This window comes from Ranitomeya variabilis, chromosome 4 (genome assembly GCF_051348905.1).
Source record: "Ranitomeya variabilis isolate aRanVar5 chromosome 4, aRanVar5.hap1, whole genome shotgun sequence".
In the NCBI taxonomy this organism is placed as follows: Eukaryota; Metazoa; Chordata; class Amphibia; order Anura; family Dendrobatidae; genus Ranitomeya; species Ranitomeya variabilis.
The window spans coordinates 132,367,141-132,439,229 of NC_135235.1; the positions used below are offsets into that span (position 1 = coordinate 132,367,141).

General features: G+C 43.7%; 1 long non-coding RNA gene across 1 annotated transcript; it reads left to right on the forward strand.

Annotated features, from left to right (window-relative positions):
• The first annotated feature begins 3,607 nt into the window (after window positions 1–3,607).
• Window positions 3,608–29,730, forward strand: LOC143768513 (uncharacterized). Its single transcript, XR_013213911.1, has 4 exons — window positions 3,608–3,680; window positions 25,746–25,866; window positions 27,263–27,328; window positions 29,569–29,730. It is a non-coding gene; the product is annotated as an uncharacterized LOC143768513 (long non-coding RNA).
• Window positions 29,731–72,089: the final 42,359 nt, after the last annotated feature.

Consider the following 72,089-nt stretch of genomic DNA (forward strand, 5'->3'; position numbering starts at 1 on the left):
ATGGTCCTGACTCCGGTCATGTGACATTCTGAGCGATCTTCTTCATTCCAGAGCAGAGCAGCATGGCACTTGAGAGACAGGAGACATTGAAGTCACCGGCGGGCAGTGTGTGATGACTCAGAAGAGGCTGCAGAGGGGAGTGAGGAGAGGGAAGTGAGGAGAGGGGAAGGCTGCTGAGGTGAGTGATGAGATGGGAGGTTGCTGAGGGGAGTGAGAAGAGGAGATGGACGGCTGCTGAGGGGAGTGAGGAGATAGGAGGCTGTTGAGGGGAGTGAGGAGAAAGGAGGTTGCTGAGGGGAGGGAGGAGATGGGAGGCTGCTGAGGGGAGTAAGGAGATGGGAGGCTGCTGAGGTGAGTGAGGAGATAGAAGGATGCTAAGGGGAGTGAGGAGATGGGAGGCTGCTGAGGTGAGTGAGGAGATAGAAGGCTGCTAAGGGGAGTGAAGAGAAAGGAGGCTGCTGATGGGTGGGAGGAGATGGGAGGCTGCTGAGGGGAGTGAGGGAGAAAGAAGGCAGCTGAGAGGAGTGAAGAGAAAGGAGGCTGCTGATGGGTGGGAGGAGATGGGAGGCTGCTGAGGGGAGTGAAGAGAGGGGAAGCTGTTGAGGGGAGTGAAGAGAGGAGAGGTTGTTAAGGGGAGTGAGGAGATGGGAGCCTGCTGAGGGGAGTGAGGAGATGGGAGGCTGCTGAGGTGAGTGAGGGAGAAAGAAGGCAGCTGAGAGGAGTGAAGAGAAAGGAGGCTGCTGATGGGTGGGAGGAGATGGGAGGCTGCTGAGGGGAGTGAAGAGAGGGGAAGCTGCTGAGGGGAGTAAAGAGAGGGGAGGTTGTTAAGGGGAGTGAGGAAATGGGAGCCTGCTGAGGGGAGTGAGGAGAAGGTAGACTGCTGAGGGGAGTGATGAGAGGGGAGGCTGCTGAGGGGAGTTTGGTGCGGGCTTCAGCGATGAGCCCACACCTTTTCTGGTGCATGGCAGCTGATCTGATCAGCGGTCATTTGCCCCTAACAGTCGCAGGTGGCATTGCGATCCACCCGCGGCTGTTAACATGTTAAATGCCGCTGTCAATGTCTGACAGGCACGCTTAACATGCACGAATCGCAAACCACACCCACGGCGCCGTGTCACAGGAGACCCGCGGCCCGTCCATGCACTTCGGTCTGAGTGCAGACCGATATCCACCAACAGAAAACAGAATACAATAATCTGCAATCAGAAATACAAATTATATAGAAAAAAGTCCCAATCTGGTTTAATTAGTTTAAAAAATGTATGTGACTCATTCCCTTAAAGAAAAAGAAAAATATACCTAAAAAGAATATTGGGCATTTTAACAAATGTTTAATAAGTTAGAGTAGAGTAGGGCCCTGCCAAAACAGTCTACCATATATACTCCTGTATAAACCGAGATTTTCAGCACAATTTTTTGTGGGGGGATGGGGAGCAGAAGACATCATACTCACCCTCCTGGTGTCATCGCTGCATATCAGTCCCTGTATCTCGGGCCAAAAGATAAGTGATAAGATTGATTGGTGGGGGTCCGACTGCTGGGACCCGCACAGATTCGCAGAATATGCAACTTTTAGCCTCATGAGAATAGAGTGGCATGCTTGACTTGACCACTGATCCATTCATCCATGCATTCCCTAAGTGGCTGCATGCTGCACTTGGCTTTTTCTGGAAGCCCTGAAGAGGATAAATGTTTTCACCAAAGAAGAGCCCTTTAATACAAACTACTGTAATTGTATCCCAGTTATAGTGTGCGCACAGTAGATGTGCAGGAGCCTGTGTCTTTCAGTTGACGCTCCACTCTGGGTACGTTCACACAGGACTTTTTTGCTGCGTATTTTTGCTGCGTTTTTTTATGCTAATTTTCAGCTGCTTTTTACAGTACCAGCAAAGCCTATGAGATTTCAGAAATCTCATGCACACACATTGGGTTTTTGTTTGATCAGTATTTTCTGCTTTGCTGGGTCACTTCTTTCAGCGCTTTTGCTGCGTTTTTGCTGCGTTTTTTAACCCATTGACTTGAATGGGTGATGGAAAAACGCTGCAAAAACGCTGCAAAAACGCATGTAGGATTATTTGCTGCGTTTTTTGTACAGAAAAATCATGGCCAGCAGGAAGTGATCTCACAGCCAAGAGCTTAGGGGTGTGGTTAGTGAGGTGTGAAGAGCCATTGTGAACCATTGGGAGGTGTGAAGAGCCATTGTGAGGTGTCCTGATTGTGATCTATTGTGAGGGAGTTCCTGGTAGTGAGGTGTGAAGATCCATTGTGAGCCATTGTGAGGTGTGAAGAGCCATTGTGAGGTGTCCTGATTGTGATCTATTGTGAGGGAGTTCCTGGTAGCGAGGTGTGAAGAGCCATTGTGAGGTGTGAAGAGCCATTGTGAGGTGTCCTGATTGTGATCTATTGTGAGGGAGTTTCTGGTAGTGAGGTGTTAGCCATGTCTTGGTATAGGAGGATGAGCATTAATGTTTCCCAACTAATCATGGAGGTAATATTTTTTTTAATTTGTGATATATCTATCTATCCGATTGTTTGCAATGATACACTTTGCGATGCTCATGTGCTGTTATGTACATGTTCATGTGTTCTGCATGTGTATGTTTGTATCTTCCTTGTCATGAATGTTGGCTTCATTTCATCTTGCATTTGGTAATTACTTTTTCATTTATTTTTCCAAGGTGGAAGCAATGCCTGTAATTTGGGATGTAGCTTGCCCAAACTACAGTGATCGTCAAAAAAAGGCCGATGCATGGCATGTAATTCGCCGTAAATTGTTCCCCCGCTGGGATGAAGGCGATGCTAAGCTCCACTGGGGTCACTCAACTTTATTATCATGCACAAATAGACAAAAAAACGCACCAAAACCGCACAAAAAACGCATCTGTAAGCAGCTGAAAATTGGCATAAAATATGCAGCAAAAATACGCAGCAAAAAAGTCCTGTGTGAACTTACCCAAAAAACGCACCAAATACGCACCAAAAAAACGCACCTAAATTAGCATAAAAATACGCAGCAAAAAAGTCCTGTGTGAACTTACCCTAACAGGGATAATAGCTAACTGATAATTGCATGTAGTTATAGTGAGGGCCCCTATAATCAATTCCTCCTGTGGGCCCAAGACACCCTGAGTCTGCATGTGAGTAGAAATGAGAAGAAGAATACTACTCTCCATATATCGTCTAAACAGATTAGCGCCAATAGGTTGATACATATAAATATATATATTTATTGTATAAAATGACAACACGTTTCAAAAGTATACTCAAATATTCCTCAGGTCATATAAAAAGTGGCGGTATCTTATACTCAATGATCTTCAAACACATACATAAATTCTATAGGCCCAATTCTGATCCGCATAATACATGCCTGCTAGATCATCAATAATCATGAATAAAATTCTACATCTTATGCATAGGAAAAGAAAAGGCAGGAAAATATGTGCACCAATAGTATGTATTTAAAGGCATTGTCCCGCAAAGTACATTTTAGTCAGTTCCTCAATTGGATTTGTTAAAACAAATGTAAGTACAGAACTGTCCCAGACCTCAGAGCCGTAAGTCTCATTTTAGTGTGAAAATGTCCAACATTTCAGAACTCATAGCGCTGATAAGAAGATGTGACGAGGAATGGACAAGGTATGGTGAGGAATAGAGGGGCCGGAGAGGTGAGTGGTAAGGTGAGTATAACCATTTTCTTATGTTTAACTTTTCAATGGCTCCTTACAGTTCAGCAAAATGGTGGCCAGCTGACAGTACTGAATCTGTGTGGAAGCAAATTACAAAAAAATCTGCATTTTATGAATGCTGATTTTTATAAATCTCAAATAAATTATTTTATCTTTCCATTTTAGGCCTGGTCCTTAACCCTTTACCGACATGAATAATGCAAGTCGGTAGCGGGTGTATGGAGCAGGCTCATGGGATGAGCCCGCCCCATACCCAGCAGGTAATGGCTGATTGTTACAGCCAGGATCTGCATCTAACAGTTGCAGGTGGTGCAAAGCGCTGACTGCAAATGTTAACCTATTAAATGCCACTGCCTATACCGTGTGTATAATTGTGTGTGCCATTGGCTTCTGTACAGACCTGTGTTGTTTAGCCCAGGATTAGATATTCAGCAAATCATTGTTTTCCCAGAGGTCATCAAAGACGCTGTGAATCAACGTAAATCGCATGTTGTTTAAATAAAATAATTAATGGTAAAACTGTCCGACATTAAAACGACTTAATGCTTTCTCTGGCCCTATGATCATGTTTGATTTGGCCAAGTACCAAAGAGGAACTTTGTCTTTTTACTTGTGGTCTCAAGCATCATTTCAGGTTGTCTGACATTAATTAGAGCTGACTGCACTCCATTTGCTGGTAGACTGGCTTTTACATTAACTTTAAGTCTGCCAAAATAATCCCACTTTTTAACCAGCAGCACATGGTGAGCTGTTATCATATGTGGATGTTTGTTTTGGAAGAACACGCATCAGTTTTCATTTTACCCTTTTATCACACAAGTGCAGCATATCAGTATATAATCAGAGAAGTTTTTAGTGTTATTGATTTTATTTAAAAAAAATCTCATATCTGTCCTTTGATGTCATTAGGTTTATTATTTACTTATGCTTCCCATATGGTTTGATACACAATATATTTTTCTTAATCTATTTTTCTTTCCTTTTTTTCCTTCTAGCAAGTCAATCCATCTATGCTATGTTTACAATATATTAATGGATTTGTTTTGTGATCTACCAGTATTTAACTTTTTTCACAATGTATATTGCAATTTGAAAAAGTGTTGCATCTAAACCTTCCAACTTTGGATTCACTTTCATCTTTGGCTCTGAATCCACGGATAAAACTACATCAATGTATGATTCCAGCCTAAACTTGGCCAATGCTGTCATTTTCAGCTGATATTTTCATATATGCAATAAATACAAATTTTAAATAAAGCACCAAATAACTGTCCAGTAGGTAGAGCCACAACAAAGCTTTTCTTTTTCCAATACGGAACTCTAAATCCTTTGCAAAGTCATAAATTAAAATTAGTTGAATGATTGGAAACAGTTTCCAGAAACAGTGTGGGAGCAAGTATCAACTAATGAAGCTTAGCTCTTATAGCTGCCTCTGGAGGAACTTGTATGTTGAATATAATAAAAGTATATACCAAATATACCCGAGTATAAGCCGACCCCAGTATAAGCCGAGGCACCTACTTTTGCTATGGAAAACTGGGTAAGCTTATTGACTCGAGTATAAGCCGGGATGCATTGCCCCCTCATCCCTGTCCTGCCATGCGTGGCTTCCCCCGTCACTGTCCTGGTATGCATGGCTCACCCCCGTCCTGTCCTGGTATGCATGGCTCACCCCGTCCTGTCCTGGTATGCATGGCTCACCCCGTCCTGTCCTGGTATGCATGGATCACCCCATCCCATCGTTGTATGGCTCCCCCGTCCCATCATTGTATGCATGGCTCCCCCGGTCCCATCATATGCATTGCTCCTCCCATCCCATCATTGTTTGCGTGGCTCCCCCATCCCGTCATTGTTTGCGTGCCCCCCCATCCTGGTATGCATGCTTCCTATTACAAAAAAAAAATCCTACTCAGCCTCCTCCTCCTTATCGTCGCAGCATCTCATTCCGGCTTCTAGCAGCTCTTCCTGTGCTGAGCAATCATGTGGCATCGCTCATAAAAGTAATAAATATGCGCTCCACGCCTTTGGGAGTGGAGGTGCGTGCACATTCATTACCTATATTAGCGGAACCATGTGATCACTCAGCAGAGGAAGAGTTGCCGGCGCCCGGACCAACAAGATGCTGCGACGGTGCAGAGAAGGGTGATTATGATGTCTTCTCGAAGCCGGCGGCTGCAGCTTCAGCTTTCATTGTCATTGTGCTATAAGAGAAATTAATATTCATTTATCTTTAGCAGCTGCACAGTCACAGCCACAGCTGCCGGCTCCTGCCGCTGCTCTGCCGCTCCCCCCTCCCCCGCCGGTTTCTGGACAATGACTCATGTTTGAGCCGATGGGGGCATTTTCAGCACAAAAAAATGTGCAGAAAATCTCAGCTAATACACGAGTATATACAGTAGTAATAGTTTAAACTCCCAAAATGGTGCCTATAGCCAAAGAGAATTAAATCAATTCATTCTAGAATTATACAAGGGCTTTGAGCTGTGTCATTAAAATGTATTAAGAAATTATTCTGCACAACATGTTGGACCTTAAGAACAGCATAATTTTAAAGGGGTTAAGGGTGGTCCACAGTTTATAACAACAAATCTCTAAAATAGAAAAAATTGTAGTAGTATAGTATACATTGTACTTTTCCAGTTTATTTATATTTTCTCTATATGAAGATTTTTTCGCTGCCTTCCTTCAGATCAATAAACATAATGTAGACAGACAAATATAGATGTAGTTTACAGTGGGCACGGAAAGTATTCATCCCTAGCTGGGTATGGAAAACCACAAGAAAAGGGTCAAAAGTATATTTACCGAAATGCAATCAATTTATTAATATTATATTTATGCAAAATTACATCAATCCAGAATAACACTACCAAAAGCAGGTAACATGGGGATTTTGTGAACCAAAGAATAGCATAGTTGACAACTTAATTACACTAATAGAGAAAAATAAATAAATAGAAAGAGTTATTATGTGCTGCATATGATGTAAGAGCACACTAAATGCCAAGGGATCACGATAGCCACGTTCCTACTTAGTCCCATAAGGGGTCAAACTCCAAGTGGACAGGGAACATGGATATTGATTAATCCATTAGTAAAGTGCCACAGTGCATATCAGTGCATGTAGGTTAAACTAAGTATCCATAATAAAAGTGCAAGTGCTAAAACTTACATAGTATTCCACAAAAATTGAACCCGGCCTGCCACTTCTACACGTGTTTCGCCCGTCTTCGTCAGGAGGCCTGGCTAACAGTTATGTGTGTCAGTATATGAAGGAAGTTGTACCAATCAGGGGCATCCGGTATTAGGTGATGTAGTCCAATGAGCGGCGCATGCGTGAACGTTATCACACCACGTGGGGGCACTTCCTCCTTCGCCCATGGAACGCAAGCAATACACCGCTGCTAAGCAGCAGGGATCATGTGCGTGCCGGTGGACAGCATCGGGAAGGCCCGGGTGTAGCGAGACATGGGCATGCGCACTGACCATGGAAAAGGAATCAATGAATATAATGAATGGCAGGTAACAAATATGGAATGTAGACAAAATTAAAAAAGGGGGGAAAACGGGAAAAAGGAAACTCAAAATTAGATATACATGTATGCAAAAATAAATAAATAGAATAAGAGTTGAAGTGTTGTTAAACTGCATAATGAAAGTAAAGCGGAAGTGTTAAGTGTGCAAAAAGTGAATAATGCATTACTAAAATAAAATAAGAAAACCACAGGGGACATGAAGTGCATAAATGAAAAAGTAGCACAAAGAGGAGAAGGAAAAATGAAAACCAAAAGTGTAAAAAATACGCTACCGTTCAAAAGTTTAGGGCCACCCAGACAATTTGATGTTTTCCATGGTAACACATACTTTTATTAATAAAGTGAGTTGCCAAATGAACTGAAAATCTAGTCCAGACATTGACAAGGTTCCAAAAAAAGATTTTTATTTGAAATAATAATTTTCTCCTTCAACATTTGCTTTTGTCAAAGAATACTCCCTTTGCAGCAATTACAGCATTGCAGACCTTTGGCATTCTAGAAGTTAATTTGCAGAGGTAATCTGGAGAAATGTCACCCCATGCCTCCAGAAGCCCCTCCCACAAGTTGGTTTGGCTTGATGCGCACTTTTTGCGTACCATACGGTCAAGCTGCTCCCACAACAGCTCAATGGGGTTGGGATCTGGTGACTGCGCTGGCCACTCCATTATAGATAGAATACCAGCTGCCTGCTTCTTCCCTAAATAGTTCTTTGGAGGTGTGCTTTGGGTCAGTGTCCTGTTGTAGGATAACATTGGCTCCAATCAAGCGCTGTCCACAGGGTATGGCATGGCATCTCAAAATGGAGTGATAGCCTTACTTATTCAAAATCCCTTTTACCTTGTACAAATCTCCCACTTTACCAGCACCAAATCAACCCCAGACCATCACATTACCTCCACCATGCTTGACAGATGGCATCAGGAACTCTTCCAGCATCTTTTCAGTTGTTCTGCGTCTCACAAAGGTTCTTCTGTGTGATCCAAACACCTCAAACTTGGATTCGTCTGTCCTTAAAACTTTTTTCCAATCTTCCGCTGTCCAATGTCTGTGTTCTTCTGCCCATAATAATCTTTTCCTTTTATTAGTAAGTCTCAGATATTGCTTTTTCTTTGCCACTCTACCCTGAAGGCCAGCATCCCGGAGTCGCTTCTTCAGTATAGACGTTGACACTAGCATTTTGCATGTACTATTTAATGAAGCTGCCAGTTAAGGACCTGTGAGGCATCAATTTCTCAAAATATAGGCCTCCCTCTTCTCTTTCTATTCTGGTTAGAGCCTGTTTGTGCTCTCCTCTGAAGGGAGTAGTACACATCAATGTAGGAAATCTTCAGTTTCTTGGCAATTTCTCGCATGGAAAGCCTTCATTTCTAAGAACAAGAATAGACTGTTGAGTTTCGCATGAAAGTTCTTTTTTTCTGGCCATTTTGAGAGTTTAATGGAACCAACAAATGTAATGCTCCAGATACTCAACTAGCTCAAATGAAGGTCAGGTTTATAGGTTCTGTAATCAGCCAAACTGTTTTCAGCTGTGCTAACATACTTGCACAACGGTTTTCATGGATATTCTAACCATCCATTAGTTTTCTTACACAGTTATCAAACACAAAGTACCATAAGAACACTGGACTGATGGTTGCTGGAAATGAGCCTCTACACACCTATGAAGATATTGCATTACAAACCAGATGTTTGCAGCTAAAATAGTCATTTACCACATTAACAATGTATAGAGTGTATTTCTGAATCACTTAATGTTAAACCAACCACATAGTGAGAAAAAACTCACCTAAATTAATGAGTGATATTCACTATAAATACAATCTGATAACCTACTCAAAAGTGAATATACAGAATCAGAATACCAGATACTTTAAAATAATTTTATTAAATATAATTATTAAAAACTGGGGGAAACTGACAGCAAAATATCACATCACATATCACATATCATAGTACAAAAAGTGAATACATCATAAGAGACACAGATCCCATAGCATATACATATATAACTGACTAACCCCCAAAGATATCCATATAAAGTGCAAATCTTATAAGCAGCCTATTAAGACTGGGTAAAATTTATAAGTGGTATATAGAGGATATAAGTACCAGTATAATAGTGATCCGTGGCTCCCAAGGACTCAACTTGGGAAAGAACCTTGAATAAATTCCCACCCCTCATACCCAAGGTTACCTAAGGTATGGCCATGATATGGAGACCCCTTGCATCTGAGTTGTGAACTGCTTTAAAATGTTGTGGGAGCGTCTTAAGCTGTTCGCCTTCTTTGGCCTCCTTGGTTTTCTCTATGTCTCGCACTTGTTCCTTTATCCTTATGCGTAACTCTCTTGTTCTCATGCCAATATATATTTTATCACATGGACACAGTGCGAGATATATTACACCTTGCAATGTGCAGGTCAGATATTTTTTAATTTGAAAAATTTTAGTTCCATCGAAATTATAGAATTGTTTACTTTTGACTGTATTAGCACAGCCTTTACATCATTTGCAAGGAAAAAAAAACATGTATTTCTCCTAAAAGACTGTTGTGTGATAGTTTAACAGGAGAATAGTGACTTCTTATTAACAGATCAGATAGGTTCTTGGATCTTTTTGCTGTTATCAAAGGCTTGTGAGTGAGAGTTTTCCTCAAAATTGGATCATCCATCAAGACATTCCACCAGTTATGAATAATTTCATTCAATTCCCTCCACTGGCTGTTATAAGATGCAATTAATCTCACCTTAGATGTATCAGATGCTTTCTTCCTGTTATTATTTTGATAGAGCAACTGATTTCTAGATACATTCTGTGCTCTCCTATAGGCATGTCGATTTGATCTATGCCAATAGCCTCTTTCTCAGAATCTAGAATAAAGATCTGCAGCTTGAACCTGATATGCATCCTTCGTAGACAAATTCTTTTAGCCCTCAAATATTCTCCCACTGGAATTGATCTAATTGTGGAAGGCAGATGAGATGATTGCGCATGTAGAGTGGAGTTAGTAGCCAAGGGTTTTCTGAAAATGGTGGTAAGAACAGAACCATCATTATTTATGGAAATGTCAATGTCTAAAAAGGTTATCCTACGTCCGTAGGAATAGGTCAAGTAAATGTTCATCAAAGTCAGTAAAAAGCAGATTCTTTAGGAGCGCTGGATAGGTAGCTCTAGTGGAGGGAGGGTGCACAGTCCCTTCGAAGCTGCAGCCGAACACCTCCGAAGGAGGACAGAAACAGGAAAAGGGTGAAACTCGGTCAAAGGAGCTCCGAATGGAAACTCTGACACCAGAATGGGGTTTAAGCCATTCTGGTTTAGAGTTTCCCTTCGGCGCTCCTTTGACCAAGTAAATGTTCATGTCATTCTTATTCAGGGTAGACTTTAAATCTTGCAGCTCATCCTTGGTACCTTCCCAAACAAAGAGAAGAATGGATCTACCTGTGGCAATACATTTCTGTCTCCCAAATCATAACATTATGGACATGAAATTACTTGTGCTAAAAGGTAACTTCAAATTGCAGAAAGACAGGAGAGTCTGGGAATATAAACTGATGACGACCTTTGACACTCTAACTGCAGGAATGAATGTGTCACATGGATTTATGTATTTTTACATCAACTTGGGAACTTGCCCATCAGACCATGTGGGGTCATCACAACAGAGACCCTAATCACAGGACAATAAAACAATCCTTATCTAAGAATTGGCCCAATATTTATGGACGTACAGTAACTTTATCACCCATGGTAATTCTGCTTCATGTCACCTGGCTTATTCATGGTTTTTTTCCCCTCTTTTTTTTTTTTCTATACTATGTTGTGCATAAATATGTGATTCTTCAGACGTATGTAGTCTCGAAAGCTTGTAATTTGTTACCATCTTTTCAGTTAGCCATTAAAAGGTATCAACCACTGAGGACTCTCAATTCTAAATATTTTTCCAAACAAATAGAATATCATCAATGTATCTTATCCAATTCTGAATTTTATCAATACCAGGGATGGCTGAACACTGAAAAATGTTGCATTCCCAAAAGCCTAAAAGCAAGTTAGCATATGAGTGGGCCCAGGCCGCCACCATAGCTGTTCCTTGTAACTGGAGGAACACCTGATCCTTGAACGTGAAACAATTATGGGTTAAAACAAACAAAGTTAGGAGAAATGTAATCATAGTACTGTCCAAATTAGTGTTATATAAAAACCAGGAGACTGCTGCTAGACCTTGGGTATGCCTTATAGAGGTGTAAAGTACCTCAACATCAGCTGTTCCGAAAAACATATTTTCTTCCAGATGTAATTGATCTATTCACTTTAGTGCTGCTCCAGTGTCTGGGGTAAAAGAGGGCAAAGTACAGACAATTGGTTTTACATAATAATCAATTATCCTGCAAATTATTTCTGTTAAAGGGAACCTGTCACCCCCAAAATGACTGGTGAGGTAAGCTCACCGGCATCAGGGGCTTATCTACAGTATTCTGGAATGCTGTAGATAAGCCGCCAATGCTACCTGAAAGAGGAGAAAAAGACGTTAGATTATACTCACCAAGGGGCGGTCCCGGTCCGGTCCGGTCGGATGGGTGTCTCCGGTCCGCTCCGGCGCCTCCCATCTTCATTCCATGACGTCCTCTTCGGGTCTTTACGCCATGGCTCTGGCGCAGGCGTACTTTGCCTGCCCTGTTGAGGGCAGAGCAAAGTACTGCAGTGTGCAGGCGCTGGAAAGGTCAGAGAGGCCCGGCGCCTGCGCACTGCAGTACTTTGCGCTGCCCTCAACAGGGCAGGGAAAGTACGCCTGCGCCGGAGCCACGGCGTAAAGACCCGAAGAGGACGTCATGGAATGAAGATGGGAGGCGCCGGAGCGGACTGGAGACACCCATCCGACCGGACCGCAGCGGGACCGCCCCTGGGTGAGTATAATCTAACGTCTTTTTCTCCTCTTTCAGGTAACATTGGCGGCTTATCTACAGCATTGCAGAATGCTGTAGATAAGCCCCTGATGCCGGTGAGCTTACCTCACCAGCCATTTTGGGGGTGACAGGTTCCCTTTAAGCTCTCATTACCGGACAATATGATACGACTCGGTGGATCAAAGGCATTCTTATGTGACTTGGGGAGGAGATAAAAATTTGATAGTTTGGGTTTGAGTGTCTCAATTCCTCCTAATGTGCTTCCATAAGAATAGAAACAAGTTCACTTTGAAATTCTTGAAGAGATATATGAGTTAGTCTCCTATAGAACTCGCCATTGGAGAGAAACTTGAAGGCCGTCTTTTCAAAAAGGTCATTTGGACAGTTGGCCACATTCCTGTCATGATTCCCAATGGCAGGGAATTTGTCAACATAACACGGGCAAAAACAGGACGAGCTCTAGGGTGATGGAACCTGAGCTGACCGCGATCGTGAACCTCAACACTCAACTAACAGTAGCCGGGGGACGTTCCTGGGGGGCCCCTAGACGTCTCGCGCCAGCCGGTGATCTAGCTTCCCCTATCAGAAGAATAACAGACCTCACTTGCCTCCAGAGAAATATTCCCACAGAGATAGCAGCCTCCCACATATAATGACGGTGAAATGAGAGGAAGGCACAAACGTAGTTATGAAAACAGATTCAGCAAAATGAGGCCCGCTTAAGCTAGATAGCAGAGGATACAAAAGGTGAACTGCGCGGTCAGCTGAAAAACCCTTCAAAATACCATCCTGAAATTACTTGAACTCATGTGCCAACTCATGGTACATGAGTGGTAATTTCAGCCCACTAGAGCAACCAGCAGCAGAGAATTACATATCTGCAAGCTGGACTAAAAAAAACATGAAAGCAATCATGAAACAGGGAAATACAGACTTAGCTTGTCTTGAAGGCCTATGAGCAGGTAACAGAGACACACACTGATACATTGATAGCCGGCAAGGGAATGACAGGAAAGCCAGGTTAAATAGGAAACACCCAGCCACTGATGGACAGGTGGAAACCAGAGACCGCAACCCACCAAAGTCACCCAGTACCAGTTGTAACCACCAGAGGGAGCCCAAAAACAGAATCCACAACAGTACCCCCCCCTTGAGGAGGGGTCACCGAACCCTCACGAGAACCCCCAGGGCGATCAGGATGAGCTCTATGGAAGGCGCGGACCAAATCAGTCGCATGAACATCAGAGGCGACCACCCAGGAATTATCCTCCTGACCATAACCCTTCCACTTAACCAAATACTGGAGTTTACGTCTGGAAACATGAGAATCCAAGATCTTCTCAACAACATACTCCAATTCTCCCTCCACCAGCACCGGAGCAGGAGGCTCAACCGAAGGAACAACGGGCACCTCATACCTCCGCAATAACGACCGATGGAACACATTATGAATAGCAAACGATGCTGGGAGATCCAAACGAAAAGATACAGGGTAAAGAATCTCCAAGATCTTATAAGGACCGATGAACCGAGGCTTAAACTTGGGAGAAGAGACCTTCATAGGGACAAAACGAGAAGACAACCACACCAAGTCCCCAACACGAAGTCGGGGACCCACGCGGCGACGACGATTAGCAAACTGCTGAGCCTTCTCCTGAGACAACTTCAAATTGTCCACCACCTGATTCCAAATCTGATGTAACCTATCCACCACCACGTCCACTCCAGGACAATCCGAAGGCTCCACCTGACCAGAGGAAAAACGAGGATGAAACCCCGAATTACAAAAGAAAGGAGAAACCAAAGTAGCAGAACTAGCCCGATTATTAAGGGCAAATTCGGCCAGTGGCAAAAAGGCAACCCAGTCATCTTGATCAGCAGAAACAAAACACCTTAAATAAGTTTCCAAGGTCTGATTAGTTCGCTCCGTCTGGCCATTCGTCTGAGGATGGAATGCAGACGAGAAAGACAAATTAATGCCCATCTTAGCACAAAACGTCCGCCAAAATCTAGACACAAACTGGGATCCCCTGTCCGAAACGATATTCTCCGGAATCCCATGCAAACGAACCACGTTCTGAAAAAACAAAGGGACCAACTCAGAGGAGGAAGGCAACTTAGGCAAGGGTACCAAATGAACCATCTTAGAAAAGCGGTCACACACAACCCAGATAACGGACATTTTCTGTGAGACAGGGAGATCTGAAATAAAATCCATGGAAATGTGCGTCCAAGGCCTCTTTGGAATAGGCAAGGATAACAACAACCCACTGGCCCGAGAACAGCAAGGCTTAGCCCGAGCACACACTTCACAAGACTGCACGAAGGTGCGCACATCCCTTGACAAGGAAGGCCACCAAAAAGACCTGGCCACCAAGTCTCTAGTACCAAATATTCCAGGATGACCAGCCAACACAGAAGAATGGACCTCGGAGATGACTCTACTGGTCCAATCATCCGGAACAAACAGTCTTTCTGGTGGACACCGATCAGGTTTATCCGCCTGAAACTCCTGCAATGCACGTCGCAAGTCTGGGGAGACGGCGGACAATATTACCCCCTCCCTAAGGATGCCAGTGGGCCCAGAGTCTCCAGGAGAGTCAGGCACAAAACTCCTGGAAAGAGCATCTGCCTTCACATTCTTTGAACCTGGCAAGTATGAAACCACAAAATTGAAACGAGAAAAAAACAACGACCAACGAGCCTGTCAAACGCCTGGCAGACTCAAGGTAAATCAGATTTTTGTGATCAGTCAAGACCACCACACGATGTCTAGCACCCTCAAGCCAATGACGCCACTCCTCAAATGCCCACTTCATGGCCAAAAGCTCCCGATTACCCACATCATAATTGCGCTCGGCGGGCGAGAATTTTCTAGAAAAGAACGCACATGGCTTCATCACCGAGCCATCGGAACTTCTCTGTGACAAAACTGCCCCCGCTCCAATCTCGGAAGCATCAACCTCAACTTGAAAAGGAAGTGAAACATCTGGTTGACATAACACAGGAGCAGAAGAAAACCGGCGCTTAAGTTCCTGAAAGGCCTTCACAGCCGCAGGAGACCAATTAGCAACATCAGCACCCTTTTTAGTCAAATCAGTCAAAGGTTTAACAACACTGGAAAAATTAGAAATGAACCGACGATAAAAATTAGCAAAACCCAAGAACTTCTGAAGACTCTTAACAGATGTAGGTTGTGTCCAGTCACAAATCGCCTGAACCTTGACGGGATCCATCTCAATAGTAGAAGGAGAAAAAATGTACCCCAAAAAAGAAATCTTCTGGACTCCGAAGAGACACTTTGAGCCCTTCACAAACAGAGAATTGGCCCGCAGGACTTGAAACACCTTCCTGACCTGTAGAACATGAGACTCCCAGTCATCAGAAAACACCAAAATATCATCCAAATACACAATCATAAACTTATCCAGATATTCACGGAAAATATTGTGCATAAAGGACTGAAAGACTGAAGGAGCATTAGAAAGTCCAAAAGGCATTACCAAATACTCAAAATGGCCCTCAGGCGTATTAAATGCGGTTTTCCACTCATCACCCTGCTTTATCCGCACAAGATTATACGCACCGCAAAGATCTATCTTAGTGAACCACCTAGCCCCCTTAATGCGAGCAAACAAATCAGTCAATAATGGCAATGGATACTGATATTTGACTGTAATCTTATTCAGAAGGCGATAATCTATACAAGGCCTCAGGGAACCATCTTTTTTAGCCACGAAAAAAAAAACCTGCTCCCAGAGGGGACGAAGATGGACGAATATGTCCCTTTTCCAAGGACTCCTTAATATAATTCCGCATAGCAGTATGCTCTGGCACTGACAGATTAAATAAACGACCCTTAGGGAACTTACTGCCAGGAATTAATTCTATAGCACAGTCACAATCCCTATGAGGAGGGAGCGAATTGAGCTTAGGCTCCTCAAAAACATCCCGATAGTCAGACAAAAACGCAGGGACCTCAGAAGGAGTAGATGAAGCAATTGAAATCAGAGGTGCATCATCATGAACCCCCTGACATCCCCAGCTTAACACAGACATTGTTTTCCAATCCAGGACTGGATTATGAGTTTGTAACCATGGCAGACCAAGCACTAGTACATCATGTAAATTATACAGTACAAGGAAGCGAATCACCTCCTGATGAACGGGAGTCATGCGCATGGTCACTTGTGTCCAGTACTGCGGTTTATTCATAGCCAATGGTGTAGAGTCAATTCCCTTCAAAGGAATAGGAACTTCCAGAGTCTCCAGACTAAAACCGCAGCGTTTGGCAAAAGACCAATCCATAAGACTCAGGGCAGCGCCCGAGTCCACATAGGCATCGACGGAAATGGATGACAGTGAACAAATCAGAGTTACAGACAAAATGAACTTAGACTGCAGAGTACTAACGGCAAAAGATGTATCAACCTTTTTTGTGCATTTAGAGCATGCTGATATAACATGAGCTGAATCACCACAATAAAAACACAATCCATTTTTCCGCCTATAATTTTGCCGTTCACTTCTGGACTGAATTCTATCACATTGCATAGTCTCAGGTGCCTGTTCAGAAGACACCGCCAACTGGTGCACAGGTTTGCGCTCCCGTAAACGCCGATCAATCTGAATGGCCATAGTCATAGACTCATTCAGACCTGTAGGCGCAGGGAACCCCACCATATTATCCTTAATGGCCTCAGAAAGACCATCTCTGAAGTTTGCAGCCAGGGCGCACTCATTCCACTGAGTAAGCACCGACCATTTCCGAAATTTTTGACAATATACTTCCGCTTCATCATGCCCCTGAGAGAGGGCCAATAAAGCCTTTTCAGCCTGAATCTCCAGGTTAGGTTCCTCATAGAGCAATCCCAGTGCCAGAAAAAACGCATCCACACTGAGCAATGCAGGATCCCCTGGTGCCAATGCAAATGCCCAATTCTGAGGGTCGCCCCGCAGGAAAGATATTACAATCTTGACTGTTGTGAATTTGGATTCTGGGCTCCCCCGGTGGCCGCTTGTGGAATTGGACTTGTCATCCTCTTTCCTGTTTCACCTGTTTCCATCAGTAGTGGGTGTCGCTATTTAAGCTCATTTCTCTGGTGGTTTCTTGCCGGTCAACAATGTTATCTGATGCCTCTCAGTGCTTGTTCCTGCTTCTGACAACTACTAGATAAGTTGGACTTTTGTCCATGTTTTGTTTTGCCTATTTGCTCCAGTTCACAGCTGAAGTTTTGTTACTGTGTCTGGAAAGCTCTCGTTGATCAGGGATTGCTACTCTGGTGTTATGAGTTAATGCCAGAGTTTAAGGTAATCTCTGGATGGTGTTTTGTTAGTGTTTTTCTGCTGACCATGAAAGTATACTATCTGTCTTCTGCTATCTAGTAAGCGGACCTCAAATTTGCTAAAGACTATTTTCCTGCTGCGTTTGTTGTTTCATCTGAACTCACCGTCATTATATGTGGGGGGCTATTGTCTTCTTTGGAATATTTCTCTAGAGGTGAGCCAGGTCTTATATTTCCCTCTGCTAGCTATTTAGGTCTTAGGCCAGAGCTGGGCATCTAGCAATAAATAGGAAATGCTACCTGGCTATTTCTAGTTGCGCGGCAGGCTTAGTTCATGGTCAGTATAGTTCCATCTTCCGAGAGCTTGTCCCTCTATAGGCTTGCTATGATCTCTGCTTGCAGAGATCATGACAGTTTGACCGGCCATAAAGTGTTAAAGACCCAGGTTGAGAAAGGAGAGTTATAAGAAGTCTGCTGGAATTTATTTTTTTTTTTTTTTTTTTTTTTTTTTTTTTTTGTCCTCCAGTTTGCCTTGCTGCAGTCTTTTTTCTCTCTCTCCTCCTAATCTCTGTATGGCTCTGTGTGCACCTGACAATAATGGATCTTCAGAGTGTAACTGCGGGTTTGAATAATCTCATCACGAAAGTACAAAATTTACAAGATTTTGTGGTACATGCTCCAGTATCTGAGCCGAGAATTCCTTTGCCGGAGTTCTTCACAGGGAATAGAGCTAGCTTCCAGAATTTCCGAAATAATTGTAAGCTGTATTTGTCCCTGAAGTCTCGTTCAACTGGAGACCCTGCTCAGCAGGTTAGGATTGTGATTTCCTTGCTCAGGGGTGACCCTCAAGATTGGGCCTTCTCATTGCCAGCAGGGGATCCTGCGTTGCGCGATGTGGATGCGTTTTTTCTGGCCTTGGGCTTGCTTTATGAGGAACCTCATTTGGAACTTCAGGCAGAAAAAACTTTGATGGCACTATCTCAGGGGCAAGACGAAGCTGAGGTTTACTGCCAAAAATTCCGTAAATGGTCTGTGCTTACTCAGTGGAATGAGTGCGCCTTGGCGGCAACTTTCAGAGAAGGTCTCTCTGATGCCGTTAAGGATGTTATGGTGGGGTTCCCTGTGCCTGCAGGTCTGAATGAGTCCATGACAATGGCTATTCAGATTGATAGGCGTCTGCGGGAGCGCAAACCGGTGCACCATCTGGCGGTGTCTATGGAAAAGACGCCAGAAAGTATGCAGTGTGATAGAATTCTGTCCAGGAGCGAGCGACAGAATTTTAGACGGAAGAATGGATTGTGCTTCTATTGTGGGGATTCTACTCATGTTATATCAGCATGCTCTAGGCGTACAAAGAAGCTTGATAAGTCTGTTTCCATTGGCACCATTCAGTCTAAGTTTATTTTGTCTGTGACCCTGATTTGCTCTTTGTCATCCATTGCCACGGACGCCTATGTTGACTCTGGCGCCGCTCTGAGTCTTATGGATTGGTCCTTTGCCAATCGTTGTGGTTTTGATTTAGAGCCTTTGGAGACTCTTATTCCTCTGAAGGGGATTGACTCCACCCCATTGGCTAATAATAAACCACAATACTGGACACAAGTAACCATGCGTATCAATCCGGATCACCAGGAGATTATTCGTTTCCTGGTGCTGTATAATTTACATGACGATTTGGTACTGGGATTGCCATGGTTGCAGTCTCACAATCCAGTCTTGGACTGGAGAGCAATGTCTGTGTTGAGCTGGGGATGTAAGGGTATTCATGGGGACTTACCTTTGGTTTCTATTTCGTCGTCCATTCCCTCTGAAGTCCCTGAGTTCCTCTCTGATTATCAAGACGTCTTTGACGAACCCAAGCTTGGGTCGTTACCTCCGCACCGTGAGTGCGATTGTGCCATAGATTTGATACCGGGTTGCAAATATCCAAAGGGTCGTTTGTTTAATCTGTCTGTGCCGGAACATGCTGCTATGCGGGAATATATAAAGGAGTCTTTGGAAAAGGGACATATTCGTCCATCTTCTTCTCCCTTGGGAGCTGGGTTTTTCTTTGTCTCAAAAAAGGACGGCTCTTTGAGACCATGTATTGATTATCGGCTTCTGAATAAGATCACTGTTAAGTACCAATACCCATTGCCATTGCTTACTGATTTGTTTGCTCGTATAGAGGGTGCTAAGTGGTTCTCTAAAATTGATCTTCGTGGGGCGTATAATTTGGTGCGGATCAGGCAGGGGGATGAGTGGAAGACCGCATTTAATACGCCCGAGGGCCACTTTGAGTATTTGGTCATGCCTTTTGGTCTTTCTAATGCCCCTTCAGTTTTCCAGTCTTTTATGCATGATATTTTCCGCGATTTTCTGGATAAATTTATGATAATATATCTGGATGATATTCTGATTTTTTCTGATGACTGGGACTCTCATGTCCAGCAGGTCAGGAGAGTTTTTCAGGTTCTGCGGTCTAATTCTTTATGTGTGAAGGGGTCTAAGTGCGTTTTTGGGGTCCAGAAAATTTCCTTTTTGGGGTATATTTTTTCTCCCTCTTCCATTGAGATGGATCCCGTCAAGGTGCAAGCTATTTGTGACTGGACTCAGCCCTCCTCTCTTAAGGGTCTTCAGAGATTTTTGGGCTTTGCCAACTTTTACCGCCGATTTATTGCTGGTTTTTCGGATGTCGTTAAACCACTGACTGATTTGACCAGACATGGCGCTGATGTTGCTAATTGGTCCCCTCATGCTGTAGAGGCCTTTCAGGAGCTTAAGCACCGTTTTGCCTCTGCCCCTGTGTTACGTCAGCCTGATGTGAATCTGCCTTTTCAGGTTGAGGTTGACGCTTCGGAGATCGGAGCTGGGGCAGTGTTGTCGCAGAAAGGTTCCGACTGCTCCGTCATTAGGCCTTGTGCCTTCTTTTCTCGCAAATTTTCGCCCGCAGAGCGGAATTATGATGTTGGGAATAGGGAGCTTTTGGCCATGAAGTGGGCGTTTGAGGAGTGGCGCCATTGGCTAGAGGGGGCTAAGCATCAGGTGGTGGTATTGACTGACCACAAAAATTTGACTTATCTTGAGACTGCCAGGCGCCTGAATCCTAGACAGGCGCGCTGGTCTTTATTTTTTTCTCGCTTTAATTTTGTGGTGTCATACCTACCGGGTTCTAAGAATGTTAAGGCAGATGCCCTTTCTAGGAGTTTTGACCCGGACTCTCCTGGTAATGCTGAACCCACAGGTATCCTTAGGGAGGGAGTAATTTTGTCGGCCGTTTCTCCTGATCTGCGGCGGTCCTTGCAAGAGTTTCAGGCGGATAGACCGGATCGTTGTCCGCCTGATAGACTGTTTGTTCCGGATGATTGGACCAGTAGAGTCATCTCTGAGGTACATTCTTCTGCATTGGCAGGTCATCCCGGAATTTTTGGTACCAGGGATTTGGTGGCAAGATCCTTCTGGTGGCCTTCCCTGTCACGAGATGTGCGAGTCTTTGTGCAGTCATGTGACATTTGTGCTCGGGCCAAGTCTTGTAGTTCTCGGGCTAGCGGACTGCTGTTGCCCTTGCCTATTCCTAAGAGGCCTTGGACACACATCTCGATGGATTTTATTTCAGATCTGCCTGTTTCCCAGAAGATGTCTGTCATCTGGGTGGTCTGTGACCGTTTCTCTAAAATGGTCCATTTGGTTCCTCTGCCCAAGTTGCCTTCTTCTTCTGAGTTGGTTCCTCTGTTTTTTCAGAATGTTGTCCGATTGCACGGTATTCCTGAGAATATTGTTTCTGACAGAGGTACCCAATTTGTGTCTAGATTTTGGCGGGCATTCTGTGCTAGGATGGGCATAGATTTGTCGTTTTCATCTGCTTTTCACCCTCAGACTAATGGCCAGACCGAGCGGACTAATCAGACCCTGGAGACATATCTGAGGTGTTTTGTCTCTGCTGACCAGGATGATTGGGTTGCTTTTTTGCCATTGGCAGAGTTCGCCCTCAATAATCGGGCCAGCTCTTCCACCTTGGTGTCCCCGTTTTTCTGTAATTCGGGGTTTCACCCTCGATTTTCCTCCGGTCAGGTGGAATCCTCGGATTGTCCTGGAGTGGATGCGGTGGTGGAGAGATTGCATCACATCTGGGGGCAGGTTATGGACAATTTGAAGTTGTCCCAGGAGAAGACTCAGCGTTTTGCCAACCGTCATCGTCGTGTTGGTTCTCGGCTTTGTGTTGGAGATTTGGTGTGGTTGTCTTCTCGTTTTGTCCCTATGAGGGTCTCTTCTCCTAAGTTTAAACCTCGGTTCATCGGCCCTTATAGAATATTGGAGATTCTTAATCCTGTTTCTTTCCGTTTGGACCTCCCTGCGTCCTTTTCCATTCATAACGTTTTTCATCGGTCGTTATTGCGCAGGTATGAGGTACCTGTTGTGCCTTCGGTTGAGCCTCCTGCTCCGGTGTTGGTGGAGGGTGAGTTGGAGTACGTTGTGGAGAAAATTTTGGACTCTCGTGTTTCCAGACGGAGACTCCAGTATCTGGTCAATTGGAAGGGTTACGGCCAGGAGGATAATTCTTGGGTCAATGCATCTGATGTTCATGCTTCTGATCTTGTTCGTGCCTTCCATAGGGCTCATCCTGGTCGCCCTGGTGGATCTGGTGAGGGTTCGGTGCCCCCTCCTTGAGGGGGGGGTACTGTTGTGAATTTGGATTCTGGGCTCCCCCGGTGGCCGCTTGTGGAATTGGACTTGTCATCCTCTTTCCTGTTTCACCTGTTTCCATCAGTAGTGGGTGTCGCTATTTAAGCTCATTTCTCTGGTGGTTTCTTGCCGGTCAACAATGTTATCTGATGCCTCTCAGTGCTTGTTCCTGCTTCTGACAACTACTAGATAAGTTGGACTTTTGTCCATGTTTTGTTTTGCCTATTTGCTCCAGTTCACAGCTGAAGTTTTGTTACTGTGTCTGGAAAGCTCTCGTTGATCAGGGATTGCTACTCTGGTGTTATGAGTTAATGCCAGAGTTTAAGGTAATCTCTGGATGGTGTTTTGTTAGTGTTTTTCTGCTGACCATGAAAGTATACTATCTGTCTTCTGCTATCTAGTAAGCGGACCTCAAATTTGCTAAAGACTATTTTCCTGCTGCGTTTGTTGTTTCATCTGAACTCACCGTCATTATATGTGGGGGGCTATTGTCTTCTTTGGAATATTTCTCTAGAGGTGAGCCAGGTCTTATATTTCCCTCTGCTAGCTATTTAGGTCTTAGGCCAGAGCTGGGCATCTAGCAATAAATAGGAAATGCTACCTGGCTATTTCTAGTTGCGCGGCAGGCTTAGTTCATGGTCAGTATAGTTCCATCTTCCGAGAGCTTGTCCCTCTATAGGCTTGCTATGATCTCTGCTTGCAGAGATCATGACACTTGACCTGCTGAGCAGGGTCTCCAGAGGAGCGAGATTTCAAAGAAAGAAACAATTTGCAATTGTTCCTGAAATTCAGGAAGGTAGATCTATCTCCAGAAAAAAACTCTGGAATAGGAATTCTAGGTTCAGACATAGGAGTGTGAACAACAAAATCCTGTATATTTTGAACTTTTACAGCAAGATTATTCAGGCTGGAAGCCAAACTCTGGACATCCATGTTAAACAGCTAAGGTCAGAGCCATTCAAGGGTTAAGAGGAGGTAAGAAGCAGCTAGACAGCAATTAAGGGCTAGGCAGCAAAACTCTGAGGGGGAAAAAAAAAAAATTTCCCTTCAACACTTCTTTTTCTCCTGCTTCAGCCCAAACAATTAACACTTTGTGGGCCGGCTATACAGTCATGATTCCCAATGGCAGGGAATTTGTCAACATAACACGGGCAAAAACAGGACGAGCTCTAGGGTGATTGAACCTGAGCTGACCGCGATCGTGAACCTCAACACTCAACTAACAGTAGCCGGGGGACGTTCCTGGGGGGCCCCTAGACGTCTCGCGCCAGCTGGAGATCTAGCTTCCCCTATCAGAAGAATAACAGACCTCACTTGCCTCCAGAGAAATATTCCCACAGAGATAGCAGCCTCCCACATATAATGACGGTGAAATGAGAGGAAGGCACAAACGTAGTTATGAAAACAGATTCAGCAAAATGAGGCCCGCTTAAGCTAGATAGCAGAGGATACAAAAGGTGAACTGCGCGGTCAGCTGAAAAACCCTTCAAAATACCATCCTGAAATTACTTGAACTCATGTGCCAACTCATGGTACATGAGTGGTAATTTCAACCCACTAGAGCAACCAGCAGCAGAGAATTACATATCTGCAAGCTGGACTAAAAAAAACATGAAAGCAATCATGAAACAGGGAAATACAGACTTAGCTTGTCTTGAAGGCCTATGAGCAGGTAACAGAGACACACACTGATACATTGATAGCCGGCAAGGGAATGACAGGAAAGCCAGGTTAAATAGGAAACACCCAGCCACTGATGGACAGGTGGAAACCAGAGACCGCAACCCACCAAAGTCACCCAGTACCAGTTGTAACCACCAGAGGGAGCCCAAAAACAGAATCCACAACACATTCCCTCCTTTGTGAGCCATTTTGAAGATTACATCTTTCCATCCTTATAATTTCTGAATATTTTTTTATCTCTAAGATCAGAGGGCCCTAAATAATATTTACGATTGATGTTTTCTATACCTTTTAAATTTTTCACTCTTTCTTTCATTGCAGCCATTTGGTAAATTCTAAAAAGTTAATTTTTTTTCTCATTTATGTACACTCTGCACCCCATCATTTTTGCATATTTATTAAAAAAGAAAAACTGAAATATCACATGGTCATAAGTATTCAGACCCTTTTCTCAGTATCGAATAGAAGCACCCTCTTGAGATAGTACAGCCATGACACTTCTTGGGAATAATGCGACAAGTTTTTCACACCGGGATTTGTGGTTCCTCTGCCATTCTTCCTTGCAGATCCTCTCCAGTTCCGTCAGGTTGGATGGTGAATGTTGGTGGACAGCCATTTTCAGGTTTCTCCAGAGGTTTCTCCAGAGATGCTCAATTGTGTTTAGGCCAGGTTTCTGGCTGGGCCAGTCAAGAATGGTCACAGATTTGTTCTGAAGCCACTCCTTTGTTATTTTAGCTGTGTACTTAGGGTCATTGTCTTGCTGGAAGGTGAATCTTCGGACAAGTCTGAGGTCCAGAGCACCCTGGAAGAGGTTTTCATCCAGGATATCTCTGTACTTGGCTGCATTCATGTTTCCTTCAATTGCAACCAGTCGTCCTGTCCCTGCAGCTGAAAAACACCCCCATGCATGATGCTGCCACCACCATCTTTCACTGTTGGGATTGTATTCGACAGGTGATGAGCAGTGCCTGGTTTTCTCCACACAAACCGCTTAGATTTATCACCAAAAAGGTCTTTCTTCATCTCATCAGGGAGTCCTTCATGTGTTTTTTAGCAAACTGTATGCAAGTTTTCATATATCTTGCACTGAGTAGAGACTTCCGTCAGGCCACTCTGCCATAAAGGCCCGACTGGTGGAGGGCTGTAGTGATAGTTGACTTTGTGGAACTTTCTCCCATCTCCCTACTGCATCTCTGGAGCTCAGCCACAGTGATCTTGTGGTTCTTCTTTACCTCTCTCACCAAGGCTCTTCTCCCACGATTGCTCAGTTTGACTGGATGACCAGGTATAGGAAGACTTCTCGTGGTCCCAAACTTCTTCAATTTAAGGATTATGGAGGACGCTGTGCTCTTAGAAACCTTGAGTACTGCAGAAATTCTGTTGTAATCTTGGCCAAATCTGTGCCTTGCCACAATTCTGTCTCTGAGCTCCTTGGCCAGTTCCTTTGACCTCATGATTCTCATTTGGTCTGACATGCACTGTGAGCTATGAGGTCTTATATAGACAGGTGTGTGCCTTTCCAAATCAAGTCCTATCAGTTTAATTAAACACAGCTGGTCCCCAGTGAAGGAATAGAACCATCTCAAGGAGAATTACAAGGAAATGGACAGCATATGACTTAAATATGTGTGTCTGAAAGGGTCTCAATTCTTATAGCCATGTGATATTTCAGTTTTTTTTATTACATTTGCAAAAATGTCTACATGTCTGTTTTTTTCAGTCAAGATGGGGTGCAGAATGTACATTAATGTGAAAAAATGAACTTTTTAGAATTTACCAAATTGGTGCAAAGAAACAAAGAGTGAAAAATTTAAAGAGGTCTGAATACTTTCCATACCCACTGTACATAATTAGATATGAAAATAAATATAGTTAGATATAATAGATAGATAGATAGATAGATAGATAGATAGATAGATAGATAGATAGATAGATCAAATGACATCCCAGTGAAAAAAAAAGAAAAACTTGCCCTATACCATTCTCAGACTGTTGAAGCATCAGAGAGCATGAATTTTTCTCACCTCCAGAGGAAACGGTGGGCAGCGGTGAAATGCGCTTCGAGGAGTGCAGAAGTCCTGGTCTTTTCTTCCTACAATATGGCCACAGGTAATAATTAGCTATTTAGTCATTGATTTATTAGGATTAGGTTTTCTACATGTCATTATACACAGCCATATTAGTAATAGATTTGCATATATACCTGGACACTATTGAAGTGATAAATGGTATTTTCATAGTATATACATTTTAAAATTCATCAGCATTTTTTGGTATGCTTATTTTGAGCTTAGATAGGCTAAATATTTATATTGTATAAATGATATTACAGTGAATGTACTTCTACTCTATAATTCTATTTATAGCTCTGACTATCATCTGAAATGAATTGTCTTATAGGGTTACAGCTTTCTGTATTCTGTTTTCAATATGTGGATAGTTTATTTCTATCTGTTTGTTGTATTTTGAATTTTGTTTAATAAAGTCTATTTATACTTTATTAGTGTTGAGCGATACCGTCCGATACTTGAAAGTATCGGTATCGGACAGTATTGGCCGATACCCGAAAAGTATCGGATATCGCCGATACCGATACCCGATACCAATACAAGTCAATGGGATACCAAGTATCGGAAGGTATCCTGATGGTTCCCAGGGTCTGAAGGAGAGGAAACTCTCCTTCAGGCCCTGGGATCCATATTAATGTGTAAAATAAAGAATTAAAATAAAAAATATTGATATACTCACCTCTCCGTAGGCCCCTGCACCTCACCGCTGTTAACCGGCAGCCTTCTTTGCTTAAAATGAGCGCGTTTAGGGCCTTCCATGACGTCACGGCTTCTGATTGGTCGCGTGCCGCTCATGTGACCGCCAGGCGACCAATCACAAGCCATGACGTCATTCTCAGGTCCTAAATTCCTAGAATTAGGAATTTAGGACCTGAGAATGACGTCACGGCTTGTGATTGGTCGCCTGGCGGTCACATGAGCGGCACACGACCAATCAGAAGCCGTGACGTCATGGAAGGTGCTGAACGCTCTCATTTTAAGCAAAGCAGGCTGCCGGTTACTACCAGGGAGCGTCAGAGGGTGAGTATATCCCTATTTTTTATTTGAATTCTTTATTTATTACATGGATATGGATCCCAGGGCCTGAAGGAGAGTTTCCTCTCCTTCAGACCCTGGGAACCATACACTGGGAACTTCCGATTCCGATTTCCGATACCACAAAAGTATCGGATCTCGGTATCGGAATTCCAATACCGCAAGTATCGGCCGATACCCGATACTTGCGGTATCGGAATGCTCAACACTATACTTTATTATATTGGATCATATGCTCCTTCATGTCCTCTATAGGTGTATGTCTGTCTATTTGAAGGGATCCCTGCTCTTACTCTTTGAGGACTTAAATGGTGTATCTAACATCGATTTGCATTATTGCGCAGTTCTTTCCATAATGCCCTGCAGCTATGACATCCTAAAGATTATTATATCTCATACAGTGGTGGTCAGTACCTGGATCACAACAGATCAGCAGCTCCCATCTTGAGAAAGCCTTTCTTCCATGTGTAAGTGTAAGCTCTTTTGGTCAGCAGGATTTTCTCTCTCCTGTAGAGTGTAAGCTCTTTTGGTCAGTGGGTTGCACTTTCTCCTATAATAATAATAATAATAATAATAATTTTATTTATGTAGCGCCAACATATTCCGCAGCGCTTTACAAATTATAGAGGGGATATGTACAGACAATAGACATTACAGCAAAAAAAATCAAAGTTTAAAATAGATACCAAGAGGAGTGAGGGCCCTGTAGAGTGTAAGCTCTTATGGTCAGCAGGGTCCTCTCTCTCCTGTAGAGTGTAAGCTCTTATGGTCAGCGGGGTCCTCTCTCTTCTGTAGAGTGTAAGCTCTTATGGTCAGCGGGATCCTCTCTCTCCTGTATAGTGTAAGCTCTTATGGTCAGCGGGATCCTCTCTCTTCTGTAGAGTGTAAGCTCTTATGGTCAGCGGGATCCTCTGTCTCCTGTATAGTGTAAGCTCTTATGGTCAGCAGGATCCTCTCTCCTGTATAGTGTAAGCTCTTATGGTCAGCGGGATCCTCTCTCTTCTGTAGAGTGTAAGCTCTTATGGTCAGCGGGATCCTCTCTCTCCTGTATAGTGTAAGCTCTTATGGTCAGCAGGATCCTCTCTCCTGTAGAGTGTAAGCTCTTATGGTCAGCGGGGTCCTCTCTCTCCTGTACAGTGTAAACTCTTATGGTCAGTGAGGTCATCTCTCTCCTGTACAGTGTAAGCTATTATGGTTAGCGGGATCCTCTCTCTTCTGTAGAGTGTAAGCTCTTATGGTCAGCGGGATCCTCTCTCTTCTGTAGAGTGTAAGCTCTTATGGTCAGCGGGATCATCTCTCTCCTGTATAGTGTAAGCTCTTATGGTCAGCGGGATCCTCTCTCTTCTGTAGAGTGTAAGCTCTTATGGTCAGCGGGATCCTCTGTCTCCTGTATAGTGTAAGCTCTTATGGTCAGCAGGATCCTCTCTCCTGTATAGTGTAAGCTCTTATGGTCAGCGGGATCCTCTCTCTTCTGTAGAGTGTAAGCTCTTATGGTCAGCGGGATCCTCTCTCTCCTGTATAGTGTAAGCTCTTATGGTCAGCAGGATCCTCTCTCCTGTAGAGTGTAAGCTCTTATGGTCAGCGGGGTCCTCTCTCTCCTGTACAGTGTAAACTCTTATGGTCAGTGAGGTCATCTCTCTCCTGTACAGTGTAAGCTATTATGGTTAGCGGGGTCCTCTCTCTCTCACCTGTAGAGTAGAGTGTAAACTCTTATAGTCACCAGGGTTCTCTTTTTTCTCCCTCTCCTATCTACCCCACTCATATTACAATTATTAAAATTCAAGTGCATTTATTCACCACAAATTGATTTTTGGTGTCAAAATTTGGCAGAGTATTTAAATTCGAATCTCAAAGAATCTGTTCATCTCGTTGGTAAGTCGCTGTGTGGTCGCTGGGGAGCTGTCACACAGACCGCTCTCCCCAGCGACCAACGATCAGGGGAATGACTTCGGCATCGTTGAAACTGTCTTCAACGATGCCGAAGTCCCCCTGCAGCACCCGGGTAACCAGGTTAAACATCGGGTTACTAAGCGCAGGGCCGCGCTTAGTAACCCGATGTTTACCCTGGTTACCAAAAAAAACAAACAGTACATACTCGCCTTTCGGTGTCCAGGTCCCTTGCCGTCTGCTTCCTGCTCTGACTGACTGAGCCGCCGTACACTGAGAGCAGAGCGCAGCGGTGACGTCACTGCTGTGCTCTCACTTCTCACTGTACGGCCGGGAGTCAGTGAGAGCAGGAAGCAGACGGCAAGGGACCTGACGGACATCAGAAGGCGAGTATGTACTGTTTGTTTTTTTTTACATTTACGCTGGTAACCAGGGTAAACATCGGGTTACTAAGCGCGGCCCTGCGCTTAGTAACCCGATGTTTACCCTGGTTACCAGTGAAGACATCGCTGGATCGGTGTCACACACACCGATTCAGCAATGTCAGCGGGGCCTCAACGACCAAAAAAAGGTCCAGGCCATTCCGACACGACCAGCGATCTCGCAGCAGGGGCCTGATCGCTGGTACGTGTCACACATAGCGAGATCGCTATGGAGGTCGCTGTTGCGTCACAAAACTTGTGACTCAGCAGCGATCTCGCTAGCGATCTCGCTATGTGAGACGGGGCCTTAATAGACATACAGATAGATTCTAGATAAACAAAACAGGTAGAGGAACTAATAGATAATCTTGTTTTTTCTCAAATTTTCCTGCCAGCAGTTTCTTCCCTACTTTCCTTGTCCTGCCCATACAGTGTAGATAGCTGGAGTCACATCGGATAAACTATGGCAGGAGATACTCTCTCAAGGTTCTGTTTGTCTAATTCCTCTGAAGAGTAATCTCACTTTTCCTGTTAAAGTACCACCCATGCTGCAAGAGGAAACAAGGTCATTTTCTCAAATAAACAGCGAAATAGACTCGGTGTATGCCTCTCTTGTGTTACATCCATGAAGTGTGCTGGATTACATCAAATAAAAGTTACATTTTGTTTGGCTTTGAACATAGAGTTCATCCGGTTATCAGTGGTCGGGAAACCAGTAACTTTAACCCTATAGTAAAGACATGTAAAAATTAACTGGGCTATTATCCATTAAGGAAGCTTGATTAAAAGAGGAACAAATGAGCAGTAAGTAAAATCCAGATATCACTTTCATTTCAGCTGCTGGAACAAGTCACTGAATCCAGTCATTGTTCGTCTTAAGGTTTTAGATGAGGAATCCGGACTAATGAGGAGAGTCAATTAGTCTAGAACTTACCCTGACTACAGATAGCAAATGCTGCCATGATGATGTTTAGATTATGAGTGACTTGTGTTGGAGCATCTGGCATATACTCCAGCTTTATCAGTGATGTTTTTGACACTTTAAAAGTTCAGTTTTCATGAACTTTTGCTTGGTAACAAATGACTGTGAATGTGATGTACCTAACTTTTGTTTGCATGTGTGGAACTTCTTTTCCTCCATCTCAAGTAGCTCCCATCGTGCCTATAAATCTCAAGGGTGAGCAGATGGGTCACAATCACTTAATGTCTAGAATAACATGTAAGCCGATTGACATGTTACCCCCTGATGGAGGTTAAGTGCTGACAGATATGTCTTTTCTTATTTATCTTAACTCTGGGTCTGTACTGTTCAATTGTTACCCTTTCTGAAGTAAATGGTCATGTATTCTTAATGTCAAATGCGGAATTATCAGTGTTGAATATTAATGAAGTTATACAAGTTATCAGGGAGAATTTGCTTCGCTACTCATAGTCCACAAGTCAAACCAAGGATTTATTTCTTTAATGATTTTATCCAGCAAAAATCTGTATGAAAAGTATATGGGACCCTGGAATGCACCATAAAATCAAGTGAGCAAGTGGTCAATGGATCAATTTCGGTGTAAATGTACATTTATAAAGGAAAATCAAGCAATTTGTTTGAACTGGAACAAGGCATGATCATCAGTGCTACATTAGTCAGGTTGAAGATCCGGAAAATTATTAAACTTTTGGGGATTTATCTTGCAACTGTACCAAGAATATACTGAGAATGAAGTGATCCAAATTGGGAATCCAGCTAATGAGAACAGCTTATTGATTAAAAGGGTTAGGACAGGAGGGATGCCAAGAATAGTACTGATGAAGAGACAGTGTAGAATACAGTTGAATATAATGCTGGAGCTCCAATTAAAGGAAACTTGACACCGGATTTTTCAGTCATAAAGTATGGCCACCACCTTTAACGCTTCTTTTATAGCATTGTAGAATGCTGTATGTGTGTACCTAATCCACTCTGCATAACACAAAAATGTGTTTTTTTTATACCTACAGATGGCCCGGACTGGTCTGTTGGGCATCTCTAGTCTTGATCCGGTGCCTCCTCTCTTTTTACAAGCGCTGTGCTCCTTCCCTGATTTATGTGCATGACACCTCCTAGGTCATACACACACACACACACACACGCGTGCGCGCGCTCCTGCACAGGCACACTTCTCTCTTCCCTCCAGAGGGTAGAGCAAAGTACTCTAGTGTGCACGTGCCAGCGTTATATTCGGGTCATCGGAACTTGTTGTCCATTGCCAGAACATGCACACTACAGTACTTTGCACTGCCCACGGCAGGGCAGATCGAAGTGCACCTGCACAGGAGCGCGACTGGGGGACACTATGTGGCTGACATAGGACATGTCATTCACACGAAGCAGCGAAGGAGGATGGTGATTGTCGGAAGGGAAGATGCATTGGATCAAAACCAGAGATTATTATTATTATTTATTTATATAGCACCATTAATATCATGGTGCTGTACATGAGAAAGGGGTTATGTACAGAGTTTACAGTAAAAAAAATTTACAATGATAGACTGGTACAAAGGAGAGAGGACCCTGTCCTTGCGGACTTACGACCAGGCCACACAGTCTGAGAGTGTAATAAAAAGACCTTTTGTGTTTTGCAGAAGTGGGTTGGTGATGGTGACACAAATACAGCATACTCAAATGCTGTAAAGAAATCCTTAAGGGTGGTGGCCACACTTTATATTGGAAAAACCTGGTGAAAGGTTCACTTTTATGTGTCAGAACACACAATTCATTCCTTACCATGGATGGACTATGACAGCAGACAGCCAATTCAATTGCTATCGCTGTCTAAGGCTACGTTCACATTAGCAGCGGGCGCTGCAGCGGCGGGCGCCGCAGCGGCGCCGCATGCGTCATGCGCCCCTATATTTAACATGGGGACGCATGGACATGCATCGCACTTGCGTTTTGCGCCGCATGCGTCGCTGCAGCGCCCGCGTCCGGGCGCAGAGGACGCAGCAAGTTGCATTTTTGCTGCGTCCAAAATCAATTAAAAAAAGGACGCATGCGGTGCAAAACGCAGCGTTGTGCATGCGTTTTGCTGCGTTTTTGTTTGCGTTGTGCGCTGCAGCGCCGACGCTGCGGCGCACAACTCAAATGTGAACGTAGCCTAAGGCCTTGTTCCCACGTCTTATTTTTGTGTCTGTATGAGGTCCTTTTTTTAAAGTTGCAAATATGGACAGATGTACACCCATTGTTTTCAATGGTGGTGAATACATGTCAAGTTTTTTACACGGACACATGGCCTGCAGCCATGTCAGTTTCTTTTGCACAGCACAGAGAAAATGCATGCTGCACACATGCACGCTGATAACACACGAATGACATCCATGTGTCATCAACGTGACACACTACGGCACCTAGAAACAAGTGGTACAGTTCGAACTTTTCTTAGGTGAGGGCAGCTATCATCATTGTCGCATGGTAAAGCTGAGATGAGAGCGACCAGGCGACAATGATGAGAGTTGTATTCAGCAGCAAGCTGTGTTCCTCCTGTGTAAAATAAAGAATTAAACAAAAAAGCTTCCACACAATTGTCATAACTAGCAGAGGAATAGCTCACTGCTAGTGTTGAGCGATACCGTCCGATACTTGAAAGTATCGGTATCGGAAAGTATCGGCCGATACCGGCAAAGTATCGGATCCAATCCGATACCGATACCCGATACCAATACAAGTCAATGGGACTCAGGTATCGGACGGTATTCCTGATGGTTCCCAGGGTCTGAAGGAGAGGAAACTCTCCTTCAGGCCCTGGGAACCATATTAATGTGTAAAAGAAAGAATTAAAATAAAAAATATCGCTATACTCACCTGTCCGACACAGCCGGGACCTCAGCGAGGGAACCGGCAGCGTTGTTTGTTTAAAATTCGCGCTTTTACTTGGTTACGTGAGGTCCCGGCTTGTGATTGGTCAGGGCGGCCATGTTGCCGGGACGCGGACCAATCACAGCAAGCCGTGACGAAATTACGTCACGGCTTGCTGTGATTGGTCCGAGTCCCGGCAACATGGCCGCCATTAACCAATCACAAGCCGTGACGTCACGGGAGGCTGGACATGCGCGTATTTTGAAAAGCGCGCGTGTCCAGCCTCCAGTGACGTCCCGGCTTATGATTGGTCACGGCGCCATGTTGCCGGGACGCGGACCAATCACAGCAAGCCGTGACGAAATTACGTCACGGCTTGCTGTGATTGGTCCGCGTCCCGGCAACATGGCCGCCATTAACCAATCACAAGCCGTGACGTCACGGGAGGCTGGACACGCGCGCTTTTCAAAATACGCGCATGTCCAGCCTCCCGTGACGTCCCGGCTTGTGATTGGTTAATGGCGGCCATGTTGCCGGGACGTCACTGGAGGCTGGACACGCGCGCTTTTCAAAATACGCGCATGTCCAGCCTCCCGTGACGTCCCGGCTTGTGATTGGTTAATGGCGGCCATGTTGCCGGGACGTCACTGGAGGCTGGACACGCGCGCTTTTCAAAATACGCGCATGTCCAGCCTCCCGTGACGTCCCGGCTTGTGATTGGTTAATGGCGGCCATGTTGCCGGGACGTCACTGGAGGCTGGACACGCGCGCTTTTCAAAATACGCGCATGTCCAGCCTCCCGTGACGTCACGGCTTGTGATTGGTTAATGGCGGCCATGTTGCCGGGACGCGGACCAATCACAGCAAGCCGTGACGTAATTTCGTCACGGCTTGCTGTGATTGGTCCGCGTCCCGGCAACATGGCCGCCCTGACCAATCACAAGCCGGGACTTCACGTAACCAAGTAAAAGCGCGAAATTTAAACAAACAACGCTGCCGGTTCCCTCGCTGAGGTCCCGGCTGCGTCGGACAGGTGAGTATAGCGATATTTTTTATTTTAATTCTCTTTTTTACACATTATTACATTAATGTTGTTGCGATACCCGATACCCGATATCACAAAAATATCGGATCTCGGTATCGGAAATTCCGATACAGCAAGTATCGGCCGATACCCGATACTTGCAGTATCGGAATGCTCAACACTACTCACTGCTGGGGGCTGATGTTAATAATTTGGGACAAGGGACAATAGCCTATAAGATTCCCAGGCCATTAATAAAAGCTCACAGCTGTTTGCTTGACCCTTCCTGGTGAGTTTATGGGGGACCGCAGAAAAAGAATGACATAAGGTCCAACTATAAATTCAAACCAGCAAAGACTAAACAGACATCTGTGGGTTGATATGAATAGCCTAGGCAGGGGTCAGAGATATCCCCCCCAGGCTATCAACATCAGCCCTCACCTGCCCCAGAAATGGCGCATCCATAAAAGACGCCAAATCTGGTTCTTAACCTCGCTCTTCCCACTTACACTGTAGCTGTAGCAAGTATGGTAATATGGTTGGGGCTGATGTCAGCTTTGTATTGTCAGCTGGCATCAAGCCCAGGGGTTAGTAATGAAGAGGCGTCTATAAGACACCAGCATTGCTAACCTCATAGTGAATTTGGAAATAAACACACAGCAAGGATAAAGTCCTTTATTTGAAATAAAACAAAACACCCTATTTTCCACATTTATTTGTTTATTCTATTAAAGCTCTTGTCCTCTTTAAAAAACAGAAAATAATAAACAGTAAAAATACTCACAATAAGCCTAATCCACAGATGCCCATGTCCCCTATAAAAAAAACAAAAATAATAAACAACCATATCCCTTTCCAAAGTGAAAATAAGCCGTACTGTCCCACGCCATAATCCATCTCTGCGATAGCTGGTTTACAACCTGAATGGTGCCATGATGCGACCTTCCAGGCTGAAAACCATGAGACATTGATGTGCTGCTAGCGCAGCTTCAGTGACGATCGGTCACTTCACAGGTTACCGCTGGTCATTGAAGGTGCGTTCCCAGGCTCACTTCACTGTGGGCGGGGATGATGAATGGCGGTGACCTCAATGAGATAACCTTGAGCACCATGAGATAATTTTCACAATGCTTGCAGTGATCTCATGGAGGTCACTGTAGTTCATCAGGCCAGCTCAGAGTGAACTGCAATGGCAGCCTCTCATTGTGCCCTGCATTTAACCTGGATGGCCTCAGCCTGGCACCTATCATTTTGAAAACCAGATATCACAGTGATGGAATAAGGTGTGCTGCAGTATGGCTTATCTTCACTTTGTACAAGAGAGGGATATGGTTGTTTTTTATTTTTGTTTTTTATTATTTTCTGTTTTTTGGCCCCTTCCCAGGCTATTTATTTCAACCCACAGCTGTCTGTTTAGGCTTTGCTGGTTTCAATTCATAGAGTGGCCTGACGTAATTTTTTCTATGGGATCCCCCATAGATTTACCAGGAATGGCAAAGCAAACAGCTGTGAGCTGTTATTAATAGCCTGGGAAACTTATGGAATATTGTGCCTTTTCCCAGATTATTAACATCAGCCCCCAGCCTTGGGCTTTCCCCCTGCTGGTTATGAAAATTGTACAGGGGTCCATGCCTTTTTTTATTTCATTCTTTATTTTCCATAGGAGTTACACAGCTGCTGCTGAAAACAACTGTCATCGTTGTCTCCTGGTCTTGCTGATCTCAGCTTGACCAAACAACAATAATGAGAACTACCTTCAGCAGCCGTTGCCTGGGATCAGCGCGAACTGTACTGCTTTTCCCAGTAGCTGGTGCATGTCACACCGACAGCACATGGATGTAAAACACACAGAAACACGGACAGCAACTTGGATACACAGATGTCACACAGATGTCACATACGTACACACGTACATGGACCATGGATCTCAACAGTACTGGTTTTTCCTGTACAGGAATCACCAGGACGTGTGAAGTGCGCCAAAGAAAAACAAAAAGGCAAGACGCCTTTGGACAAAACAGCACAAAATTTTATTCAAGTTCGTCTCTTCATAGCAGCTTTTTATCTGACACTTTTAAAGTACAATGTACTATACCACAAGGATTGAATAGTCATGGATTGGTTGCTCACTTGGCCTTCACAATACACAGATTTTAATTCTAATGAGCATCTCTGGGACAAGGTAAAACGTTCACATCTTAAATCATATCAGTACTTGGCCATGAATTTTAGATAAGGTATCATTGCTATAGTTTTGAAATAAAGCTTCTCTAAATATGTTTTATTTAACTCTGTTAGAACATTCAATATTTCCTGTATATTAGCTCGATATTTTAGGCTAGTTGATAGTAATAGGTATATCCAGCCAACTGATTTAGGAGGTTATTATTTTTTGCAAGTATTTTTGCAATCCATGATATTAATTAATTATTTAAAAAACTTGAGTCAATCACAAGGAATTCAGCCACAATGAGGATACAGGAAAGATATATATCTTGGTACCAATGAGGAAACATTATGCTATAGAAACAGCATAGCTGAGGCACTATATAGGACTCCTTTTGAAGGTGCCTGACAATGAAGGCTTGAAAACTTCTAGCTACATATATAAAGTTTCCAGACATCTTTCCTGTATGGAACTACGGTACATATTCTGTTAAGAATTCAACCAGCAGACGCCTGCAAGATAGTTCAAATCCAGGAAGTAGGAAAAGATGTAATGGGCCACTGGCACATAAAATGCTTGCTTATGTAAAGGAGGAATACTAATCTAGTCTTTGTAGTTTTCTAATCATTTGCTAAACCTGTCTTCACATGCTTTACGTTTATGTAGATATTTGTGATATTGCTTAGGTGTGAATACATTTTATTTTTTAAAACTTGTGTGCACCACTGAACACAATTTAACAGTTCACACATAAAATTAATTTATATAACAAAATTTAGCAACCTGGAAAATGTATTGGGTTATCACTGTATATTGTTCTGGTCCAGACTTCATCCTGCATTGCAGTTTAGTGCTGCATTCTCAATTCTGCAGGTTTTACAGGTGAAATCAAGCAACCCTGAAGTGATTGCCTCCACACCAGACACTGTCATACAATGTTCCCACTATATCACTAATCATCTCTCGCCTCGACTACTGCAACATCCTCCTTTATGGCCTACCCTCTAACACTCTCGCACCCCTCCAGTCCATCCTTAATTCTGCCGCCCGACTAATCTCTCTCCTCGCTACTTTCCTGCTTCCCCTCTCTGCAAATCCCTTCACTGGCTCCCAATTTCCCAGCGTATCCCGTTTAAACTACCAATACTGACCTACAAAGCCACCCATAACCTTTCTCCTCCTTATATTTCCATACTAATCTCTCAATATCTTCCCTAACATAATATCCAGTCTGCCCAAGACCTCCTTCTCTCCTCCATGCTTGTACGCTCCTCACCCAATCGCCTCCAACACTTCTCCCGAATATCCCCCATCATCTGGAATTCTGTGCCCCAACACATCCGGTTATCCACCACATTTGGATCTTTCAAACGGAACCGGAAAACCCATCTCTTCAAAGAAGCTTACAACCTGTAATGACCACATGACCACCTCAACATCATCAGAGCTATCACAACCTCCGACCTACTGTCTCCCTCCCCACAATCCTGTAGAATGTAAGCCCACAAGGGCAGGGTCATCTCCCCTCTGTATCAGGCTGTCATTGTTAGTTTTGTTTACTGTAAGTGATATTTGTATTTTGATGTAACCCCGTCTCATGTACAGCACCATGGAATTAATGGTGCTATAAGTAATAATAATAATAATAATAATATCACAAGAATGAAGTGATACGTCTGTTGAAAAGCCATTTACTGTTTTTGGTGACAACCAACTAAATGTTTAATGCAAAACTGGAACTCATACATTTTCACAGAGGCATATAAGTAGTAGAAAGTAATCACAAAGTTAGGCAGGTGTTCAAAAGGTTTTTCAAAACTAGTCTCCCCAAGAAAAAAACAGCAAGAAATCTCGATAATCATTTATTATATCAAATAATCACTATCTATTTGCACTAGCCCCCACTGATTAAATTTTGTTTTGTTTTTTTACATCTAATTTAGCTGAAAAATTCCCTTAAAGGGAATCTGTCAGAAGGCTTTTGCTCTGTAATCTGAAGACAGCATACTGTAGGGGTTAAAACACAGATTTCAGCAATAATTCTGTTATCAAGCTCAATGGTTTTGTTTGCTAGCAATAATTGTTTTAGCACCAGTAACTTATCATTGTTCGGACACAGCAGTGAGTGGTTCCTGGTCCAGCTGTAACAAGGTGGCCCGCGGCGGTTGTCCCAGCCAAATCAACTAAGCAACAGTCAGTATACACCCCGTGACCTAGTACATGAAATGAACAGGACTGATGCAACCCCAGGGGAGCTACCTCTTCTCCTCGGTCACTGCAATGCAGGAAATCAGGCTCCAGAAGCACAGTTATGATCCAACAGGGATAACTTTTATTTATTTGTGAACAAACGAGGTAGAAAAGGGTAGAAAAAGTAGTTGCAGTAAATCCAATAAAGGTTCTTGCTCTGTCCCTATTGCTAGTCACTGCAATGTCAGCAGCAATACTAGTGGACATGCTTCAGTGGCCGGTATTTGGATGCTTATAGTCCCTTCGGCTGAGCACTTACCTCGGTAAGTGCCTAACTTAACTCGGTGCCTAACTGTCCTGGCAGCAAATATTCTCCCCAGCTGGGATCCCTTCTGTCCCAGATGGGGACACACTCATGTCCCAGATGGGGGCTTCCTCTGTCCCATACAGGGACGCACATATGACAGAATCTGGATGCTTAAAGTCCTTTCGGCGGGGCAACTTCGTAGTCCTGTGCTCACTTCACTGCCAGTGGGTCCGGGGGCAGCACTTTCTCTCCCCTCCAGGGGAGTCCTTGGCTGCAGATGCTGGAACACAACTTGCCATGGCCATGCCTGGCTGGGCTCTGCTGCTTGAAGCAGAGCTTCCTGCTTCTTTGAGGCTGCTAACCCAGCCCCTTTCATTATCTCTCTCTATCCCTGCACTAATGTCTAATAGAGTGCAATGGCAGTATACTTTGACATGACAGATATAAAACATTTCACATTCCACAGTAGATATGAGACATGGCATATTAATCCAATTAACCCTGCTGTTCTGTTAGGTCAAAAATGACCGTTTTTGAAATTCTATAATGTTATAAAAATTCAGCGTGTGATTCTGAGACTTGAGGCTCCCTGACTTTTCGTCATTAGGGGGGTACTCTCTGTGGGAATTTTTTTTTTATTTTATTTTTGTTTACTTTACCGGGAACAGTACAAGTGTATGTGAAATCTAAACAGAACAGCAGGGTTAAACATAATGGAGCCATTCAGGTGCTGCATGGGCTGCACGTGCCTGGTACGCAGGAAAGCAAGTGAGGTGCTCCTTACACTCCTCCCTCTTTGAAATATGGTCATCTTTAACCATGACAGCACCTGAAAACTCAAAATTGCATATAAAACATAAGGTCAATACAGACTCAATTTAACACTTCTGGTGGGTCAACCGTGACCCTGGCTCTACTCGGTTAGAGCCCTGGAACAGCAGAGTTCAGTTCTTTCAATGTGGGTCCACCTGACCTCGGTCCCCTGGTTCCTGGGACCCAGACACATACGGGGTCAAACAACAACAGATCAGGCCTAAGGGCCAGTGCTTTCCTGCTCCGGGTAGCCAAACACATGAAGATACATGTAATACATGGCCTGGTGGTCAAGTCAGCAGTCCATTCTGCCATGACCCGGCTCGCTCTTTGGGTCCTCCTGATCAAGCTCTCCTCCCTTTAACCAGACCATGGGCTTAGCAGCAACATTTGTCTGCAAACAAACTTGAAGGAGGGGAAAAACAAATGAGCACAGTCCTTACTTGGTGCTCGTGATGGCCACTCCTGATGCCTCAGTCCTCTAGTGCCATACAGAGCTCCCTGCCATCTCAGAAATGTGGAACAGTCCCTGGTACTTTTCACAAGTGCAGCCGGCACAACACAAACATTTTCCTTTTGGAACAGGACCACATCATTTGATGCCAGACATTTGAGCAGCATATTGGGCTGCATTCTGGACCTGCACCACTATGTACATGTGGCCCAAAGATTCACTGAAAGAGAATTCCCCGCTGTTCCATCTGCTTCTCACACTCTTCAGCAGTGAGTCCAGGGTCTCCTGAGCTTCTGGCTTCTTTCCTCCATCAGCGTCCGGCTCTGCAAACTTTGAGCCTCCCGCTCCTGTGACCTGACTGTGGCCACCAATTTCTTTGATGGTGCCTCTTCTCTCTGGCTTACTGCGGGGGTAGCGACCACTGCAGACAACTGCACAAAACACCACCCTTCCCGCGCCTGTCTCTCCTTGATGATGCAGAGCACTTTTCCTGCCACTGCATATGTCCCCAGGGCTGGAATAGGTGCTGATACGGAGACGCGGGGTCAGTGGGTGCTCTTGTCTGCTGGCCCGACTGTCTTTAGCAAGACTGCATGGACCACGGCTCATACCACTGAACGCCCGCTCTATCTCCCAGTGGGCAATACACTACACAGACAACACAGGGTTAAGGTAAAACAGGGTGGCAATACTTTATTGAACCACAGCACACAATAGCAAACAGAACATTCCCCACATGCCTGGAATTGTATGGGTACATGGGCGCATATAAAATATCACTGCGTCTCCACGTATTTCCAGTATGACACGATGTCAGAGCTCCCAGGGTCGCTACTCCATCTGTGGATGAACGCACAGAGAAGGGGTAACGACAAGCATAGGGAGATGACCAAGAACTGTCCATAGAGTCCATACAAGGTCCAAAGCCAGTTGACAGGAGAATCACCACCTGGCTTATGTGACCATCTCCATGGAACCAGGTGACCAGGGTTCCCAACCCTGGCTTTCTCCAAACATATCCATGGTTCAGAGATGGTCACTGGATCAGATCTGTGTCCTTCCAACCGGAGCCGAAAACCCCTAGGTTGTATCCTGTAGAATCATAGATCAGTGTCCCTCGTGATGGTGCCATGATGAATTGGCTGCAGTACTTTCTCTTGTCTGTTGGGTGGTTTGCAGAATGTCTGGCTCGTAGCTCTGTCTTACTTCATACTCCAGGATGTGATCTCTGAGTCTTTCTAAGCCCAAGGCATGTAAGCCACTCCCAGAATCACCCAGGGTCTCCCAGTCCAACATCAAGATAAGGCAAACAATGGTGATGGGATTAAGTAGCACTATTAGCATATAAGCACACATCAATAAACAAAGCCCAACACACTCAATGTACAGTCACCATTACAGACCTACACAGCATGTTAGATAGTATATCAGTTGGCAAGTCTGTATTCCTGACCCACCAGACACAAACACTCAAATGCACAAGCCAATATACAGATGAAAAGCCAGTTCTTATTGGTCTGCAAAAACGTAGCTGTCTGGGTAATTAAGATACAATCTGGTTTCTTCACATTTGCGGAGACTGGGGTGAGGGTAAGCATTGCATTCACTGTGACTGCATCTGGCTGTGGCGGTCTTCCACTGCGCTGCATGAACTCAGGATCGCAGCGGTCCTTCTTTCCACCACTTCCACTTTCTCAACTGCTCCTTCTGGCTCAGGATTCTCTGCATCCATGGCACTCTGGCTCACGACGATCTTCCTCATCGGCTGCTGCACATGGACAGGTAACTCACTCTGCAATGGTGTCTCTTTTCCAGTCATGCTATCTTGCTCTTCTGGGCTCCACCCGTTCAAGGGTGGGACCACACCTGGCTGTTCCTCCCATTCCAATGGGTTCTGCTGTACGTATGGGAACTTCTTCTTCACTCGCACCCATATAGGGAGGGCCTTCTTCACAGGGGGGCGCAACCCCCTGCCTTTTGGCGCCAAATCTTCTCCATGATGTCCACGTAAGGTTGCAACATCTCTCATTTTCGTGCCAACGGCCACCATCTTCTGGGTAGCGGTCAGCGCCATCTTGCAATCTCTGTCAGCCACCATCTTTAATTTCTTCATGGCGGGCAACAAGTCACAAATCTTGGGCTCAAAATCTGTCAGCTGCCATCTTTAATTCCTTCATGGCAGGCAACAAATCACAAATCTCAGGCTCAAAGTCACTGTCAGCCACCATCTTTAATTCCTTCACGGCGGGCAACAATCCACACATCTCAGGCATTTCTTCCATCAGTCTTTAGGTTGCAGGGCTGCTGAGGTCAGATCCTGCCGACTACACCAAGTGTAACAAGGTGGCCCAGTGCGGTAGTCAAAGCCGAATCAACTAAGCCACAGTCAGTATACACCTCGGGACCTTGTACATGAAACAAACAGGACGGATGCAAACCTAGGGAATTTACCTCTTCTCCTCGGTCACTGCAGTAAAGGAAATCAGGATCCAGAAGCACAGTTATGATCCAACAGGTTTAACTTTTATTTATTTGTAAACAAACGAGGTAGAAAAGGGTAGGAAAAGTAGTTGCAGTAAATCCAATAAAAGTTTCTGCTCTGTCCTTATTGCTAGTCACTGCAGTGCCAACAGCAGTAGTAGTGGAGATGCTTCAGTGGCTGGTACCTGGGCACTTATAGTCCTTTCTCAGTGCCTGACAGTCCTAGCAGCAAATATTCTCCCCAGCCAGGGGTCCCTTCTGTCCCATAAGGGGACACACTCATGCTCCAGACGGGAGCTTCTTCTGTTCCACACGGGAACACACATATGATGAAATCTGGATGCTTAAAGTCTCTTCGGTGGGGCACCTACATAGTCCTGTGCCCACTTCACTGCCCATGGGTCCAGGGGCAGCACTTTATTTCCCCTCCAGGGGAGTCCTTGGCTCCAGACGCTGGAACACAACTTGCCATGGCCATGCCTGGCCGGGCGCTGCTGCTGGAAGCAGAGCTTCCTGCTTCTTTGAGGCTGCTAACCCAGCCCCTTTCAATCACTCTCTTTATCCCTGCACTAATCATGTCTAATATAATGCAATGGCAATATACATTGACATGACAGATCTAAAACATTTCACATTACAAAGTACATATGAGACATGGCACATTAACCCAATTAAACATAAAGGAACCATTCAGGTGAAACACAGGCTACATGTGCCAGGTATGCAGGAAGGCAAATGAGGTTCTTGCCACCTCCTTACACAGCAATTCCCCTTCCTTTGATAGGCAGCTCACTGCCGTGGACATTGTATATAGAGAGCCTGGTATGGGTGGGGCATTATGTGAGAACGGCTGAAACCAGTAATCTAAGTGATAAATGGCTGAATTCAACTTCTCTTTGCCTACATCACACTGCTCTCAGATCAGGTAGCAAAAATCTGCTGAGATTCCTTTTAACCTCTTCGTGACTGCCAATGGTAGATATATGTCGGCGCTATCAGGGCTTTGTGCAGCGCTGACGTTTGTCTACGGTTGATGGTTTTGTGCTGATTGGAACCCCCACATACCTTATAGCAATGGGATTCTGGCACACAATGCTTTTTGTGACCCCAACCTCATTGATTTGAAAAAACTGACCGTCACATCCAAACATAGATCAAGTGTGAACAGGTGCTGAACCTTAGAGTCACCAACTCCTATACAGTCAAGCAAAAAGGCAGCACACTGCAGCGCTAACACATGCAAACATGAAACACAGAAATTTGAATTGCATTACTGCACTAAAATTATGAAAAATGAGAGCGTTTAGCGCATAAAAAAGGCCAATTTTATGTGTACCTGGTAGCCACTTTACGGCATCTCTCTTATACCAGGTCCTACGCTTTCCTTCCTCGCTGAGAATAAACGTCTCCATGTGAATGGGTACCTGTGAAAACCTCTCATGAGACTGACATTCTCTCTCTCTGTGGAGGGGTACTGGACCTGCTGCAATTAAGACACCTGTGACTAGGAGGCGGAGTGCTCGGTCAGAAGGCTAAACCATACATTTGAAAAATCTGATCGTCACATCCAAACATAGGTCAAGTGTGAACAGGTGCTGAACCTTAGAGTCACCAACTCCTATACAGTCAAGTAAAAAGGCAGCACACTGCAGCGCTAACACATGCAAACATGAAACACAGAAATTTGAATTGCATTACTGCACTAAAATTATGAAAAATGAGAGCGTTTAGCGCATAAAAAAGGCCAATTTTATGTGTACCTGGTAGCCACTTTACGGCATCTCTCTTATACCAGGTCCTACGCTTTCCTTCCTCGCTGAGAATAAACAATTAAGACACCTGTGACTAGGAGGCGGAGTGCTCGGTCAGAAGGCTAATCCTCATTGAAACCTGGTAAATATAGAAAAACTGACTGAACAGCCATCTAGTCTGAACTGGTGCATAACCAAAAAGTCTTACATAGCAAATAGATAATGGCTGCACTCAAGTTTATTGTGCTAAAGCAAGGAAATGTGCAATACATGAAATGTGAACAGCATAATAGCTTGTGAAATTTATGAAAAAACACATGAGATTTTTAGCACAAAATTTGGCCAAATGTTGTGAGCCCATTCACCAAACGTCAAGGTAATCTCAGATCGAATGGGTAACTAACCTGTCTGCCTAGTGTGAACACTTACCTATGGCTAATAAAATGGTAAAACCTGTATTTATAGAGGAGGTTAGAACCAACTGTGTTTGGATGTAGTTAAAATCACAGCATGGTGAAGGGCGGGGCGTTCAAGTCAGAAAAAGCAATACATAGTAAATATAGAAAAACTGACTGAACAGCCATCTAGTCTGAACTGGTGCATAACCAAAAAGTCTTACATAGCAAATAGATAATGGCTGCACTCAAGTTTATTGTGCTAAAGCAAGGAAATGTGCAATACATGAAATGTGAACAGCATAATAGCTTGTGAAATTTATGAAAAAACACATGAGATTTTTAGCACAAAATTTGGCCAAATGTTGTGAGCCCATTCACCAAACGTCAAGGTAATCTCAGATCGAATGGGTAACTAACCTGTCTGCCTAGTGTGAACACTTACCTATGGCTAATAAAATGGTAAAACCTGGATTTATAGAGGAGGTTAGAACCAACTGTATTTGGATGTAGTTAAAATCACAGCATGGTGAAGGGCGGGGCGTTCAAGTCAGAAAAAGCAATACATAGTAAATATAGAAAAACTGACTGAACAGCCATCTAGTCTGAACTGGTGCATAACCAAAAAGTCTTACATAGCAAATAGATAATGGCTGCACTCAAGTTTATTGTGCTAAAGCAAGGAAATGTGCAATACATGAAATGTGAACAGCATAATAGCTTGTGAAATTTATGAAAAAACACATGAGATTTTTAGCACAAAATTTGGCCAAATGTTGTGAGCCCATTCACCAAACGTCAAGGTAATCTCAGATCGAATGGGTAACTAACCTGTCTGCCTAGTGTGAACACTTACCTATGGCTAATAAAATGGTAAAACCTGTATTTATAGAGGAGGTTAGAACCAACTGTGTTTGGATGTAGTTAAAATCACAGCATGGTGAAGGGCGGGGCGTTCAAGTCAGAAAAAGCAATACATAGTAAATATAGAAAAACTGACTGAACAGCCATCTAGTCTGAACTGGTGCATAACCAAAAAGTCTTACATAGCAAATAGATAATGGCTGCACTCAAGTTTATTGTGCTAAAGCAAGGAAATGTGCAATACATGAAATGTGAACAGCATAATGGCTTGTGAAATTTATGAAAAAACACATGAGATTTTTAGCACAAAATTTGGCCAAATGTTGAGAGCCCATTCACCAAACGTCAAGGTAATCTCAGAACGAATCGGTAACTAACCTGTCTGCCTAGTGTGAACACTTACCTATGGCTAATAAAATGGTAAAACCTGTATTTATAGAGGAGGTTAGAACCAACTGTGTTTGGATGTAGTTAAAATCACAGCATGGTGAAGGGCGGGGCGTTCAAGTCAGAAAAAGCAATACATAGTAAATATAGAAAAACTGACTGAACAGCCATCTAGTCTGAACTGGTGCATAACCAAAAAGTCTTACATAGCAAATAGATAATGGCTGCACTCAAGTTTATTGTGCTAAAGCAAGGAAATGTGCAATACATGAAATGTGAACAGCATAATGGCTTGTGAAATTTATGAAAAAACACATGAGATTTTTAGCACAAAATTTGGCCAAATGTTGTGAGCCCATTCACCAAACGTCAAGGTAATCTCAGATCCAATGGGTAACTAACCTGTCTGCCTAGTGTGAACACTTACCTATGGCTAATAAAATGGTAAAACCTGTATTTATAGAGGAGGTTAGAACCAACTGTGTTTGGATGTAGTTAAAATCACAGCATGGTGAAGAGCGGGGCGTTCAAGTCAGAAAAAGCAATACATAGTAAATATAGAAAAACTGACTGAACAGCCATCTAGTCTGAACTGGTGCATAACCAAAAAGTCTTACATAGCAAATAGATAATGGCTGCACTCATTGAAACCTGATTGGTTCAGGTCCTGATGATGTCAGAGTCACACCAGCCAATGAGACAGATCACTGGGAAAGTGTCAAGATCCATGTTTGGATCTGTGGCAGATCTGGTTTCCCTCAGATTAAAACCTTTTTTCCTTTCAGGTCATCGGGGGTTAATGCAGTTTTTCCCTGGTGGCCGCTGGTGTAATTGCATTGCAGCTTGTTATGCTGATGTGGGTGGTGACCACTCCCACCTTCCTTTAAAAGGTCACCTGGTGCATCAGCTGACTGTTGGTTATACAGGTCCTTTGGATACCAACCTTGCTGGAATAGGAGCTTGCTGAATGCTGTGGTTCTACAGCTGAATACTCATTCCAGGTGCCTTACTCTGCTGTGCATTGCATTGCGGCAGAGAAAGCTAAGTGTGGTGTTATTGTTTCTTTGTCCCTTTGTTGTTTGTTACTTGGTAGTTTGTGCATTCACCTTTTGGTATCGTATTCCCCTCACTCTCATATTGTTTATTCCTGTTTATTTGCTTTGTGGTGCTGTTTACACTGTTCACCTCCTGGGGTGGGGGTTGGGGCTTTAGTTCAGGGTTTAACAGGAGACAGGGACAGGTCGGTGACTTGGGCCTCCCTACCTTCAAGGGTACCCCCAAGTTAAGGAAAGACAGGGCTTCCCCTAGCCTGAGGGGCAGTTCAGGGGCCCAGATTCCTCATCTCTTGCTTTCCTATTTCTGCCCCTTGACAGAAAGTTTGTTGTAGCAACAAACTTTCCTGTGTGATCTGCCTCATAAAAACACTGATTCTCCTCTGATCTCCTGTCAGTGAGAGATTAGAGGAGAAACAGTGTTACAGGTGCTGCTGCCAGTCAGCGATCTTGCTATAAAGTAAAAAAAAAAAAAAAACAGATAAGGCAGGTTAGTGTTAGTGCTAAAGTTGGGGTTAGAGTTATCCTAAAGTTAGCTTTAGGGTTAGGCTAAAGTTAGGATTAGTGTTAGGCTAAAGTTAGGGTTAGGCTAAAGTTAGGGTTAGGATTAGGCTAAAGATAGGGTTAGGGTTAGGCTAAAGTTAGGGATAGGCTAAATTTTGGGCTAGGGTTAGGCTAAAGTTAGGGTTAGGCTAAAGTTAGGGTTAGGCTAAAGTTAGGGTTAGGCTAAAGTTAGGGTTAGGGTTAGGCTAAAGTTAGGGTTAGTGTTTATTCTAAAGTTAGGATTAGGCTAAAGAATTAGTTGTTTCACCAATAATTTGGCCACATCAGTTACGTCAGTCAGTCACATCATGTCAGTCATGAGGGACCTCAGTCAGTCACATTAGGCAGTCAGTCAAGTCACGTCAGTCACGTCATGTCAGTCCCGTCAGTCACATCACAGTTTTCTATTTCCGGAAAAAAATAAAAAACGAATAAAATGGCTCGTCGTCAGTATTATAGTGCAGTGGAGTCTTATGCACTTTTATGTTCTGACAGCAAAGAAAGTTCAGTGTCAGATGACGATGTGGATTTCGAGGGCTTTAGTAGCGGAGACAGTGATAGCTCAGAAATGAGCAGTGATTCTGGTCTATCCTCACACACAAGGACCAGTACAACAAGAAGGGCAAATAGCGCTTCTAGAGAAATGTCTCCAACTCAGGGAACAATGCCCAGTACTAGCGCTGTCCCTATCACTCGTAAATTGGCGCACACCAATGTCCAAGGGGCTTTGCCTTTTGATGTAGCATTTTTCAGATGGGAGGCTTCGGATTCGGCTACTTAATTTATCCCTAACTTTAATGCCATTCCTAGTATAAATGCGGAGGTGGAAAATTTTGGACCAATTAATTTTTTTAATTTGTTTAAGACAGATGGTTTGCAAGAGCATATTGTCCTACAAACAAATTTATATTGGTCCTAATTCATCAGCCAGAATCCACGACTAATGTCCTGGAAATTAAAAATTTTTTAGAACTTACATTCGCTATGGGGCTTGTTAAAAAAAAATAAGCATTCGGTCCTATTGGTCCAATCACCCTGCTCAAGCCACCAATATATTTTCTGCCGTTCTTCCTAGGACCCATTATGAATTGCTCATGAGATTTTGGCATTTTAATCACAATAGTCAATGCCTGCCCACAAATGCCCCAGGACATGACAGACTTAGGGTTGAGTGAAACGGATCGGACAAATTCAAAAATCGCCGACTTTCGGCAAAGTCGGGTTTCATGAAACCTGACCTGATCCTAGTGTGGGATCGGCCATGAGGTCACCGATCTGTGCGCAAAAGTCGCGTTTCATATGATGCTTTCAGCGCCATTTTTCAGCCAATGAAGGAGGACGCAGAGTGTGGGCAGCATGATGACATAGGTCTCGGTCCCCACCATCTTAGAGAAGGGCATGACAGTGATTGGCTTGCTTTCTGCGGTGTCACAGGGGCTATAAAGGGGTGTGCACGCCGACCGCCATCTTACTTCTGCATAGGGAGAGGTTGCTGCAGCTTCATCAGAAGAAGGGATATAGTTAGGGAGGGAAGATTAACCCCCAAACTGTTTGTGCTGTAGCAATTTCCACTATCCAACACCACCTTTTTTTGCAGGGACAGTGGAGGCTATATTTTTGTGCATGAGCTCTGTAGCTTATTAGGCTGCCTTATAAGGCTCCCTGATAGCTGCATTGCTGTTTGCATGCTGCTGTGCAAACCAACTGCTTTCTTAAAAGCAAAATCCTGTTGCTCCTTTCTGCACAGTTATCTTGTTTATTTGTCCACACTTTTGTGTGCAGCAGTCCTTTTTATTGCTGCCATACTTGTCCTGAGATCATTGTAGGGAGATTGAAATTGTACTACAGTCCTTGTATTTTTTCATATATCTTCGCGAAACCTGACTCGATCCGTAAAAAGTAAAACTCGCTCAACTCTAGACAGACTATTCAAAATCAGACCCATCATCAAAAACTTGACAGAAAAGTTCTTAAAGCTCTACACCCCAACAGAAAACATTTCTATTGATGAGTCCCTTGTAAAATTCAAAGGAAGACTGCACCTCAAGCAATTTATTTCTTCTAAGAGGGCAAGGTTCGGAATAAGGCTCTATAAAATGTGCGAGAGTTCAACCGGATACACATCTGCTCCCCTTTATGAGGGGAAAGATAGCCAACTAAACACCCAGGATGCCCTACTTATCTGGGGACATCTGCAAAAATCATTTGGGAGCTGATAAATCCATTTTTACAAAGAGGCTACAATCTGTATGTTGACAACTACTACATCAGCATACCCCTATTTAAAATCTGGTTGACCCTAACATAGGGGCTTATGGGACCATTCACAAGAGCCTTCAAGGGCTTCCACAATCATTGGTCAACAAAGTTCCAAGTTCCAAAAGGGGCACTCACATGCTTTTCGCAATGGAGAGCTGCTTGCCCTTAAGTATAAGGGAAAAAAAAGATATTTTTATCCTGAGTTTGATTCACACAGATGCCACTGAAGAGCAGGGATCCTCTACTCCAAAGCAAAAACCTGTGTCAGTAATTGACTACAACAAATATATGAGGGGTGTGGACCTTGCTGATCAGGTTCTACAGCCATACCAGGTATCAAGAAAATTATATACCTGATATGGGAGATGGATGGAGCCAAATACAGGACCATTCTTTAAGAAAACCTGTTGGAGTCTGCAAAAGACCTGAGACTGGGACAGAGATTTGTCTTCCAACAAGACAATGATCCCAAGCATAAAGCAAAATCTATAATGGAATGGTTCACAAATAAACGTATCCAGGTGTTAGAATGGCCAAGTCAAAGTCCAGACCTCAATCCAATCGAGAATCTGTGGAAAGAGCTGAAAACTGCTGTTCACAAACGATCTCCATCAAATCTCACTGAGCTCGAGATGTTTGCCAATGAAGAATGGGCAAGAATTTCAGTCTCTCGATGTACAAAACAAGACATACCCCAAGCGACTTGCAGCTGTAATCGCAGCAAAAAGTGGAGCAAGAAAGTATTAAGTTAAAGGGGCCAAATAATATGGCATGCCCCACTTTTCAGTTTTTGAATTTCCACAAAAATTTAAAATAACCAATACATTTCGATCAACTTCACAATTATGTTCCACTTGTTGTTGAGTCTTCACCAAAAATTTACATTTGGTATCTTTATGTTTGAAGCATGATATGTGGGAAAAGGTTGAAAAGTTCCAGGGGGCTGAATACTTTCGCAAGGCACTGTATTTCTGGAAATCATGTAGTGAAAATGATCCCTAAATCCATAGATTAATTCCCAGAGGGGTGTCATTTCCAAAATGTTGTCACTTCAGGGGGATTCTGTTGTTCTGGCACTTAGCAGCTCTCCAAAGTGCCATAACAGCAGAATCGCCCCTGAAGTGACCCCATTTTGGAAATTACACCCCTCTGCAAATTAATCTATGGGTGTAGTGACCATTTACCTATCTAGGTATTTTCCAATTTAAAATATGGGGTTAAAACAACATTTTAGTGGTAAAAATGTAATTATTTTTTTCTACGCTGCCCAATGGTATAATCTTTTATGGAACAGCTGTGGTGTCAGTATGCTCACTGCACCACTAGAAGCATTCATTCAGGGAAGTATTTTGTAATATACAGTCACTTTTGGGGGCTTATGCTGTTCTGGCACCTCAGGGGCTCTGACAATGTGACATGTCCCCACAAACAATTCCCGCAAAATCTACTCCATTATGTCGCTCCTTCCCTTCTGAGCTCTGCCATGCACCAAAACAGTGATTTACCCCCACATATGGGGTATCAGCGCACTAAGGACAAATTGCACAACAAATTTTGGGGTTCAATTTCTCCTCTTACCCTTTGGAAAATAAAAAATTGAGGTGGAAAAAATCTTTTTTGTGGAGAAAATATGATTTTTTATTTTCACGGCTCTACGTTATTAACTTCTGTGGAGCACTTGGGGGTTCAAAGTGCTCCCACACATCTAGATAAATTCCTTGTGGGGTCTAGTTTCCAAAATGGGGTCACTCATTGGGGGTTTCCGTAGAAAGAAATGAGAAAGCTAGCACACAATCAATGAAGTTCACGGTGCTAGTGAACGGGATGTTGAATCCCCAAAGTCATCAAGTTCAAAAAGATCACTGCACTCGTATAGTTTTCAAATGCATAATTTCAAAAGTTTATTAAATTTGTGTCAGAGAAAAAAAAGGTTCCTGGCGAATTTGACGTTTCGGCTAACCCGTAGCCTTGTTCACAAAAATCGCCTGTTAGAACTGTATTGCATACAAAGAGAGGACCCTTTTGGTGAGTCAAATAAAACGATGAAGAGGCATAACCTAGCAGGAGTGCTAGCGAACATAAGCCCATACACAAAAACCGTATCAGCGGCTGGACCGAGACTTGTGGCTGTCCTGTGGATGCAGTCAATACTTGATGTCAGCCCGTATCCGTTCAGTATTTTTTGCAGTGTCCCAGATCCAGTGTGCTGGTATAGTGCTGTGTCACCAATCGTTGCAGGGGACCACACAAGTGCTGGCCAATAGTTACAGTGGTGTCTCCTCACTATAATGGGAACTGCTGCCTGTAGGTTCCGGATTGATATACGTCCTGGTCCTGTGTGCAGGTAGGGAGCAAGCGTTGGTGGCGTAGTGGAGGAAGCCGACACAGTCCTGTGTCACGGCGGTGAGGCAGCTGCCTCACCGCCGTGACACAGGACTGTGTCGGCTTCCTCCACTACGCCACCAACGCTTGCTCCCTACCTGCACACAGGACCAGGACGTATATCAATCCGGAACCTACAGGCAGCAGTTCCCATTATAGTGAGGAGACACCACTGTAACTATTGGCCAGCACTTGTGTGGTCCCCTGCAACGATTGGTGACACAGCACTATACCAGCACACTGGATCTGGGACACTGCAAAAAATACTGAACGGATACGGGCTGACATCAAGTATTGACTGCATCCACAGGACAGCCACAAGTCTCGGTCCAGCCGCTGATACGGTTTTTGTGTATGGGCTTATGTTCGCTAGCACTCCTGCTAGGTTATGCCTCTTCATCGTTTTATTTGACTCACCAAAAGGGTCCTCTCTTTGTATGCAATACAGTTCTAACAGGCGATTTTTGTGAACAAGGCTACGGGTTAGCCGAAACGTCAAATTCGCCAGGAACCTTTTTTTTCTCTGACACAAATTTAATAAACTTTTGAAATTATGCATTTGAAAACTATACGAGTGCAGTTATCTTTTTGAACTTGATGACATTGGGGGTTTCCAATGTTCAGGCACATCAGGGGCTCTCCAAATGCTTCAGTGTCCGCTATCGATTCCAGCCAATTTTGCATTCCAAAAGTCAAATGGTGCTCCTTCCCTTTCATGCCCTGCCGTGCTCCCAGACAGTAGTTTTCCACCACATACTGGGTATTGGCGTACTCAGGAGAAATTGCACAACAAACTGTTCTTGCTACCCCTGTGAAAATAAAAAATTGAGGTAGAAAAGATAATTTTTGTAGAAAAATTATGATTTTTTATTTTCACGGCTCTATGTTACTAACTTCTGTGAAGCAATTGGGGTGCAAAGTTCTCACCACACATCTAGATAAGTTCCTTGGTGGGTCTAGTTTCCAAAAAGGGGTCAGTTGTTTTTGAGTTTCCACTGTCTAGGCACGTCAGGAGCTCTCCAAATGCAACATGGTGTTTGCTATCAATTCCAGCCAATTTTGCATTCCAAAAGTCAAATGATGCTCCTTCCCTTCCGTGCCCTGCCGTGCACACAAACAGTATCTTTCCGTCACATATGTGGTATTGGCACACTCAACAAATTTTATGGTGCATTTTCTTCCTTTACCCTTGTGAAAATGGAAAACATGGCGATAAAGAAACATTTTTATGGGAAAAAGTGAAATGTTAATTTTTTCCTTCCATATTCCATTAATTCTTGTGAAGCACCTGAAGAGTTAATTAACTTCTTGAATGTGGTTTTGCGCACAATGAGGGTCACTTCTGGGTATATTCTTTAATATAGACCCCTCAAAGTGACTTCAAATGTATAGAGAATGATGAGATTTCACAGTCCAATTTTAGGGATTGTTGGGGTTGACAGCATCAAACTCACATTGATCTGAAGGTTAGGTCGATGAATCGGTCATAACTTTAAAATATTGAAAATAACCCTCAGATATTACTAAAAAACAAAATTGAGTACCACTGGACTAGACCTCTCAAACATTAGGCAGGTTGGTTAGAAGAGTGAAGAATTTTGCCTTAATTAATCTTCATTATTTGTTGGTGGAGGGGGTTAGGTCAGTTCCATTTTTTATTTTGTGGCATTAGTTGCCATTTTATTGCACCAGTTTCTTGAACATAATGCACACAGTGTTAGGGGTTGAGTTCCTGCCTCTGCACAGGGGGAATCTCGGGCCATCTCCGCTGCGGTCTCCCATTCTTCTCCAGCCGCAGTGGAGCCTGCTCAGCAGAGATGTTGGTCCCAGCGTCTCGCTCAGTCTGACTCTGTGCAAGGGGGTACTGCTGCTTTTCCAGCTTCTGCCATTGAAGCCAGTGCTGGGCAGCGGCGAGCAGACACTTTTGGGACTAAGTCCTGCTTTTCTCCTTCTGAGCATGCCCAGGGTAAGATCTCTCATTGGAGATCGAGGGTCACATGCTTGGATACTGCAGCAAAGCCCATTGGTTCTCCAGGAAGGTCCTGAAGGTGCTCAGGCTCTGTGGCAGCCTCTAATTGGTCCTTCTAGGAAGGTCTTGAACTTGCTGCAGCTATATAAGGTTCACATAGCTGCACGGCCATGCGCTAGTATCAATGCATGTTATGAGTTTTGCGCCAATGTGGTCACGCTTGTGTGGTTTCAGGGACCCGGCTGAAATAAGCCACCTAGAATACCGGCACCTCCGGTGAGGAGATTGTATGTTTGCCTCCTTGACTGTGTGACCACAAGCTGCTATCTGCTCAGCAGTTACTGTGTATTCCTGTGGAGTCTAACAGGACACCGCCCTTTCTTTTAGCGACTCTATGAAGCAACAGAGATCGCTTCTACTGCCATATAGTGCCGCCGTTTGCCAGCAGCAGGTTCTTTTCCTGCACGGTGGACCCTGGGCTGCGAACGCACCAACATCTCTCTATTTAATCGGTGCGTTCCGCCAGCCCTAACACACAGTTCATTAATTTGTAAAGTAAAAAAATGTCTTTTTTCTGTCTTTAACTATTTTGCAACTTTTTAGTGCAAAACCTTGTATACTTCCCAAAGTGGTGCAAAGATTGCACCAAAATATTGAAGTACTCAAACAACATGGAGATACTGGGGTGAAATACCACCAAAGTACCAAAAGCACAAATAGAATAATGAAATAGATGCAAATAAAAAATATGTATAACCCTCAAAACTAAGACAAAAAGCAGGGACCAAGGTGATGATTAAAGAAGTTGTCCACTACTGGTAATGATCTATCATTTAGATAGGTTATCAATGTGTGATCGATGGTGGAACTACATCCAGCACCCTCAACAATCAGCTGTTCCAGTGTCAGCGGCAAATAGAACTTCTCAGTTATGGAGCTGCATAGTGCAGCTATGTCGACTCAATAGTGGCCACACCCAGGTACTGCAAATCAATAGGGGGTGGATGTGCAATACCCAGCCGTGGTCGCTATTCCATCAACAGCTGTGCTATGAAGCTCTGTTACTGAGCAGTTCAAGAAACTAGAGATGAGTGATATGTTCAGAAAATGGTTGCCAAACATAAATTTGGCACAAATATGGCACATTCAAATTCGTGATAGGAAACACAAGCATTTTTCCTAAAATCAGAAAAGTCGTTAACATTCGGTAAAAGTGTGGGAAAATAATTTCATTACCACTAAAGTATTTTAAAGCAGATGATAGATAGATGCCCTTTGTTTTACCATTGCATATTGTTTGCAAAAGAGGTATATTAGCATTCTATGTATGTAAGTGATTTGTAAACTGTGACAATATATTTTTATGATTGATTCACTTAACTAAACACCTTAAAAAACAAGGATCACACATAGAGCCAAAACGTCGCACAGATGGGCCATTAAAATAGTATTTTTGCACTAAAGTAATGGTGTGTAGCTTCTTTACCTTTTCTATTACAAGGACTGGTATGTAACTGTAAAGCTTTGCAACCAAAAAAGAGTTTTTTTAGGTTCTGTTTTTATATTCCGTTTTTTGTAGATAGATAAAAAGCTGGTAATTCAGCAGCCGTGTACAGTAAAATCACAGCGGGATCCGGTAGACTAGAATAGGCAGATTACATACAGCATATACACATAGAATAGATAGTTATACAGATGTCAGTAACACACAACATAATTATTAATAGCAAAGGCTAGGCAGACAATTGCGAACTGATATTAATATCCTAGGAAGGGGCCATGGATATTGGTTACTCCAGGCTAAAAACATCAGCTCTCATCCGACCCAGAAAAGGCGCATCTATAAGATGCGCCAATTCTGACACTTAGAGCTCATTTCCACTGGCGAGAGACAAATCGGTCCGTAATCTGGACCGAAAAAAGAGATGTAGCGTATGCGATTGTCATGCGAGTGTAATGCGAGTGCAATGTGATTTTTAATCGCACCATCCGTTTTACATCCGTATGACATCCGTATGCAATCCGTTTTATTTCTCTGCAACTATTTTTATACAGTCATTTACAGGACCATGGACAGTGTTCTAGGCCACAGAATGGTGATGTATCCGTAAAAAACGGACGGAATACGGATGGTCCGTATTCCATCCGTTTTTTTTTCTCGCACCCATTGACTTGCATTGGCGAGTCTTGTCCGAGACTCGCAGCAAATCACAGCATGCTGTGATTTTTTTCTCAGTCCGATTTCGGCTGAGAAAAAAATCGCAAATGAAAAGACACCTATTGAATAACATTGGTCCGAGTGCAATCCGATTTTTTTATCAGATTGCACTCATCCGTTTTCCTCGCCAGTGGAAATGAGCCCTTAGCCTCGCTCTTCCAACTTTCCCTGTAGTGGTAGAAAATGGTTTGATAGTTGGGGGGTTGATGTCATCTTTGCATTGTCAGGTGACATCAAGTCCCAAGGTTAGTAATGGAGAGGTGTCTATAAGATGCTCCCATTACTAACAACATAGTCATATTGTGTAAAAACACATCCAGAATAAAGTCCTTTAATTGAAAGAAATGAACAGACTTTTTTAATAAATCTAAATTAAGACATACTTACTGCATCGCCCAATCCAGTGACTCCATTGTCTCCTGCAAGAGAATTAAAATAAAAAAGCAACAATATCCCTCACCTTTCCACAGAGATCCATTTGTCCCACGACATGTCCAGCACTGCTACATCTAGATGGCAGGCTGGCTGGTTGCATGATGCGACCATACAGCCTGTCATCCAGCATAGACACTGAGCAGCATCTGATACTGCTGTCCAGTGTCTCGCAGTGAACTTGTAAGACCTGTCTGACATCACCACAAGCGTAAGAATGTTCTCACGCTTCTGATGCCATCAGAGAGGTCCTGGGAGTTCACAGCCAATGAACTCACTTCTATCTGATGTCAGCGGGAGCACCATTAGAAATTTTCCCACAGCGCTCGTGCTAATGTCAAAATGGTACCGGAGATGTCAATGTCCGTGTGTGTAATACGTGTGGCACAAGTGTCATAACTGTGTGCCGCATCAGTACCACATATTGGGTGCCAAGGAAGTAGCAGTACTGTAAGCGCTGTTCCCTGGCACCTGGTGCTAAAGATGACTCTCATCATTCTCCCCTGCTCTGCCGGCGATCAAAAAGGAGACAACAAATGGTGCAATAGTAAAAAAATGGAAGAAATAAAAAATTACTGTCAATCAACGTTGATCTGGGGCACCATGCAAAATCTCTGCTCTTGGGGTATCCTTGATGATGAGGAAGGTGAGAGATCAGCCTTGAACTACACGGGGGAACTTAATGATCTCAAGGTAGCTGGGACCAGAGTCACCAAAACCATTGGTATCACATTATTCTATAAAGGTTTAAAAGCATGCAGTGTCTGCAAGGTCCGCTTGCTCAAGAAGGCACATGTGCAGGCACATCTTAAGTTTGCCAATAAACACCTGGATGATAATGTGAGTGATTGCGAGATGGTGCTGTGGTCAGATGAGACAAAAATTGACAGTAGATAGCGATGTTGTTACTGTTATATGCTTAGTTGAATTTAATGCATATACTTGTTGTACTTTGGTTTCACTTTAAAAGGTCATTTAGACTTCCTGTTATGCTGTATTAAGAAGCTGATGCATGTACCTCATGTTATGTGTAGATAAAAGTTGAATTACCCCATATAATCTACTGTTACAAGTTTCTTCTGCGACAAAACTATGCAACAATTGCATTAATGGGAGAATGGATGGAGCCATGCACCGTAAAATCCTGAATGACAACCTCCTTCTCTCCGCCAGGACATTAACCCCTTTTTGTTCTGCCAGCTGACGGAATAGAACCCCCGCTTTCAGGTGGGCTCCGGCGGTGAGCCCACCTCAAATCCGAGACATGTCAGCTGTTTTGTACAGCTGACATGTGCGCGCAATGAGCGTGAGTGGAATCGCGATCCGCCCGTGCCCATTAACTAGTTAAATGCCGCTGTCAAACGCTGACAGCGGCATTTAACTAGCGCTCCCTGCCGCGCGGCCGGGGGATTTCGCACCACTGACCCCGTCACATGATCGGGGGTCATCGGTGCATTGCCATAACAACCAGAGGTCTCCTTGAGACCTCTTTGGTTGTTGATGGCCGATTGCTTTGAGCGCCACCCTGTGGTCAGCATTCAAAGCAACCCTGCATTTCTGCTACATAGAGGTGATCTGTGCTTCACCTCTATGTAGCAGAGGCAATCGTGTAGTGCATGCTTCTAGCCTCCCATGGAGGCTATTGAAGCATGCCAAAATTTTTAAAAAAAGTGTTTAAAAATATAAAAAAAATATAAAAGTTCAAATCACCCCCCTTTCGCCTCAATCAAAATAAAACAATAAAAAAATCAAACCTACACATATTTGGTATCACTGCATTCAGAATCGCCCGATCTATCAATAAAAACAAAGGATTAACCTGATCGCTAAATGGCGTAGCAAGAGAAATAATCAAAGCGCCAAAATTACGTTTTTTTGGTTGCCACAACATTGCATTACAATGCAATAATGGGCGATAAAAAGAACGTATCTGCACCAAAATGGCATGAATAAAAACGCCAGCTCAGCACGCAAAAAATAAGCCCTCATTCGACCCCAGATCACGAAATTTGGAGACGCTACAGGTATCGGAAAATGGCACAATTTTTGTTTTGTTTTTGTTTTTTAGCAAACTTTGGAATTTTTTTAACCACTTAGATAAAAGAGAAGCTAGACATGTTTGGTGTCTATGAACTCGAAATGACCTGGAGAATTATAATAGCTGGTCAGTTTCAGCATTTAGTGAACCTAGCAAAAAAGCCAAACAAAAAACAAGTGTGAGATAGCACTTTTTTTGCAATTTCATCGCACTTGGAATTTTTTTCCCGTTTTCTGTTACATGACATGGTAAAACCAATGGTATCCTTCAAAAGTACATCTCGCCCCGCAAAAAATAAGCCCTCATATGGCTATATTGATGGAAAAATAAAAAAGTAATGAATCTGGAAATACAGGGAGCGAAAAGCAAAAACGGAAAAAGCTCCGGGGGTGAAGGGGTTAAAAATGGGTCATGGCTGGGTATTCCAGCAAAGCAATAACCCAAAACATACAGCCAAGACAGCAAAGTAGTTGCTCAAGAAGAAGCATAATATGGTCATGGAGTGACAGTAGAAAACTTATGGAAGGAGTTGAAGCTCCGAGTTGCCAAGCGACAGCCTCAAAATCTTAATGATTTAGAGGTGATCTGCAAAGAAGAGTGGACCAAAATTCCTCCTGACTTGTGCGCAAACCTCATCCTCAACTGCAGAAAACGTCTGACTGCTGTGCTTTCCAATAAGGGTTTTGCCACCTAGTATAAAGTCTTGATTGCCAAAGGAATTCTATCTCTCATTGTTAAAATTACACTACCCTTAAAATTATAGACTGTTCATGTCTTTATCAGTGGGCAAACTTGCAAAATCATCAAGGGATCAAATAATGATTTCCTTCACTGTAACTATAGATTAGTAATAGATAGGTGTCTTATACATGCTTCTCCTTTAGTAACCCGTGGGCTTGATGTCATCAGACAATACAAAGGTGACATCAACCTTACAAATATGAACCCCTCTTGCCACCACTACAGGGTAAGTTGGAAGAGCTGGACAAAGCACCAGAATTGGCGCATCTAATACATGCACATTTTTGGGATGCTGCGGTCTGCTATTTTTAGGCTCTGGGAGTCAATATCCATGGCACTTTACCAGTCTGAGAATACCAGGCCCCAGCTGTCAGCTTTAGCAAGGCTGGTTGTCAAAAATGGGCGGACCCCACACTGTTTTTTTTAAAATTATTTATTTAAATAATTTAAAAAAACAGCGTGGAGACCCCACTATTCTTGATAACTAGTGTTGCTGAAGCTGACAGCTGAAGGATGCAGCCCCCGGCTTTAGTTTTGCCTGGCTGGTTAAAAAAATCCAGGGGAACCCATGCCATTTTTTCATTTATTTATTTTATAGCGCAGGCGGCGGATGAGGAATACTTACATTAGCCTCTCCTGCTCTCACTGTCATTAGCAGCAGCAGGTGTTTGCTGGTGAGAGTAATAGTTCCAAATGCTGCCACCTGCTGTCATTTTTCTCACTTAAATACAACTCTCATAATTCTCCCCTGCTTTTGCTGATCACTGGCAGAGTATGAGAGAATGATGAGAGTCGTCTTAAGCAATGGATGCCGAGGAACAGCACTCACTGTGCCTCCGCTTCCCTAGCACCCGCAGTGTGGTACTGATGCTGCACATGGGCGGCAAATGTATGCCACATGTATTACACATACAGACACTGACATCTCCGGTATCGTTTTTCTGGCACTGGAAATATCAAGACATGTAAAATCGGCCTTAGGATGCAAATCGGATGCTAGCTGTTAAATATCAGATTGTACGCACATGAAAAACGCATGACGCTTGCATTACACTCATCCAACTCTGCAAGAACAAAATCGGACCGATTTTAAAATTGCTAGTGTGACTCCACCCTTAGGGTAAGTGCGCTCGTTGAGTTTTTGCTTGCAGACATTTCTGCAAAAATGCTGCAGCATAAATGTGCATTTTGCCCTATTTTTTGGCCTGTTTTTGCCTCGATTTTTGTATGCTTTTTGTACAGCAATGAAGGTTTTTTGAGCCAAATAAAGATATTTAAAAAAAGTTTTGTGATGTAATTTCTTGGTTCAACATCTTTTTCATTGTGATGCAGTAGCATCAGGGTAATGGGATTAGGGCTTGGTGTCAGTAGCTGTTATTGGCACCATGTCCTAGGTTTAGGAATTAAAAGGTGTCAGCCAGACTTCCTCATTACTAAGCTGGTAAGTAAACAAACACGCACACATGCACGCACACAGGTGCACGCACGCAAACACTGTGACCAGCCTATGTAGGAGTATTAACAGAATTAACCTACATAGCCTGTAGCCAAACAGCAGCAGTTATTGATATTAATATCAGCTCACAGCTGTTTGCTTAGCTAGTTTACAGGGTGACCGCAGAAAAAAAATTGACATAGGGTTCCCTTATAAAATCTAACTAGCAAAGGCTAGGCAAACAGCTGCAGGCTGATATTATTAGCCTAGGAAGCGGCCATGGATATTGCCCTCTCCCAGACTAAAGACATCAGCTCTCAAGAGCCCCAGAAAAGGTGCATCTATAAGATGCATCAAATCTGGCGCTTATCTTCGCTCTTCCCACTTGCCCTATAGCGGTGGGAAGTGGGGTAATGGTTGGGGGGGTTGATGTCACCTTTGTATTTTCAGGTGACAACAAGCCTACAGGTTAATAATGGAGAGGTGTCTATAAGACACCCCCATTACTAACTCCTTAGTGATATTGTTAAAACACACACCCAGAATAAAGTCCTTTATTTGAAATAATGGCACAGACTCTTTTATTGAGTCTAAATTAAACTATACTCACCAAAAGCCTAATCTACTTAAGCCAACGTCTCCTGCAACAAAAATAAAATAAAATAATTGACCACAATATTCCGTACCTGTCTGCCGAGAAGATAATAATCCATAATGTCCCATGATGATCTTGATGACTTTGAGAGCAGTCACTGATGTGACTGCTCTCAAAGACAGCCAACTATACACTGAAACAGGAGGTAATTGCTCTTGCAGTGCATAGCAGTGAGCTGCCGTGAGAGAGGTCATATGAGTTCTTCATTTAACTGACGGGAGAAGTAGTATCTCATCAGCCGTCACTAGACTGTGGTAAGCTTTTTACTGCGTATCACTGCATCTCTGCGGGGTCACACCAACATCTGATAGCGTGACCTCGCAGGGCTCTGACGGCGGTAACACTCTACGGGCAGTAACTTTACCGCTGATCAGAAGCGCTACGCCAGTGTTTTCCATGCTGTCACATGTCAAAAACTCACGAAAAACTCCTTGTGTGAACTTAACTTTAGAAGTTTGTGCTCATAGAGAAAAATTACTGTAAACTCATATTTGCAAACAGTCATCGTAAAATTTTGATAATCGAAAAGTTTAGATTAGTGATTACTTAAAGAGTTTATTTGAGGCTTAGTTAATGATCTGTCCATAGATAAGCAATATGAGATCAGAAAGGAGTGTAACACTCGGTACCCCCACAAATTACCTGAAATTTGTTACAGCAGAGGTTGGATACAATCACTGTATGGTGAAGGACACAGTAGCCCTGTACATTACTTAGTGGCCACTTCTGATTACTACTCTTTATCTTGAAAACAAGTTACTTCTTCAGTAACTAGGAAATGCTAAGGGTACTGTCACACAGTGGCACTTTGATCGCTACGACGGTACGATCCGTGACGTTCCAGCGATATCCATACGATATCGCTGTGTCTGACACGCAGCAGCGATCAGGGACCCTGCTGAGAATCGTACGTCGTAGCAGATCGTTTGAAACTTTATTTCATCGCTGGATCTCCCGTTGTCATCGCTGGATCGTTGTGTGACAGCGATCCAGCGATGCGTTCGCTTGTAACCAGGGTAAACATCGGGTTACTAAGCGCAGGGCCGCACTTAGTAACCCGATGTTTACCGTGGTTACCAGCATAAAAGTAAAAAAAACAAACCGTACATACTCACATTCCGGTGTCCTTCAGGTCCCTTGCCGTCTGCTTCCCGCTCTGACTGACTGCCGGCCGGAAAGTAAGAGCAGATCACAGCGGTGACGTCACCGCTGTGATCTGCTTTCACTTTACGGCGGCACTCAGTCAGAGCGGCAAGGGACCTGAAGGACACCGGAATGTGAGTATGTAAGGTTTGTTTTTTTTTACTTTTACACTGGTAACCACGGTAAACATCGGGTTACTAAGCGCGGCCCTGCGCTTAGTAACCCGATGTTTACCCTGGTTACCCGGGACCTTGGCATCGTTGGTCACTGGAGAGCGGTTTGTGTGACAGCTCTCCAGCGACCACACAACGACTTTCCAACGATCACGGCCAGGTCGTATCGCTGGTCGTGATAGTTGGAAAGTTGCAGAGTGTGACAGTACCCTAAGGAATATTCTGATAACATTCCAAGAACTGCAAATAAGTAGTAGAGATAGATAATCTAAACACTGAAATTGCTTTATGTGCTGTTTACATAAAATTGTTTTAAAATTCACTTAATAGCAACATAGTTATATTAAGGATAAACTTTCTATTTCTTCAAGCAAATGCTACATGGAATTGATACTTATTTTTGAGTGATGATTTCATGAGAATCTACAGTGTTTACTAACCTCTTAGCTAATGTTTGTGCATCCCATGTATTGAATAAACTATAAAGAGGCAAGCAGGATGAACTTTAATAGGAGTAAATGCTGTAGTGTAAAAGCCATATCATTCAGCTGGATATTTTTGCATACAGAACACAAGTTATAATTAGGGAGACCTATTTTATGATTTTCTGACCCTTAATCTAAAGGGCACTAACAGTTCAGAATTGCTGTTTGATTATTTATGTTGAGAGAATGATAGTCTTGTTGAAGTTGCTGTTATCAACATTTAGTTTTTCTGTTACCAAAAAAATGAGTATGAGGGTATGTGCACACGTCAGGATTTCTTGCAGAAATTTCCTGAAGAAAACCAGAAATTTTCTGCAAGAAATCCGCATTTTTTTTTTGCGCTTTTTCCCCGTTTTTTTCACATTTTTTTTAGCATTTTGCAAGCGTAATTAGCTTGCAGAATGCTAAAGTTTTCCAAGTGATCTGTAGCATCGCTTGGAAAACTGACTGACAGGTTGGTCACACTTGTCAAACATAGTGTTTGAGAAGTGTGACCAACTTTTTACTATAGATGCAGCCTATGCAGCATCAATAGTAAAAGATAGACTGTTTAAAAATAATTAAAAAAATGGTTATACTCACCTGCAGACAGCTGATCTCCTCAGCGGCTTCCGTTCCTATAGATGGTGTGTGTGTGCAGGACCTTCGATGACGTCGCGGTCATGTGACCGCGACGTCATCGCAGCTCCTTCACACACACCATCTATAGGAACGGAAGCGGCAGCATGCACCGCTGAGAGGCGGGAAGACTCCAGGGGCCATCGAAGGTGAGTATATGACTATTTTTAATTTTAATTCTTTTTTTTACCAATTATATGGTGCCCAGTCCGTGGAGGAGAGTCTCCTCTCCTCCACCCTGGGTACCAACCTAACATGATCTGCTTACTTCCCGCATGGTGGGCATAGCCACATGCGGAAAGTAAGCAGATCAATGCATTCCTAGGTGTGCGGAATCCCCGCAATTCCGCAAATTTAATGAACATGTTGCTTTTTTTTCCGCGATGCGATTTTTTTCGCGGAAAAAATGGTGTGTGTGAAGGAGCTCACCTGCAGACAGCCGATCTCCTCAGCGGCTTCCGTTCCTAAAAGATTGACCTTCGAGGGGCGTATAATCTGGTCCGCATCAAACAGGGTGATGAATGGAAAACAGCATTTAATACGCCCGAAGGCCATTTTGAATATCTTGTGATGCCTTTCGGGCTCTCTAATGCTCCATCTGTGTTTCAATCCTTTATGCATGATATTTTCCGGGAGTATCTGGATAAATTTATGATTGTATATTTGGATGATATTTTGTTTTTTTCCGATGATTGGGAGTCTCATGTGAAGCAGGTCAGGATGGTATTTCAGATTCTTCGTGCTAATACACTGTTTGTGAAGGGGTCTAAGTGCCTTTTTGGAGTTCAGAAGGTTTCTTTTCTGGGGTTCATTTTTTCTCCCTCGGCTATTGAAATGGACCCTGTTAAGGTCCAGGCTATTTATGATTGGACTCAACCCACATCTGTGAAGAGCCTTCAGAAATTTTTGGGCTTTGCTAACTTTTATCGCCGCTTCATTGCTAATTTTTCTACTGTGGTTAAACCTCTGACCGATTTGACCAAGAAAGGTGCTGATGTGGTGAATTGGTCCTCTGCGGCTGTGGAGGCCTTTCAGGAGCTTAAGCGTCGTTTTACTTCTGCCCCTGTGTTGCGTCAGCCAGATGTTTCTCTCCCTTTTCAGGTTGAGGTTGAGGCTTCTGAGATTGGGGCAGGAGCTGTTCTGTCTCAGAGAAGTTCTGATGGCTCTGTGTTGAAGCCGTGTGCTTTCTTCTCCAGAAAGTTTTCTCCTGCTGAGCGTAATTATGATGTCGGCAATTGGGAGTTGTTGGCTATGAAGTGGGCATTCGAGGAGTGGCGACATTGGCTTGAGGGAGCTAAGCATCATGTTGTGGTCTTGACCGATCATAAGAATCTGATTTACCTTGAGTCGGCCAAGCGGTTGAATCCTAGACAGGCTCGGTGGTCTTTGTTTTTCTCCCGTTTTGATTTTGTGGTCTCGTATCTTCCGGGATCTAAGAATGTGAAGGCTGATGCCCTGTCTAGGAGTTTTTTGTCTGATTCTCCTGGAGTCCGTGAGCTGGCTGGTATTCTCAAGGAGGGGGTGATTCTTTCTGCTATCTCCCCTGATTTGCGGCGGGTGCTTCAGGAGTTTCAGGCTGATAGACCCGACCGCTGTCCTGTGGGGGAATTGTTTGTTCCTGATAGATGGACTAGTAAAGTGATTTCTGAGATTCATGGTTCGGTGTTGGCTAGTCATCCTGGGATCTTTGGTACCAGAGATTTGGTTGCCAGGTCCTTTTGGTGGCCTTCTCTGTCACGGGATGTGCGTTCCTTCGTGCAGTCCTGTGGGATCTGTGCCCGGGCTAAACCCTGCTGTTATCGTGCTAGTGGGTTGCTTTTGCCTTTGCCTATCCCTGAGAGGCCCTGGACGCATATTTCCATGGATTTTATTTCTGATCTTCCTGTTTCTCAGAAGATGTCTGTCATCTGGGTGGTTTGTGACCGGTTTTCTAAAATGGGCCATTTGGTACCTTTGCCTAAGTTGCCTTCCTCCTCTGATTTGGTTCCTTTGTTTTTCCAGCATGTGGTTCGTTTGCATGGTATTCCAGAGAATATTGTGTCTGACAGAGGTACCCAGTTTGTTTCTAGGTTTTGGCGGTCCTTTTGTGCTAGAATGGGCATTAATTTGTCTTTTTCTTCGGCATTTCACCCTCAGACAAATGGAAAGACGGAGCGAACCAATCAGACCTTGGAAACCTATTTGAGATGCTTTGTGTCTGCTGATCAGGATGATTGGGTTACCTTCTTGCCGTTGGCCGAGTTTGCCCTTAATAATCGGGCTAGTTTGGCTACTTTGGTTTCGCCTTTTTTTTGTAACTTCGGTTTTCATCCTCGTTTTTCTTCAGGGCAGGTTGAGCCTTCGGACTGTCCTGGGGTAGGTTCTGTGGTGGACAGGTTGCAGCGGATTTGGACTCATGTGGTGGACAATTTAACATTGTCTCAGGAAAAGGCTCAACGTTTTGCTAACCGCCATCGGTGCGTTGGTCCCCGGCTTCGGGTTGGGGATTTGGTCTGGTTGTCTTCTCGTCATGTTCCTATGAAGGTCTCTTCCCCTAAGTTCAAGCCTCGTTTTATCGGTCCTTATAGGATTTCAGAAATTATCAATCCGGTGTCTTTTCGTTTGGCCCTTCCAGCTTCTTTTTCCATTCATAATGTGTTCCATAGATCTTTGTTGTGAAGATATGTGGTGCCCATGGTTCCCTCTGTTGACCCTCCTGCTCCGGTGTTGGTTGAGGGGGAACTGGAATTTGTGGTGGAGAAGATTTTGGATTCTCGTCTTTCAAGGTGGAAACTTCAGTATCTGGTCAAGTGGAAGGGTTATGGCCAGGAGGATAACTCTTGGGTTTTTGCCTCCGATGTCCATGCTGCCGATTTGGTACGTGCTTTTCATTTGGCTCGTCCCGATCGGCCTGGGGGCTCTGGTGAGGGTTCGGTGACGCCTCCTCAAGGGGGGGGGTACTGTTGTGAATTCCGTTCTTGGGCTCCATCCTGTGGTCATGAATGGTATTTTTGGGAGTTCTGCTCTTGGGCTCCCTCTGGTGGTTTCAAGTGGAACTTAGCAGCTGCTTTCACTAATCGGTGCCCTGGCCTTGTTATTTAACTGGGCTGTAGGCTGTAGTTGATGCCAGCTGTCAATGTTCTCCTGTGGATTCAGTCCTTTTCTGGAAGTTCTCTGTTGGCCAGTCCATTTCAGCTCAAGATAAGTTCTGCTAGTTTTTGGGTGTTTCTCTGCTTATGACCTTCTGTTCAGTTTATGTTATGTCTCTTTTGTCCAGCTTGTCATTATGAAATATTTCGGCAAGTTGGAAGCTCTGGGGTTGCAGATTTGCCCCTCCACACCATGAGTCGGTGTGGGGGTTATTTTTGTAAACTCTGCGTGGACATTTAGTTTTTATACTGACCACACAGTAGCCTTTTCTATCTCTGTCTATTTAGATAGTATTGGCCTCCTTTGCTAAAATTCTAGTTTCATTTCTGAGTTTGTCATTTCCCTCTCCACTCACCGTCAATATATGTGGGGGCTATCTTTCCTTTGGGGGTTTCTCTGAGGCGAGATAGTTTTCCGTTTCCATCTTCAGGGGTAGCTAGTTCTTAGGCTGTGAAGAGGCGTCTAGGCAGAGATGGGAACGCTCCACGGCTATTTCTAGTGTTGGTGTTAGGAGTAGGGATTGCGGTCAGTAAAGCCACCACCTCCTCAGAGCTAGTTCATTATTTGTTTTTCCCACCAAGTCATTTCAGTGCTGCTCCCTAATCACCAGGTCATACCAGTGATTTCTGTCTGTGGAGCTTCCACCTCCTCTGAGCTTGTTCATAATTGGTTTTACCCACCAGGTCATCTCAGCACCGCTCCATAACCACCAGGTCATAACAGCTTCCTGTCAAAGATCGCAGCCTGGGAGGTCGCGCAGATCCACAGGATGTTGTCTTTGGAGAGAACAGCTGTCTGCTACCCCTATCATCCAGATAATTAAGCAATTGACTGATGGAGGAGACCGCATGCTGTTTCCACTAATAGGTTGGTTATAAGGAAAGTAAGTGAGCGTACTGTATATATACCTCCGATTCCAATACATGGAATATACACTACCATTCAAAAGTTTGGGGTCACCCAGAGAATTTTGTGTTTTCCATGAAAACACATACTTTTATTAATCAAATGAGTTGCCAAATTAATTGAAAATCTAGTCCAGACAGTGACAAGGTTCGAAAAAAAGATTTTTATTTGAAATAATAATTTTCTCCTTCAAACTTTGGTTTTCGTCAAAGAATGCTCCCTTTGCAGCAAATACAGCATTGCAGACCTTTGGCATTCTAGCAGTTAAATTGCTGAGGTAATCTGGAGAAATTTCACCCCATGCTTCCAGAGGTCCCTCCTACAAGTTGGTTTGGCTTGGTGCGCACTTTTTGGGTACCATACGGTCAAGCAGCTCCCACAACAGCTCAATGTGGTTGAGAACTGGTGACTTCGCTGGCCACTCCATTACAGATAGAATACCATCTGCCTGCTTCTTCCCCAAATAGTTCTTGCATTATTTGGAGGTGTGCTTTGGGTCCTTGTCCTGTTGTAGGATTAAATTGGCTCCAATCAAGTGCTGTCCACAGGGTATGGCATGGCGTTGCAAAATGGAGTGATAACCTTCCTTATTCAAAATCCCTTTTACCTTGTACAAATCTCCCACTTTACCAGCACCAAAGCCACCCCAGACCATCACATTACATCCACCATGCTTGACAGATGGCATCAGGCACTCTTCCAGCATCTTTTCAGTTGTTCTGCGTCTCACAAAGGTTCTTCTGTGTGATCCAAACACCTCAAACTTGGATTTGTCTGTCCATAACACTTTTTACCAATCTTCCTCTGTCCAATGTTTGTGTTCTTTTGCCCATATTAATCTTTTCCTTTTATTAGCCAGTCTCAAATATGGCTTTTTCTTTGCCACTTTGATCTGAAGGTCAGCATCCTGGAGTCACCTCTTCACTGTAGACGTTGACATTGGCATTTTGCGTGTACTATTTAATGAAGCTGCCAGTTGAGGACCTGTGAGGTGTCGATTTCTCAAACTACAGACTCTAATGTACTTGTCTTGTTGCTCAGTTGTGCAGCGGGGCCTCCTCATTCTACTCTGGTTAGAGCCTGTTTGCGCTCTCCTCTGAAGGGAGTAGTACACACTGTTGTAGGAAATCTTCTGTTTCTTTGCAATTTCTTGCATGGAATAGCCTTCATTTCTAAGAACAAGAATAGACTATCGAGTTTCACATGAAAGTTCTTTTTTTCTAGCCATTTTGAGAGTTTAATGAAACCAACAAATGTAATGCTCCAGATTCTCAACTAGCTCAAAGGAAGGTCAGGTTTATAGGTTTTCTAATCAGCCAAACTGGTTTCAGCTGTGCTAACATACTTGCACAATGGTTTTCAAGGGTATTCTAACCATCCATTAGCCTTCTTACACAGTTAGCAAACACAAAATACCATAACAACACTGGAGTGATGGTTGTTGGAAATGGGACTCTATACACCTATAAAGATATTGCATTACAAACCAGTAATTTTCAGCTAGAATAGCCATTTGCCACAGTAACAATGTATAGAGTGTATTTCTGAATCATTTAATGTTAGCTTCATTGGAAAAAACTGTGCTTTTCTTTCAAAAATAAGGAAATTTCGAAGTGACCCTAAACTTTTGAACGGTAGTGTATGTATAAACCCCAATAACTCAAGACTACTTACTTGCTGCCACCACCAGTTCTGTTTTATACAGGCTGACCGGAGGCCTGGTTCTGGTTTATTATTATTATTATTATTTATTGTTATAGCACCATTCTGGTAACTTATGGCTTTGTGGTGCGGATTACAGAACAGAAGGAACAGAACTATTAAATTTGATATTTATGTGATATGTTTACTCCTGATGATCAAAGAAAATTTGAGATCGCCCCATATTTTTTATTGGGATTTTACCGTTACCCAGAGACTAAACATGATATGGCTGTTGTCAGCGACCTGCCCACTATTGATTTATGGCTTATATGCAGGGGCTATAGTTATATGCATCTTCTTGCCTGATTTGTCCTGAAACTAAAAATGTATATCCAATCACTATTGGATCTTTACACACTTTAATATTTCTATCTGGGCCCAGGAACCCTACTGCCTATTGTAGATATGTTTCCCTTGAGGGAACAAAGCTTCTCAGGATGTAATTTCTGGAGAGACAATAAGTATCTTGTCTTAAGTACGTGTCCAATCTATAAACCTCTGTGTCATCCACAAAAGACATCCTCGATGGCACTGCAGGGGTCCAGTGCTTCAAAAAGGATCTGCCTGCATGTTAATTAAGATTGGCCCTTCCCAATTATGCCCAATTTGCTACTTATTTATGCCCATTCTACCTGTCTATTTCTAAAGGCCCCGTCTCACATAGCGAGATCGCTAGCGAGATCGCTGCTGAGTCACAAGTTTTGTGACGCAACAGCGACCTCAGTAGCGATCTCGCTATGTGTGACACGTACCAGCGATCAGGCCCCTGCTGTGAGATCGCTGGTCGTGTCGGAATGGCCTGGGCCATTTTTTGGTCGTTGAGGTCCCGCTGACATCGCTGAATCGGTGTGTGTGACACCGATACAGCGATGTCTTCACTGGTAACCAGGGTAAACATCGGGTTACTAAGCGCAGGGCCGCGCTTAGTAACCTGATGTTTACCCTGGTTACCAGCGTAAATGTAAAAAAAAACAAACAGTACATACTCACCATCTGATGTCCGTCAGGTCCCTTGCCGTCTGCTTCCTGCTCTGACTGAGATCCGGCCGTACAGTGAGAGCACAGCACAGCAGTGACGTCACCGCTGCGCTCTGCTCTCACTGTACGGCGGCACTCAGTCAGAGCAGGAAGCAGACGGCAAGGGACCTGACGGACATCAGATGGTGAGTATGTACTGTTTGTTTTTTTTTGGTAACCAGGGTAAACATCGGGTTACTAAGCGTGGCCCTGCGCTTAGTAACCCGATGTTTACCCTGGTTACCCGGGTGCTGCAGGGGGACTTCGGCATCGTTGAAGACAGTTTCAACGATGCCGAAGTCGTTCCCCTGATCGTTGGTCGCTGGAGAGAGCGGTCTGTGTGACAGCTCCCCAGCGACCACACAGCGACTTACCAACGATCACGGCCAGGTCGTATCGCTGGTCGTGATCGTTGGTAAATCGCTATGTGTGACGGGGCCTTAAGAGATTCATGATGATGTCAGCTTTTGCTTCCTTACTGGAAATCTGTGTGAGAGGGGAGGAGGGAGGAGGGTGAATGCCCCCCTCGCAAGTTTCTTCATAGATCTGTGACAGCCTAAAAAATCTTTTACAACCTTATAGGGGAACAAAATATGTGAAATAAATAAAGAATACATAAATAAATTAATAAATAGTAGTAAAAAATTTATAAAATACAAATTGCTGTTGCTAGCACCATCCCCATCAAATAAATGAATGTGTTTATGAAATTAATTGTGACAAAAAGGGGAATAAAATCCAAAGAGGATATTTCACCACAATTTTCATGTTGAACTCGACACACGATGTAAAAGCAAAAAAACATTTTTTTTTCAGCTCTCCATTGCAGAGATATTAATGGTCAAAGTATTGGCACATAGCGAGTTAATTTCTGTTAGGTCCAAGTATGTGTTATTAGACAGCAACTCATAAAAGGAGAAGTACACTTTTCCAGTTATGGCATTTCATGCAGGGAGAAGTAGTACAAGCCCCAGTGATAGAAACTCATACAGTGAGAAGTACAGGCAGCCAATGATAGCAACTCATAAAGGGAGAAGAAGTGCATGCCCCCAGTGATAGCAACTCATGCAAGGAGAAGAATTACAAGTCCCAAGTGATTGTAACTCATGCAGGAAGAAGAAGTACAGCGCCCCGGTGATGGCAACTTATGCAGGGAGAAAAAGTTCATGCCCCCAGTGAAAAGTATCTAATAACACCCACTTGGACTTAACTAAAATGAATTCATTAGGTGCCAAATACATTGATTGCTAATATCTCTGCTACTGAAAGGTAAAATAAAAAAAGTTTTATTTTCTCTGCAGCCTCAATTACATTGTGTGTTCTGTAGTGTTGAGCATTCCGATACCGCAAGTATCGGGTAT